This window comes from Lampris incognitus, chromosome 1 (assembly GCF_029633865.1).
Source record: "Lampris incognitus isolate fLamInc1 chromosome 1, fLamInc1.hap2, whole genome shotgun sequence".
Taxonomy (NCBI): domain Eukaryota; kingdom Metazoa; phylum Chordata; class Actinopteri; order Lampriformes; family Lampridae; genus Lampris; species Lampris incognitus.
In genome coordinates, this window is record NC_079211.1 from 63,218 (window position 1) to 135,306 (window position 72,089).

The window sequence follows — 72,089 nt, forward strand, 5'->3', positions numbered from 1 at the left end:
GGCCAGTGCAAATAAAGTCAATTACCGACACCCCAAACCCCAACCCTAACCCAACCCTAATCCAGCCAGTGCCACGGATCTGGACTCCCCCCTGCAACTCAGATAATCCGGAAACCCTACGTAAAAACGACCTCCACATTCTCTCACCATATCAGATTCCTTCTGTATTCACCCTCTTTCCCCACTCCATTCCACCCCACACACACACACACACACACGGAAAAAATAAATAAAAAAATAAAAAAATAATAAAATAAAAAAAGTGGATTGGTGGTGGTTGTGATGTTTGATTGGTGGGTGGCGCTCCGTTTGCTGCCGCCTGCGGGACTCGATCGCGGCCCGCTGGGCTGACGGGCGGGCGCGCTACCGCCACACCACATGGGCGTGGGAGTTTGCTCACACACATAGCTACACATAGTTACTTTGCCCCTCTGTCCTTCCGGGATCAATGACCAATCAGGGGGCTGCGTCTCCTGCCCCGTCGAGATTCAAAATACGAAGTGGCGTATGGGGTTGGCGCAGCGGTGTTGCCGCCGGGCTGATTGGACGCGTTTGTCCCGGAAGGGGGAGGGGGCTCCCGCGTCCACACACACTATATATACACCTTGGCTTGTCCTTTCTGCCTGTTCACCTCTGATGAAGCAACGTCTAGTTGCGAAACGTTGGGTGTTTGAACTCCAATGCGCTCGGGTATCGCTTCTTTTTTTTTAAAAAAATTTTCCGATTAGAGTTGTGCTCCCACTTCTTTGATCGGATGATTGGCTCTCGCAACATTATTAATTTCAAAACGGCGGTGGGGGACTCTTTTCCTCGGCCGCTTGTCCGGCCCGGGGCGTGCTGGGCCGCTCGCCCGGAGGCGTCCGCGTGGTCGGGGACTTCGGCGGGGGCCGGGGGACGTGGTTTCGGCGGCGGCCGGGCCCGGGGCGGCGACCGGGACACCGGGCCGACGCGTGCTGAGGACTCTTTTCCGCGGCCGCTCGCCCGGCCCGGGGCGTGCTGGGCCGCTCGCCCGGAGGCGTCCGCGCGGTCGGAGACTTCGTCGAAGGCCGGGGGACGTGGTTTCGACGGCGGCCGGGCCCGGGGCGGCGGCCGGGGCGCCGGGCCGACGCGTGCTGAGGTAAGAGCCCGCCACCAGTCTAATTCTTCTTTTTTTCAGGAGCGGACCGACGCATTGGAGTTAACAGGTATGAACGGACAGCCAACACACAGAGCACACGCACGCGACTTCCATCCACGACCACACATGTCCATCGCCACACACCCTACACATAGATCACGACATGCGCGCGTACACGCGCACACGCACACACCGCCTCACATGCGGACCGGATACCCTTGCACACGCACACAATCTCGGCAGCCACTCACCTACAGACCCATCCAGCCGTCGACCCCAGAAACTAGACACAACAGCAAACGGTATTATAGGCTCATTCAGGCCACATACCACAAACGTGTCATAGATGAGGCCATAGCCACGAAAACATTTCCCCCCGGTATGATGAGACAAGTTAACAAACTCACGGCCTTCATCAAACCGGCAGCTCCCACACAACACACACACAACAGAGTGGCAGAAAACACCATCACCTGGATGGAAAACAACATGGCCATTTTACAGGAACATTACCGGGCCACTATGGCAACCTTCACTGACACACCCAAAGATGCCTTAGCCCTCCGGATTGCTATTGGTTGGGCTAGGAAGAAATATGGCCAAAAACTCAAACAGGACACCATTCACACAGTAGAACACATCTTAGACATTCACCCACACAATCGCACACCAGCCGACCCACAACCCTGCCCCCCCCCTCCTCCTCCTCCCCCTCCCCGCGCTCATCACACACTCACCGCAAATACACAATCTCGGCCACTCATCCAAGGGGGGACAGAAGAAGACTTTCCACCCCTACCGAGGGCAAGGGCCCCATACAAACTATATTCACTTTACCTAGGTCCACGCACTTCCCTCTCCGAAGAAATCGCCCGCCCCACATCAATTGCCCCAACGAACCGACACTCACCACTCACACAGACGACGGCAACCTGCCAAACAGCAGACCAGCCAAAAAAGTCGTCACAGCCCTCCTCAGTCCCACTACCCATCACAACACACACAACACCCCAAGTAACCCCAACACCCACCACCCAACCCCGTAGCGGACCGCTAAAACCACTGACCGCCCTGCGGGACAGCCACGCTCAGGTCCATGCGCCACTCCGGGCAGTAACACCACCACACACCACCCCGGACTTTGCGACCACCACCTTGGACGGACCCCTCAGGGAGTCTAACGTGGCCGTAACGACGGTGGACTCAATTCTTCCCCTCTCTCTATCCCCCACAGATCTCCCCGGCGGGCGGACCGGCTCGGTTGGGCAGCAAACCTCTCCCAGCCATCTCAAAAAAACGCAGGGTGAAAAGGGTGAAACAACCATGATGAGCGGGACGCAGAAGGTCGATATGGCCGCAACAAGAGCCCATTCTGAACCCTCCACCCAACAAGATGGTGGGGCCTTGCTGCCTGGCCACCCCGGTCCGCGGGCCGCGACACCAGAAATAGACAATCGGCTCCCCACACACCCGCCATCCCCTACCACACCGTTTGCCCGGGTGCTGGGCACACCCCCCCTCCGCCAATCTCCATTCAGACCCACCTGCCACATAGCGAGAGCGCACCTTAAAATAACAGCCTGGCATTTTAAACCCCGTAGACCCATCATTATCCTTGGTGATTCAAACATCAATAGGATCCCCCCTCACCACAACCCCGAAATACAACTCGACAGTTATCCGGGAGCCACGCTGTATACTTTTCTGAAAGTATGCGAAAAGGCACCGATTTACCCGGACACCAAAATCGCGGTATTCTCAATTGGCCTCAACAACAGGGACCGGGACGCAAAACAAACCTCCATAAAACAGCTCAGAGCACTTTATAGACAGGCCAAAATCACCTTCCCAAATGCAGACATTTACTTCCCCATTATAAATTACTCCTCACGGCTCCCGCCAACCCACCGGGACAATTTGAAAATCATTAACAACACCATAGCCACACACCTCCCCTTCCTGGCAGAAATCCCACATGACACCTTCACCACGGAAAAAGATAACCTCCACTGGACAGCGTCCACAGCCCGCAATATCTTCCAACATTGGTGCAAACAATTAAATTTAACGTCGGCCTGAAGCCTAACCGGGCACGGGACGAGCACACCCCAGAACCACGACCGGACACACACCGCAATCGGGACCTGGTCTGGAATTCAGAATCACAAATCTGTAATCTGGCAACATTGTTCACTCCCACCACACCACAACGCCATCTCCTGGAGAGGGGGCTCACCTTCATCCCACGCCCCACCAACTTTGACTGGGAGCAACTTCAAAGGGACCTACACAATTACCACAGACGATTAAAACTCAAAAATTATTTCCATCCCGACTCCCAACAACAACGACAACACAAACAATTCAGCCACCCGTCCACCTGGGAACCGGACAACACCACCCTAGACCCGGAAACACAACACCTCATCCTCCAAGATAGACTGACTCTACGCCGCTATCGTCCCCCGGCGGATGTCCCAGACAACCTACCGGGGGCCGAACGCGCAGCGCTCAAACAACTGGTCCATCACCCCAACATCATTATCAAACCGGCAGACAAAGGCAGCAAAATTGTAATCATGGATAGACAACAATACTCACTGGAGGCGAACAGACAGCTAAACAACACCACCTACTATAGACCCCTGGACGATACAATACAACCCCAGACCCAAATTCAAATCCGGACCATTATTCAATCGCTACATAACAAAAAATACATTTCGGCCAAACAAAAACACTATCTATTCGGACCACAGAACCCACGACCCCGCTATTTTTATCTCCTACCAAAAATCCACAAAGAGCCACAAACTTGGACCGTTCCCTTTGAGGTTCCTCCCGGCCGCCCTATAGTCTCGGACTGCAATAGCGCCACCTACCACATTAGCCAATACATCGACCACTTCTTGGGCCCTCTCTCCACCCGACACCCCAGCTACATTAAAGACACATACCACTTCCTGGAAATCATCCGCTCCATGGCCGTCCCCGCCAACGCGTATTTATTCACAATTGACGTTGATAGCCTGTATACCAATATTAACACACAACTGGGTTTACAAGTCATCTCATCCGTTTTTTCTCGCAACCCGGACGACACACGACCGGATGCGGAAATCCTTCAACTCCTAGAGTTGTGCCTGAAAAACAACGACTTCCTATTCAATAATCAATATTATCTCCAGGTGACCGGGACGGCCATGGGCCAGAGATTCGCACCATCCTATGCCAACCTCTACATGAGTGAATGGGAGCGAGAGGCCTTGGACAAATGCCCCCTAAAACCCACCCTCTACCTTCGGTTTTTAGACGACATTTTCGGAATCTGGCCACACGACCTGGCACAGTTCTCAGACTTTATCCACATTCTCAATAATCATCACCCCTCCATCAAAATCAAACACACCATAGAATCGGAACAAATCAACTTCCTGGACACCACAGTCTATTTCAGGCCACTCAACTCCACACAGAAAACACTCCAGACCAAAGTTTATTTCAAACCAACGGACACACACTCACTATTACACAAATATAGTTACCATCCAAGACACACGTTCAAAGGCATAGTCAAATCACAACTCATCCGTTTCCATCGCATTTGCTCAGACATCTCAGATTTCCACTCAGCCACCCACATTCTGTTCAAAAGCCTCCGTAAACGAGGCTACTCCAAACGCTTCCTCCGCACCATTAAAAGCAACACCTTGGCTCCTCCCGTTCCCATTCGCTCATCACCCCCCCATCGGCCCCAGCCCCCGCCAACCCAGGTTCCCAGATCCGAGCTGCCTCCACCCTCTTCCCCCTACCTGAACCAAGGCCGGGATCCTCTAAACCCCAGCCCTGACACCCCCTCCCACCCTTATCCTGATCTTAACCACCCCCAACCCCATCCTTATCCTAACCATAACCCCAACCCTAACCATAACCCTAACCATAACCCCAACCCTAACCATAACCCCAACCCTAATCCTAACCCTAAACTTAACCATGACCCTACCCCCGGTCCTTATCCTGAACCTAACTCTTCCCCCTTCCCCAATGAAGGCCTGCATCCCAACCCCCCTGTAGCGAGAGGCAGCTCGGGCCCACAACACACCGCCACAATTAGTTCACACCTCAACCCTACCCCGCCGCGGCACTTCATACCTCTCATCTCCACCTTTTCACACAAAATAACCGGTCTCCACCATGCCATAAAGAACAGTTTCTCCAGTCTACAGTCCCAGCACCCGGCTTTCCACAACAATAAAATCATATCCGCTTACAGAAAAAACAAGAGCCTCCACAACATACTGGTCAAATCACAATTCTCCGATCACAGACCCACACCCCAATTACAATATGCACACCACTACAGAAACAGAAAATACATCCACAACCCACACACCAACACAGCTATGCCCACCTTGGGCTCATTCTCCGTCAACACCACAAACGTCGTTTACATCATCACATGCACCCTCTGCGACAAACACTACATTGGGGAAACCCGACACTCGATACATACACGACTCTCACAACACATACACAACATCATGGTAGGCAAACTTCGTACCCCCCTAATCACACACTTCCAAACGCACCCCTCCTCCCACCTCATCATCTCTGGCCTTGAAAACAACGATCACTGGACCGTGGGGCAGAGGAAGAGAGCGGAAAAACAGTGGATCCACAAGCTCCGGACGACCGCACCGGGAGGCCTCAATGATGACGTTTAATTACGCCGGCCCCTGTTTGCTCATGTCCATGCATCCGCCAACAACCATCTTTATCCATTGGGGGGACTAGTTCAGACACCGTAGGCCAGTGCAAATAAAGTCAATTACCGACACCCCAAACCCCAACCCTAACCCAACCCTAACCCCTAACCCTAACCCCTAACCCTAACCCTAAACCCTAAACCCTAACCCTAACCCTGCACACCACTACAGAAACAGAAAATACATCCACAACCCACACACCAACACAGCTATGCCCACCTTGGGCTCATTCTCCGTCAACACCACAAACGTCGTTTACATCATCACATGCACCCTCTGCGACAAACACTACATTGGGGAAACCCGACACTCGATACATACACGACTCTCACAACACATACACAACATCATGGTAGGCAAACTTCGTACCCCCCTAATCACACACTTCCAAACGCACCCCTCCTCCCACCTCATCATCTCTGGCCTTGAAAACAACGATCACTGGACCGTAGGGCAGAGGAAGAGAGCTGAAAAACAGTGGATCCACAAGCTCCGGACGACCGCACCGGGAGGCCTCAATGATGACGTTTAATTACGCCGGCCCCTGTTTGCTCATGTCCATGCATCCGCCAACAACCATCTTTATCCATTGGGGGGACTAGTTCAGACACCGTAGGCCAGTGCAAATGAAGTCAATTACCGACACCCCAAACCCTAACCCAACCCTAACCATGACCCTAACCCTAACCATGACCCTAACCATAACCCTAACCATAACCCTAACCCTAACCATGACTCTAACCCTAACCATGACCCTACCCCCGGTCCTTATCCTGAACCTAACTCTTCCCCCTTCCCCAATGACGGTCTGTATCCCAACCCCCCTGTAGCGAGAGGCAGCTCGGGCCCACAACACACCGCCACAATTAGCTCACACCTCAACCATACCCCGCCGCGGCACTTCATACCGCTCATCTCCACCTTCTCACACAAAATAACCGGTCTCCACCATGCCATAAAGAACAATTTCTCCAGTTTACAGTCCCAGCACCCGGCTTTCCACAACAACAACATCATATCCGCTTACAGAAAAAACAAGAGCCTCCACAACATACTGGTCAAATCCCAATTCTCCGATCACAGACCCACACCCCAATTACAATATGCACACCACTACAGAAACAGAAAATACATCCACAACCCACACACCAATACAGCTATGCCCACCTTGGGCTCATTCTCCGTCAACACCACAAACGTCGTTTACATCATCACATGCACCCTCTGCGATAAACACTACATTGGGGAAACCCGACACTCCATACATACACGACTCTCACAACACATACACAACATCAGGGAAGGCAAACTTCGTACCCCCCTAATCACACACTTCCAAACGCACTCCTCCTCCCACCTCATCATCTCTGGCCTTGAAACGACGATCACTGGACCGTGGGGCAGAGGAAGAGAGCTGAAAAACAGTGGATCCACAAGCTCCGGACGACCGCACCGGGAGGCCTCAATGATGATGGTTAATTACGCCGGCCCCTGTTTGCTCATGTCCATGCATCCGCCAGCAACCATCTTTATCCATTGGGGGGACTAGTTCAGACACCGTAGGCCAGTGCACATGAAGTCAATTACCGACACCCCAAACCCCAACCCTAACCCAACCCTAACCATGACCCTAACCCTAACCATGACCCTACCCCCGGTCCTTATCCTGAACCTAACTCTTCCCCCTTCCCGAATGAAGGTCTGTATCCCAACCCCCCTGTAGCGAGAGGCAGCTCGGGCCCACAACACACCGCCACAATTAGTTCACACCTCAACCATACCCCGCCGCGGCACTTCATACCTCTCATCTCCACCTTTTCACACAAAATAACCGGTCTCCACCATGCCATAAAGAACAATTTCTCCAGTTTACAGTCCCAGCACCCGGCTTTCCACAACAATAAAATCATATCCGCTTACAGAAAAAACAAGAGCCTCCACAACATACTGGTCAAATCCCAATTCTCCGATCACAGACCCACACCCCAATTACAATATGCACACCACTACAGAAACAGAAAATACATCCACAACCCACACACCAACACAGCTATGCCCACCTTGGGCTCATTCTCCGTCAACACCACAAACGTCGTTTACATCATCACATGCACCCTCTGCGATAAACACTACATTGGGGAAACCCGACACTCTATACATACACGACTCTCACAACACATACACAACATCAGGGAAGGCAAACTTCGTACCCCCCTAATCGCACACTTCCAAACGCACCCCTCCTCCCACCTCATCATCTCTGGCCTTGAAAACAACGATCACTGGACCGTGGGGCAGAGGAAGAGAGCTGAAAAACAGTGGATCCACAAGCTCCGGACGACCGCACCGGGAGGCCTCAATGATGATGGTTAATTACGCCGGCCCCTGTTTGCTCATGTCCATGCATCCGCCAACAACCATCTTTATCCATTGGGGGGACTAGTTCAGACACCGTAGGCCAGTGCACATGAAGTCAATTACCGACACCCCAAACCCCAACCCTAACCCTAACCCTAACCCAACCCTAACCCTAACCCTGATTGGTCTCGCAGTCTTCTCCGACCACGGCTTGCCCATGTTACCCCCTCAGACCTTTAGGCCAGTGCACCTGAGTATCAATGATAACCCAAAGCCCGAACTCGTACCCAAACCTAACCCTAACCCCCTAACCCACGGCTTGCCCATGTTACCCCCTCAGACCTTTAGGCCAGCGCACCTGAGTATCAATGATAACCCTAAGCCCGAACCTAACCCTAACCCCTAACCCTAACCCTTTTTGCCCATGTTCACTGTCCAGCTGTCCACATTCGCCCATACTCACCATCCGGCATTAGTTCCCCCCCCCCTTTTTTTTTTTATTTGTATTTTTTCCTCTTTCAGTTTCTTCCAGTTTAGGATAAAAAACACATTGTTTCCCCCCCCCCTCCTCTTTCCTTTGGCGTCCCTCGCTGCTGCGGATATTGGCAGGGGGGGACGCCACGATTTGCGGAGGAAGTGCCCGCCTACCGGAAGTGGTGTCCATTTTATAGTTTGAGCCGGAGCTCCGATCGCTCTTTTCGATGGGGTCCGGCCGATAACTATGTCACCCGCTGTTCATTGAGTTGGACTAATGTTGGCTATTTTTTGGACGGACCATTATATTATTTTTTGATTTTTACCCCCACTCACGAAAAGGTCTAGCCCACGCCTGAAGAAGGTAAGAAGATACCGAAACTTCGCGACATTGGGCTACATTATAGACAGCCCCCCCTGCCCATGGACGATCTAATTCGACCGGTCTTAAGGTCTAGCCCGACCTGCCCTGCTCATATTCACTGCCCAGCCCCTGATGTCTAACCCGACCAATCTCACGGTCTACTCCGACCACGGCTTGCCCATACTACCCGCTCAGACCTTTAGGCTAGTGCACTGGAGTATCAATGATAACCCAAAGCCTAAACCCGAACCTAACCCCTAACCCTGATGTCTAACCCGACCAATCTCACGGTCTACTCCAACCACGGCTTGCCCATACTACCCCCTCAGACCTTTAGGCCAGTGCACCTGAGTATCAATGATAACCCAAAGCCCAAACCCGAACCCTAACCCAGAAAAAGCAAGAGCCTTCAACCATTACTCACTAGATCCCAATTCGCTGACCATAGACCCACACCCCAACTACACTATGGCCACCACTACAAAAACAGAAAATTCAACCAGAATTCACATCTTTCCCCACACTAGGCTCTTTTTCCATCACCGCCACCACCAACACTCCGTCACAAACATGACATAGGAGAAACCAAGCACTCCATTCACACTAGCTTATCACAAGACCTCTACAATATCAGGCAAGGTCGACTCAACACCACCCGGGTCAAACATTTCCAACTTCACCCCCCCACTCACCTCACAGTTTCCGGTCTAGAAAACAACGACTGCTGGGCCGTTGAGCAGAGAAAGTGAGCGGAGAGAATTTGGATCCACAGGCTTGGGACCACCGTACCAGGAGATCTTAATGATGATTGAAAGATGGCCGACCCACTCCTAGTGTGGTTGTCCCTGGATCTACAATCTGGCTGCACTGATCCCCCTTTCTTAAAGATCTCAGTCTTGTCACGAGATGACAACCCCATATTTATTTATTCATCGATTTACCCTTTTAATTCATTGTTATTTATTGTGTTTTATTTATGAAATTTTAGGCAATTTTATTAGACTGGTTTGAGATAACTTATTTTTCGGTTTTTTATTAGAGCACTTAATCGCATGGCTTTGAGTTATACTTTATTATTATTCCTATTTATTATTGTTATGTTTTACTATGCTAGTGAGTCTTCTAATAGCACTTTTTTATTTTTAGCACTTATAATTTAACACTTAGCAGTTACTCCTCCTCCAGCTTCTAGATTTTACCTCAGTATTTAACTTACAAACTCAACTTAACCCGGGGGACCTTCTCGTCCAGGGATCCGTGTAGCCTCCCCTTTTAACCTAACTCTATTAGACCACTCCTTCCTCTGCTCTTGTACTCTGTCTGGGAATTTAACCTTCGTCCCTGGCAGGAGGGACCGCAGCCTTCTCCATCACACCATCCCTCAGATCAGGGGGCCAGTGCTACATAAATATAATGTATAACCCACAACCCCAACCCTTACCCAAAACCCGACCCTAAGCCTGACCCTAACCCCAACCCCTAAACCTGCCCAATCCCTCACTTAGAAAATAAATGTCACCCTACCTTAGTGGGAGTGCTGGCAGTGGGAGGAGGCGGATAGTTTCTTATTCATGGGTTTCACATCATTTGAGTGGTGCATCACACCACCATCTTCAGGACCAATGGATACCAGGATGCCTTCGATCTGTGGTGCTGTGGGTTGTGACCACAAAAAGTTACAAACAAATGGATTACAATTTTACAGAATCCCTAAAAACCATGATTGTCGAAATAAACTGATCGCAGTAATCAAAAAGGACCACTGGATTCCCACAGAACACTCCAGGCTATGAACGTTAGCTAGCTAACTACCGCGTTAACTTCATAGCCTTGTAACAAAACACTCTTGTTGCAAGGCTAGCTAGCTTCATAGATGTGTCGTGTGCACTGATGCTAATAAGACTTTTCAACAGACCGTCACCCTTCCTGTAAAGACGAACAGTATTTTCGTTTTTACGTCCTTTACCCATCCTGCGGTGAAATAGCGGTAGCCTTCAGCGCTTTTGAAGGCTTTCAGGGCTTCACCTAAGTATGGTGAAGGATTGTGGAGAGGTACACGTAAACGTCGTGAAACGGAAAATTAGGAAGATCGATAGCAGACTGAAGTGGGGTTAATTGGTCTTTGGATAGAGGGATCCAATTCTCAAAACTCGATTTTTTGCAGATAATGCTGCATCTCCTCCGTGGTTAAGTGAACGATTCTGGACAGTCTTTCTAAACTTCCCGGGGACCGCGGTCCTCAAGATGGCGGTCATAGCGTGATTGAAACCCATGAATAGGGTTGTAGCAGCTGGTTGCAAGCCTTATACAGGCCACTAGGTTGACATCTGTCATTGTGGATCTGTACTATCAAGCTGTGCTGTGTCGTTACCCTGACGTTTAAGTCCAGCAGGTCAGCAACGTGTCACAGGTCACTGCGTTACAGCCTACTTGACAGCAGTTGGAGCTTGCTATTAAACGCCTTCATTGAGCTGATCATGTTTATCCTTTCCCTATTGTTCTACATTCAGCTCATTTAGCATGCTAGTGAGATCGGTGAGGAATGCCAAATCCAAAAGCCACTTGTCCTCCAGTTGTGTATTGTCATGTTTAGCGAACCTGAGAAAATCTTTGATTTCAGGTAACTCATTGAATCTCTCCTAAAATTTGCCTCAGCTCAGCGACCTTACACCCGTGTGCAGTAACAGTGTGTTCTGCTACCATCTCCACCATGTGTGCACAAAATAGCCTCCTCGCCCTAACCGAGCACACAATCTTCATAGCTACATCCATTACTTCTTTCATAGTTAAGATCTTCCCACACAGCGCTTGTTGGTGAATTATGCAATGATAAAGAAGTCCGGTAAAGAATCACTTTGCTTGCACAATGCCATGAACCCATTAGTACAGCCTACCATAGCAGGTGCGCCATCAGTTGCAAGGGAGATGAGTTTAAAAAAGGGGAAGTATAGTCTGGTTAACGAATTCCATGAATGCTTGAAAAATATATTCGCCTCTAGTCTGTCCTTTAAGCGGCAAAATGGGGAGTAGATCTTTTGCGCTCATGTCTTCAAAGAACATTCTAGTGAAAATGCATAACTGTGCCACAACTACCATATCGGTTAACTCGTCAAACTAGAAGGAAAAACACTCGCATGCATCCATGTCATTCAGTTGCTCGTTAAGATTCTCGGCCATTTCCTCACAGCGCCGTTTAACAGTATTCCGGGATAGTTGGTCTTTAATGGCAGTCAGAGTCCGTTTTATTCTTGAAATCACCTTAGAGTGCATCCGCAGCCACAACAAACGTCTTTCACAATTTCACCGTCTTGAACGATTGTATGCTTAACAAGAACGTGACTGATTGTGATACAATATCATCATTGCAGCCTTACCCTTGGAGTTGTCTCGTAAAAATTACTTGCGCTGCCAATTGAGACTTCAATTCCTGCTATTTTCTGGTTCATAGAGCCGTTTTCACTGGGAAATCTGTATCATAACTTTTGTGCACCATTTTAAAATGTCGCTCCAAATTACTCTTCGTCGGCACTATAGCCACACTAGTATTGCAGATCAGACATATGGATTTTGCGTTGGAATAAAAAATAAAAATCTTCCTCCCATTCATTGTGAATGATGTTTTTGATCTTTTGGCTTCTGCCATTTTTGTTGTCGGTCATCTCCCAACACTCAGAAAATTAAAGACAAGCCAATCTTATTAACATTAGGCACAGCTCTCGTCTCCTCTTACTCAACGACAGTGAATGTAAGGTTACGCCTTCATTCGTCAGAGCTTGCGAGGGAGATAATTCGCCAATAATATATTGACATTGAATCTGACTAATACAGTACTGATGCAGACCTTGCCACTTAATGGTTAGTCAGACCCATTCTTTCACAAATGTTTGTAAATGCAGGCTGCATGGCTAGCTGCTTAATTTTATACACCTATGGCAATGAATCTGAATGAAACACCTGAATTCAATGATTAGGAGTTGTGTCCCAATACTTTTGTACATAGCGTATATTTGTTCTGAGGAATCTTCACTGGGATCGAAAAGACAACACTAATTTATCCCAGGAAGAAATTGAAGCTCTTAAGCAACTTCAAAACAACAAACACATTGTTATTAAACCCGCAGATAAAGGTAGTGGGGCGGTTATTTTGGATAGGGAATAATATGTGTCGCAGACAGAATTCAGTAACACCAGACATTACACCAAACTTAGTAGCCCCATTTTCCCATACACCATACCAGTAGTACACAAAATATTGGAGGTTTGTTTAATACTAAAAAGAACATATATATATATATATATATATATACACATACATACATACATACATACATACATACATACATACATACATACATACATATATATTTGAAGGGTAGTGACAATCCCCGCCCTAAAAGATTTTATTTATTACCAAGATCCAAAATCCTGGAGTACACCCTATGAAATTCCTCCCGGTTACACAATTGTTTGACAGCAACAGTGATACTTAACAGCAGAATTTACTGAATGTTAACTTAACCCCATTTCTAACAAACATCCTAGCTACATCCAAGATACATAAGATTTCTTGGACAAAATGAAAAATCTTTCAATCCCAACATGCAACCTGCTTTTCAAAGCCCTGAGGGACTATAAAAATAGAGAAACATAAGATAGGAGAGGAACGCTACATCAATGACGGATTTTTTTCCACGTAGCTACTTCAATTTATTTATTTTTACCATAAAACGTCATATAGGCCGGCCTGAATGTCTCTTAAAAACCGAAACGTTGCAACATTCAACAGCCTGTCTAAGCAGAAACCAAGCCGATAGACGGCGCTCTGGTTTCTGGACAAAATACCCCCCCCCCTCTCTCTCTTATTTAGAAAAAGTTAAAAAAAAGTTTTTTTTTGTTTTTTTAGACAGAGCAACATCTCAATGGCCTGTCTAAACAGAAACCAAGCCAATTGACAACGCTTTGGTTTCTGGACAAAATACTTAAAAACCCCGAATTATTTATTTATTACCTTTTATCCGGACGAGTCAATCCACAGCATTATGGCGACCTAGGACAGAAGACAAAAAACACTAAGTGGATGAACATCAACTATCGACACGGGCGTCGACAGCAGCAACGACTACGGCTCGCCAGACCAAGACTTCGACGGCCGCGTTGGAAGGGAGTACCAACCACGCAACTACCAACACCGCCTTCACCAGTAGAGCTACTTAAATCAGTGACGGAACACGTTTTCCTCAACGACAAACCAACACGGGACCCCCTTACAGACGAGATGCGACTAACCGAAATGAAGGAGCCACCTACACGGATGACAGACCACGTCTTTTCCATCACCGGCAAACCTACACGGAAGCCACCGAGTGGATGACAGTCAACTACCGGCACGGGCGCCCACACCAGCGCAACGGCTCTGGCTCACCAGACCGAGACTCCGACGGACTTGTGCTTCGGGGACCAGAGACGGACGCGTTGGAAAGCAAGACCAACCACAAAGCTACCAACACCGCTCCCGCCAACGGAGCCACTTACGCCAACGACGCAACACGTTTTCTTCGTCGACGGACCAACGCAGGACCCAGGAGCAGACGGGATAGAGCTAGCATAAATTAGGTGTAGGTGAGAGTATGTGGTCCAGGTGCGACAGCCGTCACCAATGTGTGTTGATCAAACAGAGGAGACAGAACTTCCCTTTACCCGTTTATTGGCAGGTACCAGAGTGGGTGGTCTACAGGAAACAAACACATGCAAGCGCCATAGAGAATCAGGTTACATGTTGTATGTTAATAACACTATGTTGGAAGCATGAAATGTCACCCAAATAACAGTACTAACTTCACATTACCTGCATTCAATGACACTCTTAACACCAAAGTATTCACTCATTTGATCCACGCAAACATGTAATCCAAGAGGAATTAACTGCCAATTCAACTAGTAAATTTAGCTTCACTTCCTGGTTTACTGTAGGACCGGTGCTAACCGCCTGCGGCCACTCAAGAACACCCCCGGGGGGGGGGGATAAGCTCATGCAGATCACGTGGTCACAAGCCCGCTGTTACCTTAAGTGTCGCCAGGTAATTGGACGATTTTCGGTTGGATTGTGCGGGTTAAAATGGCCTTGGGCAGGTGGGTGTCGTTTCGGCTGGTTTTCCATGAGTTGGGCAGGTTTTTTGTATTACAAGTTACAGTATATTAAAATATATATGGTTAACTAGGCTAAATAACATGTCAGCACAACATTCTGGTGAAAGGAGAAATGAGTTATGGTACTATATGGTACTACCTACGAGACAAAAGGCACATTGCAAATTTTGCAAAAGCGGCATTAGGGCTCATTTAAAAGACTTAAGATCACGGTGCAACCAGCAAACACAAGGTTCGTTGCCTGTCTAGTGTGAAACGCTTTACTGTGCCCATGACGAGCAACCAGAACATCAAAGACGACCAGAAACGCCACGAGCTCAGCATAGCAACGTCTATCGCTCGCCACACTTCTATTAACGCTGTGAACGACTTCTCAGATATACTGCAAGATGAGACCGGAGAATTTAAAACGCACAGAACCAAGTGTACGGCTGTAATCAAATCAGTACTGGCACCGCATTTCACACAAGAGCTTAGAGAGGACATCGGTGAGTCCCCTTACTCACTTGACCTGAATGAAACCACCAACATTTCTGTAAACAAACTGCTTTGCATTTACGTGAAATGTCGCTCCAATAAACAACAACTTTGTCAGCAATTACCTCAGCCTGGCTGAACTTTCACGTTCAGATGCCAAAGGGATTGTGGAAGCTATCATTAGGTTTTTGGAAGATAGCAGTCTAAAAATTAACAACATGGTGGGAATTGCTCCTGACGGAGCCAGGGTCATGGTTGATAAACAACATTCAGTTTACACTACTCATAAAACAACCCAGTTTACAGCTAATTGGCTGTGTGCCATTCCCTTGACATCGTTGCTCACAAGGCGATGCAGCATCTCCCCAACAATCTGGATTACATACGAGTCCTACAACTGGTTCGCTCATTCAGCCAAGCGCCAATCGAGCTATCTACAAGACCATTAACAATGGGGAATGTCCGCTGAAAATGTTTTCACCAAGTGCTACCCGTTGGTTAGTGACAGCTGACTGCATCGATAGAATACTTGAGCAAGAAAATGAGCTCAAGTTACACTTCACTCAGGCAACAAATGATGAGCACTGCTATGCTGTGCGACTCCTGAGTGAGATGTATAGTGACTCGACAAAGTCTTTTCATGCATTTTCTACATCCAATTCTTCAGGAGATCAAAGTTGTGATCAAGTACTTTCAGCTGGAAACTGGAGACAGCTTAGGCGTTTTCAGGGACCTTAACAGGCTGTTCATGTCAACACAGATGAATAATCAAGCAGATCATACGTCGCATGAACACCTATCAACAGATCAGGTAACTGGACCTACAACACCCAAACATTCATTTCACCTCGAAGCAGCTCTGGTGAGCTCTTTTAGTCAAGAAATTAGAGACCAGTACTCCGCCCCTTGAGAAGACGCAGCTCATTACAACATGCTGCATGGAGTTTCTGAAAGAAGTCCTGGTGCAGCATCAGGTGCGCTTACCTGCCTCTTTGGAAATGCTGCGGAAACTGGAGCTACTGTGCCCGGCTTTTTTTCCATGCTCACTTGACGCACTTGAGACCCAGTGGAGAAATATGGCATCAACAAATTTCTCCCATGATCAGCCCATCGATGCCTTTTGGCTGGAGGTGGAAGCCTTTAAAGATGTCGGAGGAAACCAGTGCTTCCAGGATTTAGCACTAGGTGCAATAACATTTCTGACCCTGCCCATCTCAACTGCGCATGTGGAAAGAACATTTCCCAAGTAACACTACAAGGACGATGCCAGAAATTGCATGGGATTACTGCTCCTTTCTGCTCTAATGGATGTGCGCACAGGTCTAACACAGATGTACCTCAGCCATGTTCCAACCTTCCCCACAGCTGTTGGGGAGGTTTGACTCATCCATGTACTACACAGCTGTGTCAAACTGTACATAGTTCTACAAAGTTAATATGTATTTTTCACCAGTGTGTTCAAGTTGCAACCGACAGCCTGTTCTGCATCTAAAGGCAAGATATCACTCACACACACACACACACACACACACACACACACACACACACACACACACACACACACACACACACACACACACACACACACACACACATCTGGAGTAAAAGCTAATATTGATTACTGTGTATGTTCACATAAACTCTATTTAAATCTACCCTGTAAAAGTGCAATGCCTGTGTGCGCTCGAGCACACTGACCGCACTCTGTGCCTGTTTGTGCTTTTGCAAAGAGGGACATAGATTTGATAACATATTGTTGCTGCATTGACATGAAAACGATAATTGTTTGGTTCAGCTCTGTCTGACTTGCCGCTTCCCGAGGAGTAGAGAGATGCGCAGCACCATGGCGAACCCATTTGATGACTCTCATACAGTATTTATATGTTGTCCAGAGGGTGGCAGTAGCACCTAAGATCGATATGCTGTGGTTTGCGGTGCTGTAATTTCTCATTATAAGAGTTAGGCTATTTTGTGCATGCTTCGGCTGTCAGTGTACATTGTTTTTATGCTGTATAGTATGGCAATTAAATAACATTACTGAACTATATATTGATTTTACATTTTGGGCAGTTTTATGTGCCTCCTGGCGGTTTTTGGACAGCTTTTGGGCTGGAAACTATCAGCTGTATCTGGCAACCACGCATTCTCCACCGCCAAACCTAAGCAGAGCCCGGCTACAAACGAGATAAGAATACGTGTGCTGAACAGAAATGTTAAAAGACAATACAAAAATCCAAGTGTAAACCAATTTTACCTTCAGTTGCCCTTTCCACTTTTCAGTTTCAGCGTTGTGAAGATTTCTCCTGAGTGGCTGAATCAACTGGGTCGCAAAAAAACGTATCATCCAAAGCACTGTCTGGTTGTGTGGTCAGTTCGTTCTCGCTATCCGGCTGTCTTTTTTAGTAATGACTGGGGGGCTTTGGCGCTAACTATGGGCAATGCTGGTGTGGATCTGCAGCATTTAACAGAATGATTGAGTTTGCCACAATTATTGCATTGTTTATTGAATGCATAACATTTACTACGGTCAGGAGCGTGTGTTGTCCATTGCAGTTGCCACAGCGAGTTTTCTGAATAGCGTACATATTCGCTTCTTTCTTTAACTCCTTGGAGCTCTTTTCTGACTGTTCATGAAGCACAGGTGCTTATCGTTAATTCCAGGGTGAGATTCTTTTCACGGAGTAGCTGCTTACAGACAAAGTCCCTTTCTATGCCACTGTGGTGATACACATTTGAGGGTAGATTCCCCAGGGGCTGCTGCTCCTTTAAGGCCCTCTACAACAACAAATAGAGCTAAATGAAATTAAAGACAACGGTCTGATGACAGACTTCGGCTTAAAGACGGCGAATTTTCATAAACTGCTCACAGCAAACCATCTCTCGAAAACTGCATCGGCCTCACAGCAGCCCCCAACCAACCGGTTAGTCTGGCCAACAATTTGACTACCACCATTAAACCAGCAGTCCTGAACGAAGACACGGAGAAAGATTGAGGACATTGCAAAAAAACTGGGCTGCCACAACCATGAGAATAGTACAGCAACACTACACAAACTTGATAAAAGCAGAAATGGATAAATTCACCAACCTATCCACACGGGACTAGGATGGCCCGTTCCAGGTAACCTCATCCTCGGCAAGGAAAGGCCTGGGCTGCCACTTGCAGGAGGAGACGATTGACGACAGACAATATTCATCTCCAAATTGACAGACTTCGAGGCTGAGGACAGCCAATCGAAGCCACCAAACGCCCAAGTCAATCACCAATGGCGGGGCCATCTGGTACAACGAAGCTTGTGGTCACCCAAGTCCATGTGCCGCCGAATCGCATCACGGGGGCAGAAAAACGCAAACAACCTCCCCCACGCAAACAATGAGTGATCGCCCACAGCCGTCTACGGCCCCACAGCTGCAACTGAGGACCAGCGAGGCCGCAGAGATCAGGGGAGACTGGTCAGCTGAAAAGCAGGACTATACTCCCCACACTACCACCGCAGGCACCATCCCCAAAAGAACAGAGGCAGGGAAGGAACCACACTGGAATACCCACCCAACAGACTGATCCATATGGGAATCCAGACCAAATAAACACTCCTACAGGACGAGGCGGGACCGTCCCAACAACAACTCACCAAGCCTGACTGGTCTGACCCTCACGCCAAATCACACAACAGCTAAACAGAGCTGTCTGGAAGTGGACGCCGGACGAAAAATAAACCTGACCACTATACCCCAGACTATCTGGCAAACAAACAAAACAAATGCCAAGACTAGAGGTTTAACATAAGCACAAGCAAAACTATACTGATAATGGGAGACTCAAATGCTGCCAAATTCCCACCTTTCGACTTGGCTAACCTACAAATTGACAGTTATCCGGGAGCCACATTCAGACATGCGGAGAGCACAACCAACAAAGCCACCCACTTCAACACAATGGAAGAGGTGATTGTGTCCTTTAGGCGAAGTAATAGATCACAAAAACTGAAAAAGACCACCATCAAGCAGCTTCAGGGGGCATCAGAGCAGCAAAAAGCCAATTCCCACGGGCCAATGTGCAGATACCCATGATTAACTACTCCACAAGCCTCCTGCTGGGGGAACAAACAAACCTACAAAAACTGAATGAATATATCAAAGGCAACTCCAACCATGCCACCACTAAATAGGACTCTCTTCGAGACTTATAGAAGGACAATGTGCACTGGACTCCAGAGACGGCAATATAATTACTGACAAAACTGGTTGGAGTATTTAAATTAAAAGTCCCCACAAGCCTGCCGATACAGGACGGGAATGAAAATGTAGTACTAGCGAAAAACTTTCTCCTAACTTCCCCACAATTAACCCTACTGAACAGAGGAATAAAATTCATTCCAACTAAGTAACAAAAAGCATAATGGAACAGATCAGAAGGGACATTCAACAATGCCACAGAAGACTGAAACTAGCAGTGTATTACGAGGACAGCACAGATGCGGAGCCCCTGCCATTCACTCCCAAGTCGGAATAGACTCCTAACAGCACGCTGCTGGCGGAAATCGCGACCCTCATTGTGGCCAATTTGAATTATTTCAACAAATTCTTCCGCATACAGCATGTAGTAACACCTAATAGTACAAAAGACAGAGCCTTATCAGAACTCCTCGATAACAGACAGATCATTAAACCGGCCGACAAGGAGTGCAATTGTCATGGCCAGAGAACAGTATCTGTGGAAAGCATAAAGACGACAATTACTACCTAAAACTGAGGAAACCCGATCTATCTGGACACAGTCCCATTAGTTTGAAGCAAGCAAAATTTTATTTACATCATTTTATTTATATCACTGTTAAACACCGTTACAAAGTGCTTTACATTACATACACAAAATGCGAACAAATACATAAAGTGAATGAAATCTTTTTTAATATATATAGAACCGGTAGTAACAGACCAAGCTAAAAAAAACAAAACAGAAGTCAAACGTGGGAATCCATTAAAAGATGGGTTTTTAGAAGCCGCTTAAAACAATCGAAGATTTAGCAAATTTAACAGATTGGGGGAGATTATTCCAGAGGCTTGGGGCTGAAACTGCAAAGGCGAAGTCATATTTTGTTTTGCAGTTGGAATAAGCAATAGATAAAACACTGAAGCTATCATGTTTACATAATTTGTAATATTCGTCTACCTTTTCCAAGACCAATGTTATGATTGAGAGTTCATTTTAACTGCATTTGTTATGTATACATCATTTCATTTATTACAAGTAATAGTACTATCATTTTGAAGTCTCAGCTTAAGGTTACGTTCACATACGTATACATCAGGAAGACTCTTAAGCAGTACCGGCAAGCAATTATTGTATTACATGCAACTATGATTTGGATTGAGACTTATTTTGACAGCCGATTTTAATGTTGAGGGGCAAATCCTGTTGGGTTTCTTTCACATAAGTTAGATGAAGGGAAGATCTCCGCAAGCAAGCATCTAACAAGACTTCATGTGTAATGAAAGTTTGTCGTATATAGCGAACTTTGAGAAGTTAATATTTACAAACAAGATTTGACGACTTCCCTGTCGTAGCATGCAGCCAACGAGGTGTAACCCCCCTGATTTTAGCTGCCCTAGAAAGAGTTAATGCATGTCCATGCAGTCCCCTGTAGAGGGCGCTAGCAGCCTGTCCAAATGGAAAATTACCAGGCCTTGTCAGATCAGAACGATAGTAAAAGATTGACTGCAGACCTTTCTTGAGCTGCAGACGAATGAACCAAAGTCCAACTCGTAGAAGCTGGAAAAGAGATACAAAATTTATGCCTTTGTTACCCTTACTCATTTAAATTTACCAGTCTAAATTAATTAATCCCGTTTGGATTGCAGAGGATTGCTTGCTTGGAAACCGGTTTTCTTTATTTGCCCGGATTCTTCAGTGAGTTTCTACAGTAGCTAACCATATGCTAGTTTAGCCATGTTTGTCTTTTTTCTATCCATGCACTGTAGTAGCATAGTAGTTGTCTTATAATGTGTAGGCCTGTTAGGCCTACAACTGAAGAGAACCTAGAACATTTCATTACAAGAACCAATCGGAGGATTTTCAGATAGCCTATATCCTATAGCTTAATATGAATGTGAAATGTTATACGATTCCGCTGTGATTTGTACTTGCTAGCTGCAAGGACCTTCACTAGCTTCGTTTTGTTTCCTAATTCCATTATTTGGGAATGTGAAAGATCGATTCAAATATTCTAGATCTGGTGCTTTAGAGAGTAGAGACTTATTTTCTACCCTGTGGTATGCAGGTTGGTTTTTTTGTGTACTGGATTCCTTCCCCAAGAGAAGGGAGCAGCAAGCCCTGTGACCCACGAGGCGTAGACAGCACGTGGAAGAGTGGCGTCTTGCTTCTCCATTGAGGACGACCAGGAGAGACAGACAAGACCGTTTTAGAGATCTCCATTTTTGTGAATGAACACTACACACACTACCCAGATAGTTTCAGACTTTTATCTTTTCATATTTTCTCTTTTTGACCAGAGCTCTGAGTCTACACACTGAAAAAACATTACAGACCGACCAAAAGGGGTTTGACCCTTATTCTTTTCCTTATTGACCATTCAAAGTGCACTTGTATTGTTATTAATATGTTTAATAAATGCCGGCCGTTTCTCTTTTATAATACTGTTGTCTGAATGATATTATTTTCCAATGCCTCCTTAGCCAAACCTATTTTAGATTATTTAGCCCAGTTTGCTTTATAACCCATTTTCTGAGTCATAGGCATTTTCTTTGTCTGTTACTTCAATATATGTTACGCAACATGGAGCGTATACCATTTTTTCCACGTGAAGCTATTATGGTCTTCATGGGTCATTAATACTGTCAGTTTTCATGGTGGATTTGGAGGCGAAGACAACTTTCAAATAAACCAGTAGCGAGAAAGCCACTTGTGTCTGTGCTTTGAGGGAAATATAACTGAGGTTTGAGGATCAATGGTCTGACAGTGAAATGAGAAGATCGCAAATATAACTGGGGGCAAGATCATGCAGTGCTTTAAATGTAATCAATAAACTCAAGATTATTCTGAACTTTACAGGAGGCCAGTGAAGAGATGCAAGAATAGGGGTAATATGGGACCTACAACTAGTTCTAGTTAGTTTAGCAACTGCATTTTGAACCAACTGTAGATGATTTAAAGTAGCATAGTTGAGGCCAGAGTAGAGAAAGTTACATTAATCTAGAAGGGAGAAAGTGTGAATTAATTTTTTGATGTCTTTAAAAGTGATTTTTGCAATATTTTGTAGCTGAAGGAAACAGGATTGGACAACCTTAGTAACATGGTGATCAAAAGACACTGGTCAAAGATGACACCAAATTTTTAGCGGTAGGTTTCATGTTTGAATGAAGTGGACCAATAAACATTGACTTCATATATGTCTGTATAACATTTTGACTGTAAAATTTCAATAAATAAAATTTGTGAAAAAAGAAAAAAGTACCGGATCAAACATCTACTGCTCGTTATTTTACTCAGCCATTACCCGAGTCCATCATAACATCTTCTATTACAGTATTACCATATGGTACAGCAGCACAGACAGTCAAACACTAAAAAACTGCAGCGGATTGTCAACAAGGCATCCAAAATCATAGGCAACCCATTCCCCTCAGTTGAATCTCTACATACTAACTGGACTGTAAAGCGAGCAAAGATCACCTGCGACCCCTCACATCCTGCTCATCACCTCTTCCAGCTCCTTCTCTCAGGGAAGCGCTACAGGTCACTGTCAACTAAGACTACACGCTTTGCAAACAGTTTTTTTCCTCCCTATCCATCAAGACTCTGAATTCCTCCCTATAGTCCCATCCTCACACACCATTGGCATAAATACCATTCACCTGTAATACCTGATATGTTTATTTCTGCTATTGTGTAACTGTATTGTTCATGATTTGTGGAGTGTCTGTTGTTGTACATGTATATATTGTGCTGCAGAATCAAAATGTAGCAAAAACTAATTCCACCGGTTTTGCTCGTGTGGCTAATAAAATGATTTACCAAAAAGGATATCTTCAAATCAACTTGTCTCTGCCATGTTCTCTGCTCTATACTATTATATCCATCGATTATATCTAACTATATTATGTCCTATACTCTATGTTCTCTGCTCTATACTATCTAACGATTATATTACATCTATCTATACTATGTTCTATACTCTATGTTCTCTGCTCTATACTGTATTTATTATATCTATCAAATACCATGTTGAGCGCACACACACACACCCAATACAAGTTCCTCTCACAGCTGGGGAACACAGTTATTAAATAAAGAAGGGGGGCACATCTTTGTTAGGACCTTGGTTTGGTATGGACCCAAGTACAGAAAAAAAATAAAATCAGACAGAAACCAGGCTTCAAACAATAATCCAGTCTTTCACTTGACAAACTCACCAGGAACAAACAATAAACCAGTATTTATGAATTGACAAACTAAATCAGGGGGAAAAAAAATAATCCAGCCTTTATGACTTGACAAACTAAATCAGGAACAAATAACCCAGTCTTCATGACTTGAGACCCTAACTCAGGAACATGTGCTTGCACATTGTTTTTAATGACAATAACACTGAAAATAATCCAGTCTTTATGACTTGACATACTAAATCTGGAACAAACAATAATCCAGTCTTTATGACCTGACAAACTAAACCAAGTACAAACAATAATCCAGTCTTTATGACTTGAGAAACTAAATCAGGAACAAATAATAATCCAGTCTTTATGACTTGACAAACTAAACCAGGAACAAACAAACCAGTCTTTATGACGAGACAAACTAAATCAGAGACAAATGTCCCCCAAAGTATTTTTGGGGGACGCTGGTTTTTGTTAAAATTTGTTTGGGCACTATTTGGGTATGTGTAGTGAGGGGAGCTTGTTGCTGGTGGGTATACTGTAAAATATCACAACAAAGACGAACTCTTAAGCTAACAATGGCAATGACATTTCTGATGGGAAGTACCAAGCTTCTCGGAGTGACAGTTTTGGATAAAGTGTACAGATGGCTCTTTCTATATGTTGCGGTTGAGGTATGTTTTGGGTTATAGTGGAGCGGATAAAAGCCAAACTTGAGGGGAATTGTGCAAATTATGATACAAGCATGAAATTTGGTGCATTTCTTCTCCACAGGCTTCCAATCAAATCTGTCCGATTGGCCACTTGAAAATCCAAGATGGAGGCCATTTTTCAAGATGGCTGTCAAATTAGCCTCCAAAAATGGCTTTTTTTTATATATTTTGTGTCGTTTTTTGGCTTGATTGATCTTGGTATCAATTCCTATGTTTTCAAGCCTGTTGGGTTGGATTTTGGGATTTTTATATAGCAACAAATTTTATATACCAAATTAATGAGTGGGTGTGTTTTTTTTTTTTATTGTACTTTTCTGCAATTTAATGTTTTTAGAGTTAGGACTAAGGTTTAGATTTGGATAAAATTGATGAATTCTTGCATTTTTTTCCCTTTTTACCACTCAGAACATGCTCCTTCCCTTGATGCTCCCATAAAAAGGAACAATGAACGGTCACCAAAAGCACAGAGCTTGTGATTAAACCACTTCTCTGTACCTGCTTCGCACTCAGGAAGAAGCACCCCAGCTCATCATTGTGGGTGGCGGGACTCACACTTTAGAAAAACATTTCTCAATATGAGAACTAAAGAAATTATCCCCGAAATTAGGATGAGGTGTAGATAAACGTAACGGGTGGCTCTATATCTTTCAGTTAGCGTTGGGATAAGGGTTCTATCTGCTCTGGCAGACAATCCTACAGAGCCACAGCAATACAGACTAACTCATCGCGATAGCCAAGCTATCCATGGCATTTCTAAAGCAAAGAGCCGAGCTTTTCAGAGTAAAAGTTTTGCATAAAATTGACAGCGCTTTCTACATGTTTCACTTGAGGTAGGGTTTGGGTTAGGGATTATCTGCTCAGTCAGACAATCCCACAAAAAAATACCACAACAGAGAATAACTCTTGACAGTAGCCAAGCTATCCATGACAAAGTCATTTCTGAGGGAAAGTACTGACCTTTTCTGAGTGAAACGTTTGGATAAAATTAAAAGATGGCTCACAGTCATGTTTTTTCTTCTTTTGTTTGTTTTTTCGTCTTTTTTTTTCTTCTTTCATTATTTCAGGATGTCTCTCCTATCTTTTATTTATTTTCGGTCTGGTTGTGCTTGTTTCGTTCGCATTCTGATTTAATGTCCATGTTATTTCAAACTGAAATACTTGTTTATATGCTTTATTATTGTAAAAAAAAACTATTAATCATAAAAAAGAAAAAAAAGATGGCTCTTTCTACATCTTTCGGTTAGGGATGAGTTAGGCTAAGAGTTTTATCTGCTCAGGCAGACAATACCTCAGCAACAGCGACTACCTCTTCACAGTTGCCAAACTAACCATGGCAAAGACATTTCTGATGGAAAGTACAGAGCTTCATGGAGTGATAGTTTTGGATAAAATTAACAGATGGCTCTTTCTACACGTTTTGGTTGGGTTAGGGTAAGTGTTTTATCGGTTCAGGCAGACCATCCCACAGAGAATACCACAGCAACAGAGATCAACTCTTTGCGAAAGCCAAACCAACCACAACAATGGCATTTCTGACAGAAAGTACTGAGCTTCACGGAGTGAAAAGAGAATAAAATTAACGGATGGCTCTTTCGACATGTTTTGCTTAGGGTAGGGGTTTATCAGCTCAGGCAGACAATCGCACAGAATACCACAGAGACCAACTAAGCAGTAGCCAGGCTATGCACAGCAATGTCATTTCTGATGAAAAGTGCCAAGTTTCTAGGAGTGATAGTTTCTGATAACATTAACGTATGCTCTCTCTACGCATTTCAGTTTGGTTAGGGTGAGGGTTTTACTTACTCAGGCATAAAATCCCACAGAGAATACCACAGCAAAAGAGACTAACTTCATGGTAGCAAAGCTAACCACGGCAATGGCATTTCTGATGGAAGGTACCGAGCTTCTCAGAGTGATAGTTTCGGATAAAATTAACATATGCTCTTTGTACATGTTTGGGTTGGGGTAGGGTACGGGTTTTACCTGTTCAGGCAGAAAATCCTACAGAGAATACCACTGCAAGAGAGAATACCTTCGCATACATAAGCCAACCATGGCAGTGGCATTTCAGGGGAAAAGTACAGCGCTTCTCGGAGTAAAACTTTTGGATAAAATTAAGGGTTGGCTCTTTCTACCTCTTTTGGTTAGGTTTGGGATAGGGTTACGGTAAGGGTTTTATCAGCTCAGGCAAATCGATCCCACAGAAAATACCACAGCAACAGACACCAACTCTTCGTGGTAGCCAAGCTAACCACGGCAATGGCATTTCTGATGAAAAGTACCAAGCTTCTCGGAGTGATAGTTTCAGTTAAAATTAACGGACAACTCTTTCTACAGGTTTCACTTAAGAGTAATGGGTTTTATCTGCTCAGGCCAAAAATCCTACAGAGAATACCACTGCAACAGAGAATAACTTCGCTAGACAAGCTAACCACGTAAATGGCATTTCAGATGGAAAGTACCGAGCTTCTCGGAGGAACAGTTTCGGATAAAATTAACGGACAGCTCTTTCTACATGTTTCACTTAAGAGTAAATGGGTTTTATCTGCTCAGGCAGACAACCCCGCAGCAATACCACAACAACAGAGACTGACTTTTTATGGTAGCCAAGCTAACCACAGCAATAGCATTTCTGAAGGAAAGAACCGAGTTTCTCCGAGTGAAAAGTTTTGATAAAATTAACAGGTGTGTCTTTCTACGTATTTCGGTTAGGGCTGGGTTAGTGAAAGGGTTTAATCTGCTCAGGCAAACAATCGCACAGAGAATAACTGCATGGTCACCAAACTAACCACAGCCTCTCTCATTTCTGATTAAGAGTACTGAGCGTCTCGTAGTAAAGGTTTTGGATCAAATCAACGGATGGTTCTTTCTACATGTTACGGTTGAGGTAGAGTTTGGGTTAGGGTAAAGTTTTATCTGCTCAAGTGGACAGTGCCCGAGTGCTGGCTTGGAGATACCCCCAATATTAGGGTTATGGAGAGATTGATGGGTTAAGGATGGGTTCAATTTGAATGTTTTTTCTTCTTTACAACTCATCTCCCACTGTCTTGCATCTTTATTAATTTATCCCGTGTTAAACTTGAAAAATTGTTGGTGAGGTTTGGAGCATTATAAAAACATGTTGGTAACACTTTAGTATGGGGAACGTAGTCACCATTAATTAGGTGCTTATTTGCATGCAAATTAGCAACATATTGGCTCTTAATTGGTCATTATTACATACTCAATGCCTTATTCTGCATGGCCTTATTATACAACCAGTAAGCCATTAACTATGAGTTTTCCCTCTATAACCTCAGAATTAGTTTATTAGTAGTACCATCTCAATATGCTTTGCTTAGTATGGACTTTATAAGGTGGTAGTACCACAAGAAGAGTTATTCTCCCTTACTAACACTTAATGAATATGGTCTGTTCTTACATAACAAAACTACAAGTGTTAATAGTGTTAAATTACTATAAATTAAGTTTTTGTTACTTAGAATATGTTCCCCATACTAAAGTGTTACCAATTTTTTTAAGTTAATTGCTATGGCAGTTTGTTTTTAGGGTTAGGTTTAAATAAAATTGATAGTTTTCTCCAGTTTACCGATCAAAGCACGCTTCTTGCCTCAAAAGCACACCGCTTGTGATTAAACCACTTCTCTGTACCTGCTTCATGTTCAGGAAGAAGCACCGCAGCTCATCATCGTGGGTGGCAGAACTCACACTTTTGAAACATTTTACAAGAACGACAGAAATTATCGCTCAAAGTATCGTCTTCTGAATCTTTTGGTTAGGGTTAAGAGTAGGGTTAAGTTTGCATAAACTTGACAGACGGGTCTTTCAGTTAAGGCTGGGATTCGGTTTTTATCTACTGAGGCAGACAATCCCACAGAGAATACCATAGCAACAGAGACCGTCTTGGCGGTTGCCAACCTAACCACAGTAACGGCATTTCAGATGGAAAGTAAGGCCTGGGATAGGTTTAGTATAAGGATTTTATCTGCATAGGCAGACAGTCTCTGTTGCTGAGGTATTCTCTTTGGGATTGTCTTCCTTACCAGATAAAACCTTAACCGAAAGATGAAGAAATAGCCATCCGTTAAGTTTATCCAAAACTTTCACTGGGAGGAGCTCGGTACTTTATATCAGAAATGCCATTGCCGTGGTTAGCTTGGCTACCGCCAAGGCTTAATCCCACAAACAATACCACAGCAAGAGGAGACTAATATAGTGATAGGCAAGATTTCGATGGAAATAGCATTTCTGATGGAAAGTACCGAGCTTCTTGAAATGAAAGTTTTGGATGAAATTAACGGAGGTCTCTTTCTACATCTTTCGGTAAGGGTTAGCGTAGGATTAAGGTTACGGTGAGGGTTTTTCCTACTCAAATGTAGTCCCATAGAGAATACCACAGCAACAGAGACTGTCTGCCTGAGCAGATAAAACTCATACTAAACCTATCACAACCCGTACATAAAGATGTAGAAAGAGCCATCCGTTAATTATATCCAAACCCAAGGCTCCGAGACAGTCAGTATTTTCCACCAGAAATATCATTGCCGTGGTTAGCTTGACTCCTGCTAAGAATTAATCCCACAAAGAACGCCATAGCAACAGAGACCGTCTTGGCGGTTGCCAAGCTAACCATTGCAATGGCATTTCTGATGGAAAGTACAGAGTTTCTCGGTGTGAAGATAGGGTTTGTGTTAGGGTAAAGGTTTTACCTGCTCAGGCAGAAAATCCCACAGAAAACACCACAGCAACAGAGACTAAGTCTTCATGTTAGCCACGCCAACCATAGCATTTTTGATGGGAAATACTAGGCTTCTCCTAGTGAAAGGTAAGGATTATGGTTGAATGCCAGAGCCAAATGCCCAAATACTGGATAACAGATACCCCCAGGTTTAGGGTTAGGTATAGGGTCAATTTGGAGGTTGTTTATTCTTTACAATTGATCTCCCATGGTCTTCTCTCTTGATTGGTTTATCCCGTTTTAAACTTGAAAACTTTGTATTGCTCAAAACACCACCAAGTGTTTTTTTTTTATTGAATTGCACTTCTGCAATTTAATGTTTTTAGGGTTAGGACTAAGGTTTAGGGATAGGTTTGGATAAAATTGATGAATTTCTACATTTTTCCCCTCCTTTTTACCACACAGAACATGGTCCTTCACTTGATAACCCCATAAAAGCAACACTGAACGGTCACCAAAAGCCCAGTGAGTGATTAAACCACTTCTCTGTACATGCTTCGCGCTCAGGGAGAAGCACCCCAGGCTCATCATCGTGGGTGAAGGGACTCACACTTTAGAAAAACATTTCTCAATATAAGAACTAAAGAAATTATCCCCGAAATTAGGATTAGGTTTGGATAAACTCAACTGATGGCTTAATATCTTTCAGTTACGGTTGGGCTAAGGGTTTTATCTGCTCTGGCAGACAATCCTACAGAGAATACCACAGCAATAGAGACTAACTCGTCGCGGTAGCCACGCTAACCACGGTAATGGTATTTCTGATGGAAAGTACACAGCTTCTCAGAGTAAAATGTTTGCGTAAAACTAACGGACATCGCTATCTACATGTTTCGCTTGAGGTAGGGTAAGGGTTTTATCTACTCAGCCAGACAATCCCACAACAAAAAGAGAATAACTCTTAGCAGTAGCCAAGCCTAACCACGCCAATGGCATTTCTGATGTAAAGTACCAAACCTCCCAGAGTAAGTTTTAGCTAAAATTAATGGATGGCTCTTTCTACATGTTTGTCTTAGTTGTAAGGGTTTTATCAGCTCAGGCAGACAAACGCACAGATAATACCACAGCGACAGAGTCTAACTCTTCGCAATAGCCAAGCTAATCACGGCAATGGCATTTCTGATGGAAAGTACCAAGCTTCTCGGAGTAAAAGTTTTGGATAACATTAATGGACGGCACTGTCTACATGTTTCACTTATGGTAAGGGTTTCATCTGTTCAGTCGGACAATCCCGCAAAAATACAACAGCAACAGAGAAAGACTCTTCATGGTAGCCAAGCTAACTACGGCAATGGCATTCCTGATGGAATGTACCAAGCTTCTCGGAGTTAAAGTTTTGGATAAAATTACTGGACAGCTCTTTCTAAATATTTCGCTTAGTGTAAGGGTTTTATCAGGCAGACAATCGCACAGAAAATACCACAGCAACAGAGACCAACTATTCGTAGTAGCCAAGCTAACTACGGCAATGGCATTCCGGATGGGAAGTATCAAGTTTTTTGCAGTGAAAGTTTTGGATAAAATTAATGGACGGCTATTCTACATATTTCACTTATAGTAAGGGTTTTATCTGTTCAGTCAGACAATCCCGCAGAAATACAATAGCAACAGAGACTAACTCTTCGTGGTAGCTAAGCAAACCAGGGCAATGTCATTACTGAGGGAAAGTACCAAGATTCTCGGAGTGAAAGTTTTGGATAAAATTAATGGACGGCTCTTTCTACGTTTCGCTTAGATCTAAGGGTTTTATCGGCTCAGACAGACAATCACACAGAGAATACCACAGCAGAGACTAACTCTTCGCAGTAGCCAAGCTAACTACGGCAATGGCATTTCTGATGGAAAGTACCAAGCTTCTCAGAGTGCAAGTTTTGGATAAAATTACTGGACAGCTCTTTCTACATATTTCGCTTAGTGTAAGGGTTTTATCAGCTCAGGCAGACAATCACACAGAACATCACAGCAACAAAGTCTAACTCTTCGTAGTAGCCAAGCTAACTCCAGCAATGGTATTACTGATTGAAAGTATCAAGCTTCTCAGAGTGAAAGTTTTGGATAAAATTAATGGACGGCTCTTTGTACATGTTTTGCTTAGCGTTTTATCAGCTCAGGCAGTCAATTGCACAGAGAACACCACAGCAACAGAGACCAACTCTTCATGGTAGCCAAGCCAACTACGGCAATGGCATTTCTGATGGAAAGTACCAAGCTTCTCGGAATGAAATGTATGGATAAAATTAATGCATGGCTCATTCTATATCTTTGTTAGTGTTGCGGTAGGTTTGAGTTAAGAGTTTTATCTGCTCAAGCAGACAGTCTCTGTTATGGTATTCTCTGTGGGACTACTTTTGAGCAGGAAAAATCCTCACCATAACCTGAACCATACGGTAGCCCTGAACGAAATATGTAGAAAGAGACATCCGTTAAGTTTATCCAAAACTTTCACTCTGAGAACCTCGGTACTTTACATCAGAAATGCCATTGCCATGGTTAGCTGACTACCGCCAAGAGTTAATCCCACAGAGAATACCACAGCTACACAGACTAACTTAGCGGTAGCCAAGCCATCGATAGAAATGGCATTTCTGATGCAAAGTACCGAGCTTCTCGGTATGAAAGTTTTGGATAAACTTAACGGAAGCATCTCTATACATCTTTCTTTCAAGGTTGGCTTAGGGTTATGGTGAGGGTTTTTACTGCTCAAAAGTAGTCTCACAGAGAATACCACAGCAACAGAGACCATCTGCCTGAGCCGTCAAAACCCTTACACTTAACCTATCCCAATCCTTACAAAAAAAAATGCAAAAAGAGCCAACCGCTAATTATATCCAAACCGAAAGCTCCGAAACACTAATTTCCCATCAGAAATACCATTGCCATGGTTAGCTTGGCTCCTGCTAAGAATTAATCCCACAAATAATACCATAGCAACAGAGACTGTCTTGGGAGGTTGCCAAGCTAACCATGGCAATGGCATTTCTGATGGAAAGTACAAAGCTTCCCGGTGTGCAAGGTTTGGATAAAATTAACAGACGACTTTTTCAACACATTTGGTTTGGGGTAGGGTTTGTGTTAGGGTAAAGGTTTTACCTGCTCAGGCAGAAAATCCCACAATAAAAGAGACCAACTCTTCGCCGTAGCTACGCTAACCACGGCAACGGCATTTCAGATGAAAAGCACTAGGTCAACTTTATGGTTAGGGTTGAATGCCAGAGCCAACACATGTCAACTAGCACCACCGCCAATGCCCAAGTGCTGGCTTAGAAATACCCCCAGGATTAGGGTTAGGGATAGAGTTTGATTGGTTAAGTCTAGGGGCAATTTGGATGTTTATTCTTTACAACTACTCTCCCATTGTCTTATATCTTGATTATGTTATCCCGTTTTAAACTTGAAAAGTTGTTAGTGGGGTTTGGAACAAGGAAAGTGTTTTTTGTTTGGATTTTTTTTAATTGAACTTTTCTGCAATTGCAATATAATGTTTTAAGAGATAAGACTATGGTTTAGGGTTAGGTTTAGATAAAATTGATGAATTTCTGCACCTTTTTACCACTCAGAACATGCTCCTTCCCTTGATGCTCCCATAAAAGGAACACTGGACGGTCACCGAAAGCAGAGCTTGGGATTAAACCACTTCTCCATACCTGCTTCGCGCTCAGCAAGAAGCACCCCAGCTCATCATCGTGGGTGGGGTGACTCACACTTTAGAAAAACATTACTCGAGATAACAACTAATGAACTTATTCCCAAAGTTAGGATCAGGTTTGGCTAAACATAACGGATGGCTCTATATCTTTCAGTTAGGGTTGGGACAAGGGTTTTATCTGCTCTGGCAGACAATCCTACAAAGAACACTACAGCAATAGAGACAAACTCTTCGCAGTAGCCAAGCTAACCATGGCAATTGTATTCCTGAAGGAAAGAACCCAGCTTTTCTAAGTAAAATGTTTGCATAAAATTAACGGACAGCGCTTTCTACATGTTTCGCTTGAGGTTGGGTTTGGGCTTATCTACTCAGTCACACCATCTCACAACAAAATACCACAACAACAGAGAACAACTCTTAGCAGTAGCCAGGCTATCTATGGCAAAGTCATTTCTGAAAGAAAGAACCAAGCTTCTTAGAGTGAAAGTTTTGGATAACATTAATGGAGGGCTCTTTCTACATGTTTCACTTATGGTAAGGGTTTTACCTGTTCAGTCGGACAATCCCGCAGAAATACAACAGCAACAGACTCTTCGTCATAGCCAAGCTAACCACGGCAATGGCATTTCTGATGGAAAGTACCAAACCTCTCAGAGTATACGTTTTAGATAAAATCAATGGACGGCTCTTTCTACATTTTTCGCTTAGTTGTAAGGGTTTTATCAGCTCAGCCAAACAATCACACAGAATACCACAGCAACAAAGTCCAACTCTTCGCAGTAGCCAAGCTATCCACGGCAATGGCATTTCTGAAGTACCAAGCTTCTTGGAGTAATAGTTTTGGATGAAATTAATCGACGGCTCTGTCTACATGTTTCGCTTAATTGTAAGCGTTTCATCAGCTCAGGCAGTCAATCACACAAAAAATACCACAGCAACAGAGAAAAACTCTGTAGTAGCCAAGCTAACTACGGCAATGGCATTCCTGATGGAAAGTACCAAGCTTCTCGGAGTGAAAGTTTTGGAAAACATGAATGGACGGCTCTTCCTACATGTTTCGCTTAGATGTAAGGGTTTTACCTGTTAAGTCAGACAATCGTACAGAGAATACCACAGCAACAGAGACTTAACTCTTCGGAATAGCCAAGCTAACCACCGCAATGGCATTTCTGATGGAAAGTACCAAGCTTATCGGAGCGAAAGTTTTGGTTATCATTAATGGATGCCTCTTTCTACATGTTTCACTTATGCTAAGGGTTTTATCTGTTCAGGTGGACAATCCCGCAGAAATACAACAGCAACAGAGACTGTCTGTCTAAGCAGATAGAACCTTTATACTAAACCTATGCGAACCCTTACAAAAAGATGTAAAAAGAGCCAGCCGCTAATTATATCCGAACAAAAAGCTCCGAAACACTCAGTATCTTCCACCAGAAATACCATTGCCGTGGTTAGCTTGGCTCCTGCTAAGAATTAATCCCACAAATAATACCATAGCAACAGAGACTGTCTTGGAGGTTGCCAAGCTAACAATAGCATTTCTGATGGGAAGTAGAGCTTCTCGGTATGCAAAATTTGGATAAAATTAACAGACGGCTCTTTCAACACGTTTGGGTTAGGGTTTGTATTAGGGTAAAGGTTTTATCTGCTCAGGCAGCAAATCCCACAGTAAACCCTACAGCAACAGAGACCAACTCTTCGTGGTAGCCAAGCTAACCACGGCTCCGGCATTTCACACTGAACATACTAGGTTAACTTTATGGTTAGGGTTGAATGCCAGAGCCAACACATGTCAACTGAGCACCTCCGCCAATGCCCAAGTGCTGGATTAAGGATATGGATAGAGTTTGATTGGTTAAGTCTAGGGGCAATTTGGGTGTTTATTCGTTACAACTGATCTCCCAGTCTTATATCTTGATCCCGTTTTAAACTTGAAAAGTTGTTGGTGGGGTTTGGAACAATAGTGTTTTTTTTTGTTTTGTTTTTTTCCAAATTGAACTTGTCTGCAATTGCAATTTAATGTTTTAAGAGTTGAGACTAAGGTTTAGATCAAATTGATGAATTTCTGCACTTTTTTCCTTTTTACACTCAGAACATGCCCCTTCTCTTGATGCTCCCATAAAAGGAACATTGAACGTCATCTAAAGCACAGAGCTTGTGATTAAACAACTTCTCTGTACCCGCTTAGTGCTCAGGAAGAAGCACGACAGCTCATCATGTGGGTGGCGGGACTCACTTTAGAAAAACATTTCTCACGATAAAAACTAAAGAACTTATCCCCAAAAGTAGGATTAGGTTCGGCTAAACGTAACGGATGGCTCTATATCTTTCGGTTAGGGTTGGGGCAAGGGTTTAATCTGCTCTGGCACACAATTCTACAGAGAATACCACAGCAAGACACCAACTCGTCGCAGTAGCCAAGCTAACCACAGCAATGGTGTTTCTGATGGAAAGTACTGAGCTTTTCAGAGTAAAAGTTCTGCATAAAATGAACGGAGCGCGCTTTCTACATGTTTCACTTGAGGTAAGGTTTGGGTTAAGGCTTATCTGCTCAGTCAGACAATCCCACAAAAAAAATACCACAACAGAGAATAACTCTTAGCAGAAGCCAAGCTATCCATGACAAAGTCATTTCTGATGGAAAGTACTGAGCTTTTCCAACTGAAAGGTTTGGATAAAATTAATAGATTGCTCTTTCTACATCTTTCGGTTAGGGATGAGTTAGGCTAAGAGTTTTGTCTGCTCAGGCAAACAATACCACATCAACAGGGACTACCTCTTCGCAGTAGCATTTCTGAACATGGAGTGATAGTTTCAGATAAAATTAACGGATTGTTCTTTCTAGATGTTTCGGTTGAGATAGGGTTAGGGTTTTACCTGCTAAGGCAGAAAATCCTACAGAGAATACCACTGCAACAGAGAATAACTTCGATAGACAAGCTAACCACAGTAATGGCATTTCAGATGGAATGTACCGAGCTGCTCGGAATAAAATCTTTGGGTAAATTTAAGGGTTGGGTCGTTCCACATCTTTTGGTTAGAGTAGAGTTACAGTAAGGGTTTTATCTGCTCAGGCAGACAATCCCACAGAAAATACCACAGCAACAGAGACTAACTCTTCATAGTAGCCAAACTAACCACAGCAAAGTCATTTCTGATGGAAAGTACTGAGCTTCTCGGAGTGATAGTTCCGGATGAAATTAACAGATGACTCTTTCTACATGTTTCACTTAAGAGTAAGGGTTTTATCTGCACAGCCAGATAATCCCATAGAAATACCAAAGCAACAGGCAGTCTTGGTGGTAGCCAAAGCCGACCATGGCAATGGCATTTCTGATGGAGTGTAGCGAGCTTGTCGCAGCGATAGTTTTGGGTAAAATAAACGGATGGTTCTTTCTACATGTTTCGGTTGGGTTAGGATAAGTGTTTTACCTGCTCAGGCAGACAATCCCACAGTGACAGACACTACCTCTTCGCAATAGCCAAGCTAAACACGGCAATGGCATTTCTGCAGGAAAGAACAGAGCTTCTCCGAATGAAAATTTTGGATGAAATTAACAGAGTGCTTTCTACATGTTTCGCTTAGGGCAAGGGTTTTATCCGTTTAGGCGGACAATCCCTCAGAAATCCCACAGCAACAGAGACCAACTCTTCATCGTAGCCAAGCTAACCATGGCAATGTGGATGGAACGTACCGAGCTTCTCGGCGCGATAGTTTTGGATGAAATAAACAGATGGCTCTTTCTACATGTTCGGTTGAGTTAGGGTAAGTGTTTTACCTGCTCAGGCAGACAATCCCTCAGCAACAGAGACTAACTCTTCGTGGTAGCAAAGCTCACCATGACAATGGCATTTCTGATGGAAAATACAGAGCTTCTCAGAGTAAAATTTTTGGATCCAGTTAAAGGAAGACTCTTTCTACATTTCAGTTGGGGTAAAGTTCTATCTGCTCAGGCAGATAATCCCACAGAATATACCACAGAAAGTGACTAACTCTTCGCGGTCGCCAAACTAAGCACAGCAATGTCATTTCTGAAGGAGAGTACTGAGCTTCTCGTAGTCAAAGTTTTGGATCAAATTAACAGATGGTTCTTTCTACATGTTTCGGTTTAGGGAGGGTTTGTGTAAAGTTTTAGCTGCTCAGGTGGACAGTGCCTAAGCGCTGGTTTGGAGAAACCCTCAGGATTAGGGTTATGGAGAGAGTTTGATGGGTTAATGGTAGGTTCAATTTGGATGTTTTTTCTTCTTTACAATTGATCTCCCACCGTCTTGTATCTTGATTGGTTTACCCCGTTTAAACTTGAAAAATTGATGGTGGGGGTTGGAGCATTATAAATGATTTTTTTTAAGTTCACTGCTATGGCAGTTTGTTTTTAGGGTTAGGTTTAAATAAAATTAATTGATGGCTCACTGCATTTTACCACTCAGAGCATGCTTCTTTCCACAAAAGCACAGAACGTGTGATTAAACCACTTCTCTGTACCCGCTTTGTGCTCAGGAAGAAGCATCACAGCTCATCATCGTGGGTAGCAGGACTCACTTTAGAAACATTTCTCAAGTTAAGAACTACAAAAATGATTCCTGACATGGCACATCATGTTCTTCATAAATTGCATGTCCATTGTAATTCTGTTATCCTCGTTCAATGTTGTATTATGTAAATTGCGTGAACATAACATCCATTGCACGCTATCTGTCTTGAGAGATCCCTCCTCTGTTGCTCCCCCCGAGATATCTTATTTTAACTCCCTGTTAAAGGAGGTTTTCTAGGGAGTTCCTTATCCAATGAGAGGGTCTAAGGACACGATGTTGTGTTGCTATTAAGCCCACTGAGGCAAATCTGTAATATTGGGTTAGGGTTGCTTTGATTTGAAAGTAGGATCAGCTTTGGATAAACTTAATGGGTGGCTCAATTTCTTCCGATTAGGGTTGGGGTAGGGCAAGGGTTTTATCTGCTCTGAAAGACAATCCTACAGAGAATACCACAGCAATAGAGACCAAGTCTTCACGGTAGCCAAGCTAACCACAGTAATGGTATTTATAATGGAAAGCACAGAGCTTCTAAGAGTGATAGATTGGATAAAATTAACGGATGCCTCCTTCTACATGATTCGGTTGAGTTAGGGTACGGGATACGGCAATGGCTTTTATTATGGAAAGTCTTGAGCTTCTCAGAGTGAGTTTTGGATAAAATTGACGGATCTTTCCACACCTTTGGGTTGGGGTAGGGTTTTTGTTAGGGTAAGATTTTACCTGCTCAGGCAGACAATCCCACAAAGAACACAACAGCAATAGAGAGTAACTCTTCGCAGTACGCAAGCGAACCATGGCAATGGCATTTCTGATGGATAATACTGACCTTCTCAGAGTGAAAGTTTAGGGTTGAATGCCCAGGAAAGCACGTGTCACCAGAGTGCCTCCACCAGTGCTGGCTTGGAGATATGCCCAGAATTAGGGTTAGGGATGTGGATAGAGTTTGATGGATTAAGGATACAGTAAATTTGGATGTTTCTTCTTTACAATTCACCTCCCATTGTCTTCCATCTTGATTAGTTTACCCTGCTTTAAGCTTCAAAAGTTATTGCTGGGGTTTAGACTAATATAAGCTTCACTTTTTTTGTTGAAGTTGTCTGCTATTGCAATTTAATGTTGTCAGAGTAAGGCTTAGGTCTGGATAAAACCGGTGGACTTCTGAATTATTACCCCTTTTCAACTCCTCAGAATGCACTCCTTCCTCGAAGCTCCCATAAAAGGAGCACTCAACGGTCATAAAAGCAGAGTTTGTCATTAAACAACTTCCCTGTACCCGCTTTGCGCTCAGGAAGATTCATGACAGCCCATTATCGTGGCTGGCGGGAATCACTTTCTACTCCTATGTTTTCGTAATGTGTGTGCGCGCGTATATGTCTGTTAGTTAGTGTAGATAGCGGGACCGGAAACTAAAGCATTTATGATCCCAATTCTTTTTGGAGGTGGTAGGTATCCCAGAAAATTAAAATTATGCATAAATATGCATTTTTCTAAAAATGGCTAAAAACCACTTTTATCTGCATTTCAGATGATTGACCATCTTTAATTTTTTCGCCTATGTAAAAAAAAAAAATCTGGGACTTAGAAATGTTTGGCATTATGCAAAATAAATGCATTTTTGCAAAAATGCACTTATAATCCTAATTTTTTTTGGAGGTGGTAGGTATTGTTCCAGAGAGGACCAGAAAAATAGCAGAAAATTAAAACAATTTTAATAATTATACAAAATATGCATTTTCTAAAAATGGCTAAAAACCACTTTTCTCGGAATGTCGGATGATTCTGAGCATTTGGGGGGAGGGAGTTGGAGTGGGGGGTTTAGGGGCAGGCGGTTAGCTGGCAGGATGAAGAGGAGGAAGATCTAAACGGGTGGATAACCAAACCGCTACATTGCAGCAGGGTTCCTCTAGTAGAAACATATTTCAAGTTAAGAATGGCAGAAATGATCGCTGAAAATACAGTCTTCTGCAGCTTTGGTTGGCGTTAGGTTTGGATAAACTTAACGGATGGATCTTACGGTTAGGGCTGGGGTTTGATCTGCTAGGGCAGACAATTCTACAGCAGAGACTGGCTGCCTGAGCAAAAAAAAAAAACCTTTTACCCTAGTTCTACCGCCAAGTCCAACAGAAAAACGTAGACTGAGCTATCCGTTAATTTTATCCAAACCTTTGACACCGAGAAGCTCTGTACTTTCCATCAGAAATGTCACTGCAGTGGTTAGCTTGGCAACCGCCAAGACAGTCTCTGTTACTATGGTATTCTTTGTGGGATTAATTCTTAGCAGGAGCCAAACTAACCACAGCAATGTCATTTCTGAAGGAGAATACCAAGCTTCTCGTAGTCAAAGTTTTGGATCAAATTAACAGATGGTTCTTTCTACATGTTTCGGTTTAGGTAGGGTTTGGGTAAAGTTTTATCTGCTCAGGTGGACAGTACCTAAGCGCCGGCTTGGAGAAACCCTCAGGATTAGGGTTATGGGGAGAGTTTGATGGGTTAATGGTAGGTTCAATTTGGATGATTTTTCTTCTTTACAATTGATCTCCCACTGTCTTGTATCTTGATTGGTTTACCCCGTTTAAACTTGAAAAATTGATAGTGGGGGTTGGAGCATTATAAATGATTTTTTTTGAAGTTCACTGCTACGGCAGTTTGTTTTTAGGGTTAGGTTTAAATAAAATTAATTGATGGCTTTCTGCATTTTACCACTCAGAGCATGCTTCTTTCCACAAAAGCACAGAACTTGTGATTAAGCCACTTCTCTGTACCTGCTTTATGCTCAGGTAGAAGCATCACAGCTCATCATCGTGGGTAGCAGGACTCACTTTAGAAACATTTCTCTATAACAGCACAGCAACAGAGACTAACTCTTCGCAATAGGCAAGCGAACCATGGCAATGGTATTTCTGATGGATAATACTGACCTTCTTGGAGTGAAAGTTTAGGGGTGAATGCCCGGGTCAGCATGTGTCACCAGAGTGCCAGCTTGGAGATACCCCCAGAATTAGGGTTAGAGAGGTGGATAGAGTTTGATGGATTAAGGATACGGTAAATGTGGACGTTTCTTCCTTACAATTCACCTCCCATTGTCTTCCATCTTGATTAGTTTACCCTGCTTTAAGCTTCAAAAGTTGTTGGTGGGGTTTAGAGTAATATAAGCCTTCTTTTTTTTTTTTTTTTTTTAAGTTGTCTGCTATTGCAATTTAATGTTTTTAGGGTAAGGATTAGGACTAAGGTTTAGGTCTGGATAAAACTGGTGGACTTCTGAATTATTCCCCCTTTTTAACTCAGAATGCGCTCCTTCCTCGAAGCTCCCATAAAGGAGCACTCAACGGTCATAAAAGCAGAGTGTCATTAAACAACTTCCCTGTACCCGCTTTGCGCTCAGGAAGATTCATGACAGCCCATTATCGTGGCTGGCGGGAATCACTTTCTACTCATAGGTTTTCGTAATGTGTGTGTATGTGCATATACACTCACCAGCCACTTTATTAGGCACACCTGTCCAACTGCTCGATAACGCAAATTTCTAATCAGCCAATCACATGGCAGCAACTCAATGCATTTAGGCATGTAGACATGGTCAAGACGATCTGCTGCAGTTCAAACCGAGCATCAAAATGGGGAAGAAAGGTGATTTAAGTGACTTTGAACGTGGCATAGTTGTTGGTGCCAGACGGGCTGGTCTGAGTATTTCAGAAACTGCTGATCTACTGGGATTTTCACGCACAACCATCTCTAGGGTTTACAGAGAATGGTCCAAAAAAGAGAAAATATCCAGTGAGCAGCAGTTCTGTGGGCGAAAATGCCTTGTTGATGCCAGAGGAGAATGGCCAGACTGGTTCGAGCTGATAGAAAAGCAATAGTAACTCAAATAACCACTCATTCCAACCGAGGTATGCAGAAGAGCATCTCTGAACGCACAACACGTCGAACCTTGAGGCAGATGGGCTACAGCAGCAGAAGACCACACCGGGTGCCACTCCTGTCAGCTAAGAACAGGAAACTGAGGCTACAATTCGCACAGGCTCACCAAAATTGGACAACAGAAGATTGGAAAAATGTTGCCTGGTCTGATGAGTCTCGATTTCTGCTGCGACATTCGGATGGTAGGGTCAGAATTTGGCGTCAACAACATGAAAGCATGGATCCATCCTGCCTTGTATCAACGGTTCAGGCTGGTGGTGTAATGGTGTGGGGGATATTTTCTTGGCACACTTTGGGCCCCTTAGTACCAATTGAGTATCGTGTCAACGCCACAGCCTACCTGAGTATTGTTGCTGACCATGTCCATCCCTTTATGACCACAGTGTTCCCATCTTCTGATGGCTACTTCCAGCAGGATAACGCGCCATGTCATAAAGCTCGATTCATCTCAGACTGGTTTCTTGAACATGACAATGAGTTCACTGTACTCAAATGGCCCCCCACAGTCACCAGATCTCAATCCAATAGAGCACCTTTGGGATGTGGTGGACCGGGAGATTCGCATCATGGATGTGCAGCCGACAAATCTGCAGCAACTGCGTGATGCTATCATGTCAATATGGACCAAACTCTGAGGAATGTTTCCAGTACCTTGTTGAATCTATGCCACGAAGGATTAAGGCAGTTCTGAAGGCAAAAGGGGGTCCAACCCGGTTCTAGCAAGGTGTACCTAATAAAGTGGCCGGTGAGCATGTCTGTTAGTGTAGATAGCGGGACCGGAAACTAAAGCATTTATGATCCTAATTCTTTTTGGAGGTGGTAGGTATTGTCTCGAGAGTAAAGGAAAAATCCCAGAAAATTAAAAAGCATAAATATGCATTTTTCTAAAAACCACTTTTATCTGCATTTCAGATGATTGAGCATTTTTCATTTTTTCACCTATGTAAAAAAAAAAAAAAAATCTGAGACTTAGAAATGTTTGGCATTATGCAAAATAAATGCATTTTTGCAAAAATGCACTTAGGATCCTAATTTTTTTTTGGAGGTGGTAGGTATTGTTCCAGAGAGGACCAGAAAAATAGCAGAAAATTAAAACAATTTTAATAATTATACAAAATATGCATTTTCTAAAAATGGCTAAAAACCACTTTTCTTGGCATTTCAGATGATTCTGAACATTTGGGGGGAGGGAGTTAGAGTAGGGGGTAAACCACTTTTCTCGGCATTTCAGATGATTCTGAGCATTTGGGGGGAGGGAGTTGGAGTGGGGGGGTTTAGGGGCAGGCGGTTAGCTGGCAGGATGAAGAGGAGGAAGATTTAGACGGGTGGATAACCAAACCGCTACATTGCAGCAGGGTTCCTCTAGTAGAAACATATTTCAAGTTAAGAACGGCAGAAATGATCGCTGAAAATAGTCTTCTGCAGCTTTTGGTTAGCGTTAGGTTTGGATAAACTTAACGGATGGATCTTACAGTTAGGGCAGACAATCCTACAGCAGAGACTGGCTGCCTAAGCAAAAAAAAAAACAAAAAACCTCTTACCCTAGTTCTACCGCCAAGTCCAACAGAAAAATGTAGACTGAGCTATCCGTTAATTTTATCCAAACCTTTGACACTGAGAAGCTCTGTACTTTCCATCAGAAATGCCGCTGCAGTAGTTAGCTTGGCAACTGTCAAGACAGTCTGTTACTATGGTATTCTTTGTGGGATTAATTCTTAGCAGGAGCCAAACTAACCACAGCAATGTCATTTCTGAAGGAGAATACAAAGCTTCTCGTAGTCAAAGTTTTGGATCAAATTAACAGACGGTTCTTTCTACATGTTTCGGTTTAGGTAGGGTTTGGGTAAAGTTTTATCTGCTCAGGTGGACAGTGCCTAAGCGTCGGCTTGGAGAAACCCTCAGGATTAGGGTTATGGAGAGAGTTTAATGGGTTAATGGTAGGTTCAATTTGGATGTTTTTTCTTCTTTAAAATTGATCTCCCACTGTCTTGTATCTTGATTGGTTTACCCCGTTTAAACTTGAAAAATTGATGGTGGGGGTTGGAGCATTATGATTTTTTTTATTGAAGTTCTCTGCTACGGCAGTTTGTTTTTAGGGTTAGGTTTAAATAAAATTAATTGATGGCTGTCAGCATTTTACCACTCAGAGCATGCTTCTTTCCACAAAAGCACAGAACTTGTGATTAAGCCACTTCTCTGTACCTGCTTTATGCTCAGGAAGAAGCATCACAGCTCATCATCGTGGGTAGCAGGACTCACTTTAGAAATACATTTCTCTAGAACAGCACAGCAACAGAGACTAAAACTTCGCAATAGCCAAGCGAACCATGGCAATGATATTTCTGATGGATAATACTGACCTTCTCGGAGTGAAAGTTTAGGGTTGAATGCCCGGGTCAGCACGTGTCACCAGAGTGCCGGCTTGGAGATACCCCCAGAATTAGGGATGTGGATAGAGTTTGATGGATTAAGGATACGGTAAATTTGGATGTTTCTTCCTTACAATTCACCTCCCATTGTCTTCCATCTTGATTAGTTTACCCTGCTTTAAACTTCAAAAGCTGTTGGTGGGATTTAGAGTAATAAGCTTTTTTTTTTAAGTTGTCTGCTATTGCAATTTAATGTTTTTAGGGTAAAGATTAGGTCTGGATAAAACTGGTGGATTTCTGAATTATTCCCCCTTTTTAACCCCTCAGAATGCGCTCCTTCCTCGAAGCTCCCATAAAGGAGCACTCAGTCATAAAAGCAGAGTTTGTCATTAAACAACTTCCCTGTACCCGCTTTGCACTCAGGAAGATTCACGACAGCCCATAATCGTGGCTGGCGGGAATCACTTTAGAAACATATTTCAAGTTAAGAACGGCAGAAATGATCGCTGAAAATACAGTCTTCTGCAGCTTTTGGTTAGAGTTAGGTTTGGATAAACTTAACGGATGGAATCTTACGGTTAGGGCCGGGGTTTGATCTGCTAGGGCAGACAATCCTACAGCAGAGACTGGCTGCCTGAGCAAACAAAAAACAAACCTCTTACCCTAGTTCTACCCCCAAGTCTAACAAAAAAAAAATATGTAGAATGAGCTATCCGTTAATTTTATCAAAACCTTTCACACCGAAAAGCTCTGTACTTTCCATCAGAAACGCCACTGCAGTGATTAGCTTGGTAACCGCCAAGACAGTCTCTCTCACTATGGTATTCTTTGTGGGATTAATTCTTAGCAGGAGTAAAGCTAACCACGGCAATGGCATTTCTGATGGGAAATACTGAGTGTCTTGGAGCTTTAGGTTTGTATATAATTAACGAATGGCTCTTTCTACATTTTTAAGGGTTGGGATAGGTTTAGTATAAGGGTTTTATCTGCACAGGCAGACAGTCTCTGTTGCTGACCATAACCCTACACCAACCCTGACTGAAAGATGTAGAACAAGATGGCTCTTTCTACATGTTTCGCTTAGGGTATGGGTTTTATCAGCTCAGGTAGACAATCGCACAGAGAATACCACAGCAACAGAGTCCAACTCTTCGCAGTAGCCAAGCTAACCACGGCAATGGCATTTCTGATGGAAAGTACCAAGCTTCTCGAAGCAAGTTTTAGATAAAATTACTGGACGGCTCTTTCAACATGTTTCGCTTAGGGTAAGGGTTTTATCCGTTTAGTCGAACAATCCCTCAGAAATCCAAAGGCAACAGAGACCAACTCTTCATCGTAGCCAAGCTAATTATGGCAATGGCACTGCGGATGGAACGTACCGAGCTTCTCGGCGCGATAGTTTTGGGTAAAATAAACAGATGGCTCTTTCTACATGTTTCGGTTGGGTTAGGGGAAGTGTTTTATCTGCTCAGGCAAACAATCAAACAGAGAATACCACAGCAACAGAGTCCAACTCATCGCAGTAGCCATGATAACCACGGCAATGGCATTTTTGATGGAAAATACCAAGCTTCTCGGAGTGAAAGTTTTGGATAAAATTACTGGACAGCTCTTTCTACATATTTCGCTTAGTGTAAGGGTTTTATCAGCTCAGGCAGACAATCACACAGAGAACACCACAGCAACGAAGTCTAACTCTTCATAGTAGTCAAGGTAACTACGGCAATGGCATTACTGATGGAAAGTACTAAGCTTTTCGGAGTGAAAGTTTTGGATAAAATTACTGGACAGCTTTTTTGACATATTTTGCTTAGTGTAAGGGTTTTATCAGCTCAGGCAGACAATCACACACAGAACACCACAGCAACAGATGCTAACTCTTCGTAGTAGCCAAGGTAACTACGGCAATGGCATTTCTGATGGAAAGTACCAAGCTTCTCGGAGTGAAAGTTTTGGATAAAATTACTGGACAGCTCTTTCTACATGTTTCGCTTAGTGTAAGGGTTTTATCTATTCAGTCGGACAATCCCGCAGAAATACAACAGCAACAGATACTAACTCTTTGTGGTAGCCAAGCAAACCAGGGCAATGGCATTACTGAAGTACCAAGATTCTCGGAGTGAAATTTTGGATAAAATTACTGGACGGCTCTTTCTACATATTTCGCTTAGTGTAAGGGTTTTATCAGCTCAGGCAGACAATCACACAGAGAACACCAAAGCAACAGAGACTAACTCTTCGTAGTAGCCAAGCTAACTACGGCAATGGCATTACTGATGGAAAGTACCAAGCTTCTCGGAGTGAACGTTTTGGATAAAATTAACGGACGGCTCCTTCTACATGTTTTGCTTAGGGTGAGGGTTTTATCAGCTCAGGTAGACAATCAAACAGAGAATACCACAGCAACAGAGTCTAACTCTTCATAGTAGCTAAACGAACCACAGCAAAGTCATTTCTGATGGAAAGTACCGAGCTTCTCCGAGTGATAGTTCCGGATGAAATCAACAGATGACTCTTTCTACATGTTTCACTTAAGAGTTTTATCTGCTCAGCCAGATAATCCCGTAGAAATACCACAGCAACAGACAGTCTTTGTGGTAGCCAAGCCAACCACGGCAATGGCATTTCTGATGGAGAGCAGTGAGCTTGTCCCAGCGATAGTTTTGGGTAAAATAAACGGATGGTTCTTTCTACATGTTTCGGTTGGGTTAGGCTAAGTGTTTTACCTGCTGAGGCAGACAATCCCACAGCGACGGAGACTACCACTTCGCGGTAGCCAAGCTAAACACAGAAATGACAATTTTGAAATAAAGTATCGACTTTCTCGTAGACAATTTTGGATCAAATCAACCAATGACTTTCTTCATGTTTTGGTTGAGGTAGGGTTTGCGTAAGGGTTTTATCTGCTCAGGCAAACAATCTCACAGCAACAGAGACCAACTCTTCGCAATAGCAAAGCTCACCATGGCAATGGCATTTCTGATGGAAAGTACTAGGCTTCTCGGAGTGACAGTTTTGGATCTTATTCAAGTATGCTCTTACAACAATGTTTCGATTTGGTTAGCGAAAGGGTTTTACCTGCTCAGGCAGACAATCCCACAGCAACAGAGGCTAACTTTGCTGTAGCCAAGCTAAACACAGCAATGGCACTGCTCTTCTCAAGTACCGAGCTTCTGAGTGATAGTTTCGGGAAAAAAAAATCACGGAGACCGTTTCTACATGTTTCAATTAGGGTAAGGGTTTTATCAGCTCAGGCAGACAATCGCACGGAGATTACATCAGCAACAGAGACTAACCCATCGCAGTAGCCAAGCTAACCACGGCAATGGCATTTCTGATGGAAAGTACCAAGCTTCAAGGAGTGAAAGTTTTGGATAAAATTACTGGACGGCTCTTTCTACACATTTCGCTAAGCTTAAGGGTTTTATCTGCTCAGTCAAACAATCCCACAAAAAAATACCACACCACAGAATAACTCTTAGCAGTAGCCAAGCTATCCATGACAGTCATTTCTGATGGAAAGTACTGAGCTTTTCCAACTGAAAGGTTTGGATAAAGTTAATGGACGGCTCTTTCTACATATATCGATTAGCGTAAGCGTTTTATCAGCTTGGGCAGTCAATCGCACAGAGAATACCACAGCAACAGAGGCCAACTCTTCGTGGTAGCCAAGCTAACCACGGCAATGACATTTCTGATGGATAATATTGAGCTTCTCGGAGTGAAAGTTAAGGGTTGAATGCCTGGGCCAGCGCGTGTCACCAGAGTGCCTCCGCCAGTGCTGGCTTAGAGAGACCCCCAGAATTAGGTTTAGGGATGTGGATAGAGTTTGATGGATTAAGGATACGGTAAATTTGGACGTTTCTTCTTTATAATTCACCTCCCATCTTGATTAGTTTACCCTGCTTTAAGCTTCAAAAGTTGTTGGTGGGGTTTAGAGTAATAAGCTTTTTTTTTTTTAAGTTGTCTGCTATTGCAATTGAATTTTTTTTTAGGGTACAGATTAGGACTAAGGTTTAGGTCTGGATAAAACTGGTGGATTTCTGAATTATTCCCCCTTTTTAACCCCTCAGAATGCGCTCCTTCCTCAAAGCTCCCATAAAGGAGCACTCAGTCATAAAAGCAGAGTTTGTCATTAAACAACTTCCCTGTACCTGCTTTGCGCTCAGGAAGATTCACGACAGCCCATAATCGTGGCTGGCGGGAATCACTTTAGAAACATATTTCAAGTTAAGAATGGCAGAAATGATCGCTGAAAATACAGTCTTCTGCAGCTTTTGGTTAGAGTTGGGTTTGGATAAACTTAACGGATGGATCTTATGGTTAGGGCTGGGGTTTGATCTGCTAGGGCAGACAATCCTACAGCAGAGACTGGCTGCCTGAGCAAACAAAAAAACCAAACCTCTTACCCTAGTTCTACCCCCAAGTCTAACAAAAAAAATGTAGAATGAGCTATCCGTTTATTTTATCCAAACCTTTGACACCGAGAAGCTCTGTACTTTCCATCAGAAATGCCACTGCAGTGGTTAGTATTGTATTTTTAAATCACGTCAGGACACAGCGCTGTCGCTCGACACAACCTCTCCGTGGCATTTATTTAGACTGACACAGCATCAAAGGCAGACCCGATCAAACAACCCAGAGCCCGCAGGCATCACCAATCGATCCCAGCACAATAGAACAGCACCAAATCAAATGCAGCACTGTCGATGTGTGCATACATAACATCCCCCCCCCCCCCGGCAGGATTTCAAACATGAAAGGTTGACACAAAGTCCTCTAGGTGGCCAGGGCGTAAACGTGTGCGAACAGGTCGCGTGGCGGCCTGAGGCTGGGCAGGCCGAGATGGGGAGGGAGAAGGCAGGGGAAGCTGAGGCCCAGGAATGTCTGGGGCCCGTATAGGAGCTGCATGAAGCCCCGGGCGTCTCGCCATGCTGAGGGAATGGCTATGGTTGTGTCACCAGCTGTGTGTGGCGGAGCTGACACCTTCCGTAGACGACTGGAGTGCCACCGAGTGCCATCGCTGAGGAGGTAAGTGGCTGGGCCCAGCTGACGGGTGACTTGGAGAGGAGAGGACCAGTATGAAGCCATTTTATTGTCCCTGTGGGGCCTGCGAACCCTGACCCAGTCTGACACATTGATGTCTGGCACCCTGGTTCGTTTTGACTGGTCAAACCGTTGCTTCATCCGCGTCTGCTGACGAGTGACTGAGGCTCTGACCCCAGAGGGAGGTGCCTGAGGTGTGGAGGGGCGGAGCCTGTCAAGGGGCATGCACAGTTCCCGGCCTAGCATGAGAGAGGCTGGGGAGACGCCTGTGGTCGAGTGCTGCGTGGCCCGATAGTGCAGCAGAGTGTGACGGATGGCCTGCGTGAAAGAGCACCCTTGGGCCATGTGTGCTCTGAGGCCGTTCTTCAGTGACTGGTGAAAACGTTCAACGCCGCCATTGGCCTGGGGGTGGTAGTACACAGTGCGTATATGACGGATGCCCTTGCTTTCGAGATAAGCAGTGAACTCAGCAGAGAAACCCAGCCACTGAGGATGCACAAGCCAGTGCATCCTTAGTGCCGGTCCCAAGCCCGGACAAATGGGGAGGGTTGCGTCAGGAAGGGCATCCGGCGTAAAATCTTTGCCAAATCAAATATGCGGATCATAAATAAGACTTACATACAGGATCGGTCGAGGCCCGGGTTACCAACGACCGCCACCGGTACTGTTAACCAGCAGGGTGTCGGTGGAAACTATGCTACTGTTGGGCGAAGGAGAAGGAGAGGGGGAAAGCATGTCCAGAGGCAGCTAGAGAGGAGGAAGGGTAGGCATGTGGAGGTGAGAGTTAGAACTTTGAATGTTGGCACTATGACTGGTAAAGGGAGAGAGCTGGCTGACATGATGGAAAGAAGAAAGGTAGGCATACTGTGTGTGCAAGAGACCAGGTGGAAGGGGAGTAAGGCCAGGAGTATCGGAGGTGGGTTCAAACTCTTCTACCATGGTGTGAATGGGAGGAGAAATGGGGTAGGGGTAATTCTGAAGGAAGAGTATGTCAAGAGCGTGCTGGAGGTGAAGAGAGTGTCAGACAGAGTGATGAGTATGAAGCTGGAAATTGAAGGTTTATTGCTGAATGTTATCAGCGCATATGCCCCGCAAGTTGGGTGTGAGATGGATGAAAAAGAAGAATTCTGGAATGAGTTGGACGACATGGTGGAGAGGGTACCCAAGGAGGAGAGAGTGGTGATTGGAGCGGACTTCAATGGACATGTTGGTGAAGGGAACAGAGGTGATGAGGAGGTGATGGGAAGGTATGGAGTCAAGAAGAGAAATGTGGAAGGACAGATGGTGGTCGATTTTGCGAAAAGGATGGAAATGGCTGTGGTGAATACATATTTCAAGAAGAGGGAGGAACACAGGGTGACGTACAAGAGTGGAGGAAAGTGCACACAGGTGGAGTATATCTTATGTAGAAGGCGCCATCTAAAAGGGATTGGAGACTGCAAGGTGGTGACAGGGGAGAGCGTAGCTAGGCAGCATCGGATGGTGGTCTGTAGGATGACTTTGGAGACCAAGAAGAGGAAGCGAGTGAAGACACAGCCGAAGATCAAATGGTGGAAGTTGAAGAAGGAAGACTGTTGTGTGGAGTTCAGGCAGGAGTTAAGACAGGCACTGGGTGGTAGTGAAGAGTTGCCAGATGGCTGGAAAACCACTGCAGAAATAGTTAGGGAGACAGCTAGGAAGGTACTTGGTGTGTCATCAGGACAGAGGAAGGAAGACAAGGAGACTTGGTGGTGGAATGAGGAAGTACAGCAAATTATACAGAGGAAAAGGTTGGCAAAGAAGAAGCGGGATAGTCAGAGAGATGAAGAAAGTAGACAGGCGTACAAGGAGATGCAGCGTAAAGCAAAGAGAGAGGTGGCAAAGGCAAAGGAAAAGGCGTATGGTGAGTTGTAAGACAGATTAGACACTAAGGAAGGAGAAAAGGACTTGTACCGATTGGCTAGACAGAGGGACCAAGCTGCAAAGGATGTGCAGCAAGTTAGGGCGATCAAGGATAGAGATGGAAATGTGCTTACAAGTGAGGAGAGTGTGCTAAGAAGGTGGAAGGAATACTTTGAGGGGCTGATGAATGAAGAAAATGAGAGAGAGAGAAGGTTGGATGATGTAGGGATAGGGAATCAGGAAGTTCAGCGGATTAGCAAGGAGGAAGTGAGGGCAGCTATGAAGAGGATGAAGAATGGAAAGGCAGTTGGTCCTGATGACATACCTGTGGAGGCATGGAGATGTTTAGGAGAGATGGCAGTGGAGTTTTTAACTAGATTGTTTAACACAATCCTGGAAAGTGAGAGGATGCCTGAGGAGTGGAGAAGAAGCATACTGGTACCGATTTTCAAGAACAAGGGCGATGTGCAGAACTGTAACAACTGCAGAGGTATAAAGTTGATCAGCCACAGCATGAAGATTTGGGAAAGAGTAATAGAAGCTAGGTTAAGAGGAGAGGTGACGATCAGCGAGCAGCAGTATGGTTTCATGCCACGAAAGAGCACCACAGATGCAATGTTTGCTTTGAGAATGTTGATTGAGAAGTATAGAGAAGGCCAGAAAGAGTTGCATTGTGTCTTTGTAGATTTAGAGAAAGCTTATGACAGAGTGCCGAGAGAGGAGGTGTGGTATTGTATGAGGAAGTCAGGAGTTGCAGAGAAGTATGTAGGAGTGGTGCAGGATACGTATGAGGGAAGTGTGACAATGGTGAGGTGTGCTGTTGGAATGACAGATGGGTTCAAGGTGGAGGTGGGATTACATCAAGGATCGGCTCTTAGCCCTTTCTTGTTTGCAATGGTGATGGACAGGTTGACGGACAAGATCAGGCAGGAGTCTCCATGGACGATGATGTTCGCGGATGACATTGTGATCTGTAGCGAGAGTAGGGTGCAGGTTGAGGAGAGCCTGGAGAGGTGGAGGTATGCACTGGAGAGAAGAGGAATGAAAGCCAGTAGGAGCAAGACGGAATACCTATGCGTGAATGAGAGAGAGGACAGTGGAATGGTCAGGATGCAAGGAGTGGAGGTGACAAAGGCATTTGAGTTTAAATACTTGGGGTCAACTGTCCAAAGTAACGGGGAGTGCAGTAGAGAGGTGAAAAAGAGAGTGCAGGCAGGTTGGAGTGGGTGGAGAAGTGTGTCAGGAGTGATTTGCGACAGAAGGGTATCAGCAAGAGTTAAAGGGAAAGTTTACAAGATGGTTGTGAGACCAGCTATGTTATATGGTTTGGAGACAGTGGCACTGACGAAAAGACAGGAGGCGGAGCTGGAGGTGGCAGAGTTGAAGATGCTAAGATTTTCACTGGGAGTAACGAAGAAGGACAGGATTAGGAGCGATTATATTAGAGGGACCGCTCAGGTTGGACGGTTTGGGGACAAAGCAAGAGAGGCAAGATTGAGATGGCTTGGACATGTGTGGAGGAGAGATGCCGAGTATATTGGGAGAAGGATGCTGAATATGGAACTGCCAGGGAAGAGGAGAAGAGGAAGGCCAAAGAGGAGGTTTATGGATGTGGTGAGGGAAGACATGCAGGTGGCTGGTGTGACAGAGGAAGACGCAGAAGACAGGAAGAAATGGAAACGGATGATCCGCTGTGGCGACCCCTAACGGGAGCAGCCGAAAGTAGTAGTAGTAGTGAACTCAGCAGAGAGCCGTTGTCAGTGGTGATGGCCTTTGGGAGGCCCCAGCGAGAGAAAAGAGAGTCCAGGAAGTCGATGATGATCTGTGAGGTCACACTGCCGGAAGTGGTGAGTTCAGGCCATTTTGAGTGTAGATCGTAGGCGACCACCATGAAGCGTTGGTGGTGGGGAACTCCATGGATCTCACCACAAATGTCCAACTGCAGGTGTTCCCAGGGCTGAGAGGGCCAGGCGAGAGGTTGCAGGGGTGGGGGAGCCTGGTGGCTAGTCTTGCCACTCACAAGGCAGGCAGAACAGTCCTTCACCAGAGCCTCAATATCTCTGTCTATCCCCGGCCACCACACCAGGTCTCGGCAGCGCTGTTTCAGTTTCACAATGCCCAGGTGGCCTTCATGCGCAGTATTCAAAACACGTACACGGAGAGCAGCTGGGACCACTGTGCAAAACCCACGTGCCACGCAGGTGTCGTTCCAGCAGGAGAGCTCCTGTCTGACTCGGGCGAACGCAGCCAGCTCCTCTGGGACCTTGTGAGGCCAGCCGTTCTGGATGTAGGTGCGGAGCTGGGAGAGGACAGGGTCCTGTTCGGAGGCTGCCCTCAGCTCCTGCAGAGAGACAGTGGCCTGGAGGGGTGTGTGTAGCATTTGGACAATGTCCTTTTCCACACAGTCAGTGTCCGTCTGTGGAGCTGGGGTGGAGACAGAGCGAGAGAGCAGGTCGGCGACAACATTGTCTCTGCCTGGGGTGAACTGCAGGCTGAAGTTGTACTGGCGGAGGCGGTCAGACCAGCGATGCAGCCTCAGGGGTTTGTGGCCTGTCCCAGATGTGGACAGCAGCGCTGTCAGGGCCTGGTGATCTGTCCTGAGGGTGAAGGAGCGGCCATAGAGGTAGAGGTGCCACCTTTCACAAGCCCAGATACAGGCTAACGCCTCACGCTCACCCACGGAGTACCACTGCTCGGTCAGGTTGAGGGCACGGGAGGCGAAGGCAATGGGCTTCTCCACACCGTTCTGGGTTTGAGACAGCACAGCCCCTATCGCTGTGGCTGATGCGTCACAGGTCACAGAGGTGGAGCTGGAGATGTCGAAGTGAGCCAACACTGGTGGTGAAGTCAGTTGAGTCTTGAGATCACGCACAGCGTCACTGCATGCCTTTGACCACACCCATGGCTCGTCCTTACGCAGCAGCTGGCGCAGGGGGGCTGTGGTCGCAGAGTACTGGGGAAGCAACCTCAGGTAGTAACTTGTCATACCCAGGAAGGAGGCGACCTGGGCGGCCGAGCTGGGCTCAGGGATGGCCTGAATGGCGTCCACGTTGGATTGTAGTGGAGTTACACCGCTCGCTGACAGCCGGAACCCCACGAAGTCGATGGCTGGCACAGAGAGGACACATTTCTCAGCATTGAGAGTTAGCTTGTGCTTGGACAGGGCTGCGAAGACCATGTTAAGGCGCTTGTCGTGGATTTCACTGGTGGGCCCGTGTACCACTATATCGTCCAGATAAATGGCCACGCCTAGTATGCCAGCCAGCACGGAGACCATGATTTTCTGGAAGCAGCTAGGGGCGGAGCTGAGACCGAAAGGCATCCTGGTGTAGCGAAACACTCCTGCATGTGTCACAAAGGCTGTGAGGTTTTGGCTGCTGGGGTGGAGGGGCACCTGTAAGTACCCCTGTCTGAGGTCGAGCTTGGAGAACACCTCAGAGCCATAGAACTGAGCAGTGAGTTCTTCTGAGGTGGGCAGTGGATACTTATCAGGGACCACTGCCTTATTTACTGCACGTAGATCGACGCAGACACGCAGGCCCCCCGACTTCTTCTTAGCCACCACGAGGTTTGAGACCCAAGGTGACGCGTCCACCGGTTCAATGATGCCAGCTTCCAGCAGTTGTTGCAGCTCGGCGGAGACCCCATCACGGAGAGCCAACGGGATGCGGCGCAGTGGTTGGATGACAGATTTCACAGCAGGGTTGAGGAGAGGTTGATGGGTGAAGGCGGAGAGGCAGCCCAGACCCATAAACAGCGATGGCCACTTCTGCTGCCAAGGTGTGGCGACAGTCAGGATTGCTGCCCCCCTTGTGTCTAAGAGGGAGAACCCCAGAGCGGAGAACAGGTCCAGGCCCATCAGGTTGGCCCCATGGCGTGCCACATGAAAAACTGCATTGGGCACCAGCTTGGTTCCATAGCTGACAGTCACTTGGAGAGAGCCAACCAGATCGATTTTGGAGTCACCATACCCACAGAGGACAGCTGAGGGTGCAGACAGTGGCAGTGAACCGAAAAATTGACTGTAGGTATCAACATTCAGGAGAGACACACTTGCACCGGTGTCCAACAGCAGGAGGATGCACACATCATTAATGTTGACTGTGCATGATTTGAATGACACTGGCCCAGAGCTCACCTTGTGAATGACGGCGGTTGAAGACTGGGGGGTGTGGCCCTCTGACCCAGCCGGGGAAGATTTGGCGAAGTGATTATGCTTACCCCAGCTACGGCATGTCTGGCCACGGGCAGGGCAGTTCTGAGCCCTTGAAACATGAGACCGAGACCCACAGTTACCACAGGACTGTTGAGGGCGGGGCTGAGAACGCCGTCGTTGCAGTTGCAAGACGTCCCCAGTGGAGTCGGCGCCCGCCTCGCTCTGGTTGGGTTGCGTCCCGAGGGGCAGCCGTGAGTAGAGGGAGGAGTCGTTGGCAGCTTGACTGGAGGTGGCCACTTGCTGTGTATTTAGCATAGCAGCACACTCAGCTGCTCCCTCAACCTGTAGTGCGATGGTAATTGCTCTGGACAGCAGCAGATCGTCTTTTTCCAGCAGGAGAGTCTCACGCACCTTTGCGTTGTTGGTGTGTTCGATTAGCTGGTCGCGAACCATCTCGTCCTGAAGCGCGCCAAACTTGCCTGAGCTAGCTAGCCCTCGCAAATTAGCTACGTACTGCCACACAGACTCACCAGGCAGTTGGTGTCGCTGACGGAATATAAATCGCCGAAGGAGGGCACTCTGTGGAGCAGCGAAATGGGTGCTCATAAGTCCCACAGCTTCGGCAAAGTTTGTGACGTTTCCCAGAGTCCCGAGCACACGATGACCCTCTGCTCCCAAGCAGTGTAGCAACAGAGCCGTCTTCCTAGCCTGGCTCACGTCGTCGAGCCCTGAGGCGATGATGTAATTTTCAAAACTATGTAGCCAGCGAGTCCATGGTACCGGAGGCTCGCCAGGTAATGCCAGGAAGGGGGCAGGTGGTGGGAGAGAGATATCAGCCATCCTCGTCGCCAATATTGTATTTTTAAATCACGACAGGACACAGCGCTGTCGCTCGACACAACCTCTCCGTGGCATTCTTTATTTAGACTGACACAGCATCAAAGGCAGACCTGATCAAACAACCCAGAGCCCGCAGGCATCACCAATCCATCCCAGCACAATAGAACAGCACCAAATCAAATGCAGCACTGTCGATGTGTACATACATAACAGTTAGCTTGGCAACTGCCAAGACAGTCTGTTATTATGGTATTCTTTGTGGGATTAATTCTTAGCAGGAGCCAAACTAACCACAGCAATGTCATTTCTGAAGGAGAATACTAAGCTTCTCGTAGTCAAAGTTTTGGATCAAATTAACAGATGGTTCTTTCTACATGTTTCGGTTTAGGTAGGGTTTGGGTAAAGTTTTATCTGCTCAGGTGGACAGTGCCTAAGCGCTGGCTTGGAGAAACCCTCAGGATTAGGGTTATGGAGAGAGTTTGATGGGTTAATGGTAGGTTCAATTTGGATGATTTTTCTTCTTTACAATTGATCTCCCACTGTCTTGTATCTTGATTGGTTTACCCCGTTTAAACTTGAAAAATTGATGGTGGGGGTTGGAGCATTATAAATGATTTTTTTTGAAGTTCACTGCTACGGCAGTTTGTTTTTAGGATTAGGTTTAAATAAAATTAATTGATGGCTCTCTGCATTTTACCACTCAGAGCATGCTTCTTTCCACAAAAGCACAGAACTTGTGATTAAATCACTCCTCTGTACCTGCTTTGTGCTCAGGAAGAAGCATCACAGCTCATCATCGTGGGTAGCAGGACTCACTTTAGAAACACATTTCTCTAGAACAGCACAGCAACAGAGACTAACTCTTCGCAATAGGCAAGCGAACCATGGCAATGGCATTTCTGATGGATAATACTGACCTTCTCGGAGTGAAAGTTTAGGGTTGAATGCCCGGGTCAGCGCGTGTCACCAGAGTGCCGGCTTGGAGATACCCCCAGAATTAGGGTTAGAGATGTGGATAGAGTTTGATGGATTAAGGATACGGTAAATTTGGATGTTTCTTCCTTACAATTCACCTCCCATTGTCTTCCATCTTGATTAATTTACCCTGCTTTACGCTTCAAAAGTTGTTGGTGGGGTTTAGAGTAATATAAGCTTCTTTTTTTTTTAAGTTGTCTGCTATTGCAATTTAATGTTTTTAGGGTAAAGATTAGGACTAAGGTTTAGGTCTGGATAAAACTGGTGGATTTCTGAATTATTCCCCCTTTTTAACCCCTCAGAATGCGCTCCTTCCTCGAAGCTCCCATAAAGGAGCGCTCAGTCATAAAAGCAGAGTTTGTCATTAAACAACTTCCCTGTACCCGCTTTGCGCTCAGGAAGATTCACGACAGCCCATAATCGTGGCAGGCGGGAATCACTTTAGAAACATATTTCAAGTTAAGAATGGCAGAAATGATCGCGGAAAATAGTCTTCTGCAGCTTTTGGTTAGAGTTAGGTTTGGATAAACTTAACGGATGGATCTTACGGTTAGGGCTGGGGTTTGATCTGCTAGGGCAGACAATCCTACAGCAGAGACTGGCTGCCTGAGCAAAAAAAAAAAAACAAACAAACCTCTTACCCTAGTTCTACCCCCAAGTCTAAAAAAAATGTAGAATGAGCTATCCGTTAATTTTATCCAAACCTTTCACACCGAGAAGCTCTACTTTCCATCAGAAACGCCACTGCAGTGATTAGCTTGGCAACCGCCAAGACAGTCTCTCTTACTATGGTATTCTTTGTGGGATTAATTCTTAGCAGGAGTCAAGCTAACCACAGCAATGGTTTTTCTGATGGGAAATACTGAAGGTCTTGGAGCTTTAGGTTTGTATACAATTAAAGAATGGTTCTTTCTACATTTTTAAGGGTTGGGATAGGTTTAGTATAAGGGTTTTATCTGCACAGGCAGACAGTCTCTGTTGCTGACCATAACCCTACACCAACCCTGACTGAAAGATGTAGAACAAGATGGCTCTTTCTACATGTTTCGCTTAGGGTATGGGTTTTATCCGTTTAGTCGAACAATCCCTCAGAAATCCCACAGCAACACAGACCAACTCTTCATCGTAGCCAAGCTAATTATGGCAATGCGGATGGAACATACCGAGCTTCTCGGCGCGATAGTTTTGGATAAAATAAACAGATGGCTCTTTCTACACGTTTCGGTTGGGTTAGGGCAAGTGTTTTATCTGCTCAGGCAAACAATCGCACAGATTCCAACTCTTCGCAGTAGCCAAGCTAACCACGGCAATGGCACTGCTCTTCTCAAGTACCGAGCTTCTGAGTGATAGTTTTGGGAAAAAATTCACGGAGGCTGTTTCTACATGTTTCAATTTAGGTAAGGGTTTTATCAGCTCAGGCAGACAATCGCACGGAGAATACAACAGCAACAGAGACTAACTCTTCGCAGTAGCCAAGCTAACCACGGCAATGGCATTACTGATGGAAAGTACCACGCTTCTCGGCGTGAAAGTTTTGGATAAAATTAATGGATGGCTCCTTCTACATGTTTCGCTTAGGGTGAGGGTTTTATCAGCTCAGGTAGACAATCAAACAGAGAATACCACAGCAACAGAGTCCAACTCTTCGCAGTAGCCAAGCTAACCACGGCAACGGCATTTCTGATGGAAAGTACCAAGCTTCTCAGAGTGAACGTTTTGGATAAAATTACTGGACGGCTCTTTCTACATGTTTCGCTTAGTTTAAGGGTTTTATCTGTTCAGTCGGACAATCCCGCAGAAATACAATAACAGATACTAACTCTTTGTGGTAGCCAAGCAAACCAGGGCAATGGCATTACTGAAGTACCAAGATTCTCGGAGTGAAAGTTTTGGATAAAATTACTGGACAGCTCTTTCTACATATTTTGCTTAGGGTAAGGGTTTTATCAGCTCAGGTAGACAATCAAACAGAGAATACCACAGCAACAGAGTCCAACTCTTCGCAGTAGCCAAGCTAACCACGGCAACGGCATTTCTGATGGAAAGTACCAAGCTTCTCGGAGTGAACGTTTTGGATAAAATTACTGGACGGCTCTTTCTACATGTTTCGCTTAGTTTAATGGTTTTATCTGTTCAGTCGGACAATCCCGCAGAAATACAATAACAGATACTAACTCTTTGTGGTAGCCAAGCAAACCAGGGCAATGGCATTACTGAAGTACCAAGATTCTCGGAGTGAAAGTTTTGGATAAAATTACTGGACAGCTCTTTCTACATATTTTGCTTAGGGTAAGGGTTTTATCAGCTCAGGTAGACAATCAAACAGAGAATACCACAGCAACAGAGTCCAACTCTTCATAGTAGCTAAACTAACCACAGCAAAGTCATTTCTGATGGAAAGTACCGAGCTTCTCCGAGTGATAGTTCCGGATGAAATTAACAGATGACTCTTTCTACATGTTTCACTTAAGAGTAAGGGTTTTATCTGCTCAGCCAGATAATCCCATAGAAATACCACAGCAACAGACAGTCTTCGTGGTAGCCAAGCCAACCATGGCAATGGCATTTCTGATGGAGAGCAGCGAGCTTGTCGCAGCGATAGTTTTGGGTAAAATAAACAGATGGTTCTTTCTACATGTTTCGGTTGGGTTAGGGTAAGTGTTTTACCTGCTCAAGCAGACAATCCCACAGTGACGGAGACTACCACTTCACGGTAGCCAAGCTAAACACAGAAATGACAAAGTACCGACTTTCTCGTAGACAATTCTGGATCAAATCAACCAATGACTTTCTTCATGTTTTGGTTGAGGTAGGGTTTGCCTAAGGGTTTTATCTGCTCAGGCAAACAATCTCACAGCAACAGAGACTAACTCTTCGCAACAGCAAAGCTCACCATGGCAATGGCATTTCTGATGGAAAGTACCAAGCTTCAAGGAGTGAAAGTTTTGGATAAAATTACTGGACGGCTCTTTCTACATATTTCGCTAAGCGTAAGGGTTTTATCTGCTCAGTCAAACAATCCCACAAAAAAATACCACACCCCAGAATAACTCTTAGCAGTAGCCAAGCTATCTATGACAGTCATTTCTGATGGAAAGTACTGAGCTTTTCCAACTGAAAGGTTTGGATAAAATTAACAGATTGCTCTTTCTACATCTTTCGGTTAGGGATGAGTTTGGCTAAGAGTTTTATCTGCTCAGGCAAACAATACCACAGCAACTACCTCTTCACAGTAGCATTTCTGAATATAGTTTCAGATAAAACTAACAGATTGCTCTTTCTACATGTTTCGGTTGGGATAGGGTAAGGGTTTTACCTGCTCAGGCAGACAATCCCACACAGAATAGCACAACAACAGAGACTAACACTTCGCAGTAGGCAAGCTAAACATAGCAATGACAATTCTGAAATAAAGTACCTAGTTTCTCGTAGTCACCATTTTGCATCAAATTAACTGATGACTTTCTTCATGTTTTGGTTGAGGTAGGATTTGGGATTGGGTAAGGGTTTTATCTGCTCAGGCAAACAATCTCACAGCAACAGAGAGTAAATCTTCTCAGTAGCAAAGCTCACCATGTGAATGGGAATGACAGTTTTGGATCTTATTAACGTATGCTCTTTCTACAATGTTTCGGTTTGGTTAGCGTAAGGGTTTTATCAGCTCAGGCAGACAATCGCACATAGATTACCACAGCAAAAGAGACCAACTCTTCGCAGTAGCCAAGGCTAACCACGGCAATGGCATTTCTGATGGAAAGTACCAAACCTCTTGGAGTAAGTTTTAGCTAAAATTAATGGACGGCTCTTTCTACATGTTTGTCTTAGTTGTAAGGGTTTTATCAGCTCAGGCAGACAATGGCACAGAGAATACCACAGCAACAGAGTTCAACTTCGCAGTAGCCAAGCTAACCACGGCAATGGCATTTCTGATGGAAAGTACGAAGCTTCTCGGAGTACAAGCGTTGGATAAAATTGACGGTTCTGTCTACATGTTTCGCTTAATTGTAAGGGTTTTGTCTGCACAGGCAGACAGTCTCTGTTGCTGACCATAACCCTACACCAACCCTGACTGAAAGATGTAGAACAAGATGGCTCTTTCTACATGTTTCGCTTAGGGTATGGGTTTTATAAGCTCAGGCAGACAATGGCACAGAGAATACCACAGCAACAGAGGCTAACTCTTCACGGTAGCCAAGCTAACCACAGCAATGGCATTTCTGATGGAAAGTACCAAACTTCTCGAAGTGAAAGTTTTGGATAAAATTAATGGATGGCTCTTTCTACATGTTTCACTTAGGGTAAGGGTTTTATCAGCTCAGGTAGACAATCGCACAGAGAATACCACAGCAACAGAGACTACCTCTTCGCAGTAGCCGAACTAACCACTGCAATGGCATTTCTGATGGAAAGTACCAAGCTTCTCGGAGTGAAGTTTTGGATAAAATTACTGGACTGCTTTCTACATGTTTCGCTTACGGTAAGGGTTTTATCCGTTTAGTCAAACAATCCCTCAGAAATCCCACAGCAACAGAGACCAACTCTTCATCGTAGCCAAGCCAATTATGGCAATGGCACTGTGGCTGGAACGTACCGAGCTTCTTGGCGCGATAGTTTTGGATAAACTAAACAGATGGCTCTTTCTACATGTTTTGGTTGGGTTAGGGCAAGTGTTTTACCTGCTCAGGCAGACAATCCCACAGAGAATACCACAGCAACAGAGACTAACTCTTCGCAGTAGCCAAACTAACCACGGCAATGGCATTTCTGATGGAAAGTACCAAGCTTCTAGGAGTGATAGTTTCGGATAATATTAACATATGCTCTTTCTACATGTTTCGGTTTGGTTAGGGTTTTACCTGCTCGGGCAGACAATCCCACAGCAACAGAGACCAACTCTTCATGGTAGCAAAGCTAACCTCGGCAATGGCATTTCTGATGGAAAGTACCAAGCTTCTCAGTGTGATAATTTGGAAGGGCTAGTTTGTCTTAAGTAGAGAGTACACAGGATGGTGTGTCGATCAGAACACAGGAATGAAGAGAAAACATGAATTTCGTTTGTCTGAACTGCATTGAAATCCAGCATAAATTATAGCAAGTTCTGCAACAACAAAAAGGGAATTGCCATTAGACACTAGCATTACAGAATATGAGTTAGGCTACCAATAAACATAATAAAAGGTATGTCGATACATTCAGTGGTTGTGTTATTCAACAATAGCTTTACAATATCAGAAACGGTGGGCTCAAGCTACATACATTTAGAGTAGGCCTATTATCATATACGATACAATGGCGACATCTGCTGGAGAGATGAAGAATAACAAAATGGAGTCCACGTTGGATGATCAATCTAACACATGACGGCATAAACTGCACATTAGCCTATAACAGCTTATAAGGCATCACCTTTGCTAGTTTACCACTTAAATCAAGGAATTATGACAGACATTCTAACATGGAATATATCTTCTCACATTTTAGAACCTACGGGTGCGCAGTGAGCTAGCAACTACTACATAGTCTAGCTAAACATAACGAGGCAACTCCGTCTGAAACACTTGTCAGTGACTCGAAGAACAAACTGGATCGCAACAAAGGACAAATGAGGATAACTTCACTACACACAAGTATTGCAGGGGAAAACTACATGTAGTGTGCACTTCTAACATGAACACAGTCTCAACGTGCTCTAGGCAAGGTGTCTAGTTTCAAACTAAACATAGGCTGTGTCACTCACAACCGGAGAATCTGGCCAGAGTCTTAAAGGGTCAGGCACCTATAAATGTCAGCCTTTTTTTTTTTTTTTTTTTTTTTACAGATAGTTTTGGGGAAAAAATTAACGCATGCTCTTTGTACATGTTTCGGTTGGGATAGGGTTTTACCTGTTCAGGCAGAAAATACCACTTCAAGAGAGAATAACTTTGCAATACACAAGCTATCTCGGAGTAAAACTTTTGGATACAATTAAAGGTTGGCTTTTTCTACACCTTTTGGTTAGGGTTACAGTAAGGGTTTTATCTGCTCAGGCAATCAATCCCACAGCAACCAACTCTTCATGGTAGCCAAGCTAACCACAGCATTAGCATTTCTGAAGGAAAGAGCAGAGTTTCTTCGAGTTTTGATAAAATTAACAGGCGTTTCTTTCTACATATTTCGGTTAGGGCTGGGTTAGCAAAAGTTTTTTTATCTGCTCAGGCAAACAATCGCACAGAGAATACCACAGCAACAGAGATTAACTCGTCACGGTAGCCAAGCCATTTCTGATGGAAAGTACTGAGCTTCTCGGAGTAAAAGTTTTGGATAAAATTAACGGATGGTTCCTTCTACATGGTTTGCTTAGGATAAGGGTTTTATCAGCTCAGGCAGGCAATCGCACAGACTCTCTTCGCAGTAGCCAAGCTAACTGTGGCAATGGCATTTCTGATGGAAAGTACCAAGCTTCTCTGAGTGATAGATTTGGATAAACTTAACAGATGGCTCTTTCTAAATCTTTCAGTTAGGATTTAATCCAATGCAGACAATCCCACAGAAACAAAGGTCTGCCTGAGCAGATAAAACCTGTACCCTAACCCTACCGAAAGATCCAGCCATTAATTTTATGCAAACCTTTCACTCCGAGTAGCTCAGTACTGTCCATCAGCTATGCCATTGCTGTGGTTAGCTTGGCTTTCGCGAAGACTTGGTCTCTGTTGCTGTGGTCTTCAATGTGGGCTTGTCTGCCTGAGCAGATAAAACTATTTCCCTAACCGTACCCTTCCCTAACCAAAAGATGTAGAAAACCCCATCCATTAATTTTATCCAAAGCTTTCAATCTGAAAAGCTCGACACTTTCTATCTGAAATGCCATTGCCATGGTAAACTTGGCTACTGCAAAGTTACTCTGTTGCTGTGGTATTCTCTGTGGGATCTTCTGCCTAAGCAGCCTAACCCAACCCTAAGCGAACGATGTAGAAAGAGCAATCCGATACTTTTATCCAAACCTTTCACTCCGAGAAGCTCGGTACTTTCCATCAGAAATGCCACTGCCGGGGTAAGCTTGGCTGCTGCGAAATTAGTCTGTTGCTGTGGTATTCTCTGTGGGATTGTCTGCCTGAGCAGGTAAAACCCTTACCCTCATTTCCTCCATCCACTGCACTGCAAGCGTTTACCGATATTTCCTCATTGATCCCTTTCCCTACTTTAATATGAAATTCTGGAACAATAAATTCTACTCTATTTACTGAACTCTTTGATGCATCCGTATAAATCTGGATGTAACTGTGGTAATTATCAATGTAAGCCTGTATTTTATCTGAATCGTAATTCAAATCCTTACATCCGTTCTTTTCCAATAATGTGAAATCTACTGAGGCATCTGAAAGTATCCAAGTTGGCATTGCTGGCAAAGGCACTGTTGGCCCAATGTTTAAATGATCCTACTTCAAATTCTATTGCGTTCCGTGTCATTGTCCATCCAAAGCTTCGTTTCCCTGCTCTCCTTTTCCCAACAAGGGACTGAAGTGTCTAGTGTTGGATGATCCTGACTAGGGCCCTGTAAATTAGCCCAGTAGTTCAAGGATAACCATCCTTCTCATTTCTAGTGGTATGTCTCCCATTTCTACCTGTAATGCTGCTGTTGGGCTCGTTTTAAATGCACCTGTGCATCATCTCAAAGCCTGATACTGCACCTTCTCATTTTTTTTCCAATGTTTGCTGCTGACCCATACACTACACAACCATAATCTAATACTGACCAAAGTAAACCACTCTATATGGCCTTCAAAGCAGTTCCATCTACCCCATTCACTTCCAACTAAACACCATTACATTTAGTACCTTCTTACATTTCTCCACTACTTTCTGAATGTATAAGCCATGTAATTCTTTCAACGAACCATATCCTTAAAAACTGAAAGGGTTCCGCTTTGATTATATAATTTATTTTGTTATCAATTCTTTTCCTCGTAAAGAACTTCGTTTTTGTTTTATCAACTGAAAATTTAAAACCCCATTCATATGACCATTCTACTTTCATAATAGCCCCCTGCAGTTTCTGAAGCTAGCGATCATCATCAGTTTACATGCCAGTGGGAGGGCTGTCCTGCTCATTACTGATAGGCTTGCTGGTGTGTCCCCAGGCAGATTTGGAGTGCTTTTTTTTTTTATTCTGTAACTAAACATCATCCTTCTCCTACAGACTGCAATTTGGGCCATCTCAGATGAAAGATGACTAAACGTGGCAATATGTTTGATTGTGGTTCCAAAACGGTGGTCTTACGTCGCACTGCGAGACAGGTTCAAAGATGGCCATTATTCCGGTCTTATGACCGAAGATAACCTGAGACAAAAGTCTGACAGTGTCACAAAGTTAGGATGACCATCTCACAATGTGGCTGCTAGTACGACCTATGTCTACTAACTAACCAACAGAAATGATGCACTGATCAACGTGACGCAGAATCTGAAGAGGGGGCACGTTGACTCTCTGCATGATGAAGACTCGTCTCGTGAAGTTAGTTGGCTAGCTAATGTTAAAAGCCATGTTACAAGCTGTAACGTTTTCTGTTTTGAAATACATTTTCTCTTAAACAATCAATTGTTGACATTGAACATATTCACAACCATCCTGTTCACATTCCAAATGTGCCCTAACTTTACAATGTTAAACCAGAGCCTGTCTTCCATTTGGAAATTCTCTGCTTAAACGTTGAATTGTTGTCATAGCCACATTTATGGCTGGAGATAGTGTTGCTGCCGAATGCAAAAGTTTGGAGAACATCGGAGGATTTGATACTTCAATTTGTGAAAGATTTCTACAACTCATGTCTATGCATGCATGCCCAATGTGGGTTGCATTCAAATTAATTGGAATGCGTTGTGGGTTTGTTGGATCTTGTAATGCTACCATGGATGGCTTTCTTCAAAAGGAAGACTTGTACACCCGAGCAAGCCACTGCCCTCACTGAAGTAGTCCTAGTTAACCATTCATTAAAAAATACATTTTTGAATGAAGTTCTCATATGCCTAAAACAACCTCAAACTACATTTGAAAACAGATAGATAAATAAGAGCCATTGAGCAATTGTGCGAGTCATCTTAATAATCGATTATTTGTATCAATCGATAAGTTATTCGACTGTCAAAATAGTTTAGTTGCAGCCGTAAATGAGACAACTACATCAACAAATTAAGAACAAGTACTTGTACATTTAATAGCCGTCTGCTGCACGGGTAGCGAGCTGTATGTGGCCTTATGAAATAATCCAGTCATCTCTATACCATGAACAGAAAAGATGGGGCAAATGAAATGTGGGCAAATGAAATGTAGGCATAAAAAACAAAAGCTTAATCATAGAAAAAAGGCTTTACAAAAGAGCTGCAATTGCTCATGTGAGAGGTTTTCACTTAATTATATTCCAATTCATACCCAACTAAAAGTGAATTAGTAAATTGTGCAAAATGTGTTCAGATGAAGTTGGTAGGTTATTGCTAAGGTAGGACTACATGACAGGCTAAATATGGCATATTTATGATTTTATTCATTTAATTAATATGCACTCTCCCAAAGCAATAAAGTATAAAATAAAAACAAAGAGTACTACAACTACTTACATTTCTTGGTGACTGATTGTTGATATCCGTGACAGTCTGTCACAAAGACGTGGCCTGTGTTCGGATCTGGGACTTTAGGCTCTCTCGGTCTCCATCCAAGTTCTTCTTTAAGAGAATCTACCATATATTTTGCAGCCCGTTTTGACAAGACCTAATCGCAAGGAACAAGACAAGGCTTACATTAATGAAAGTATGTCAATGCATGAATTCTTCTGCTATCCATGCATCAATTATCCAAACTGTTTATCCTGCTCTCAGGGTCGCTGGAGCCTATAAATTAGATATGTACATTGGCATTTTTATAGTCTTTCCCTTTTGTACAAGGTAACCATACTATCATAAAACCAAATGCTAAATAACTTAACAATTGCCGCTCAACACTCAGGAACATTTATTCACACAGACAGCAGTTTTTATTAGCTTTCTTGTTGGCTGTCCCTTCTGTGAGGGTGCCGAGTCCATCAATTCCAGGGCCTGCAATTTAAATACAACCATCTTTATACAGGAGCATTAGCAATTTGCTAGTCCAGGTAGGCTGACACTCGGATGGAAACATTGCACCAAGAAAACCTCATCGGCTACATTTCAGCAAACCGATGCAGTGTGCGTTTCTGGACAATAGAGGGCACTCCATCCTCCCCCAATACTCACAGCAGAATGCAAGTTTTCCTTGCCTCCATGCCATTTATATTAGCGAGCTCTCAGCACAGTGCTGCATCAGGTTCGATGAAATGTAAAGCCTTGAAACTATAAAAATGTTTATCAGGTAGTGAGTGCTGCTCAGTGCTTGCTAGGTCAAGAAATTTTAAAAAAAACGGTTGTTAGCCAGTTTATTAGACATCTGATGCCACAATTTGCTCCTGTGCAATCACAAAACTTCCACCTCAATCAAGGCGGAGCCAGACAGGTGTCTGGGGTGAAACTGGACACCCCTGACATCCGATTGGCCACCCCAGATGCCATCCTAAAACTTCATTTGCCATCTCATTTCACCTCTTCTTGAAAGAAGCGTTTATTTTGACATCCGACAGCGCCTTTCAAAATCGAGGATGAGGAAGAGAAAATATTTCCACAGCTCACGAGTTATGCAAGTGACTGACAACTATGGCAGACCTACGGCGAAAGCACTATTTTGAACTAAGTTTTAGCATCGACTTAAGGTTTCCTGAACAACTTTTGCAAAAGTTGCGTGGCTGTGTAGATGCATACTAGCCATTTGACTAAATAACAGATCAGCTGAGAGAGCTCGGTTCCCTGTTTAGCCTAACATTATGTTTACATCTGCGCTAGTAATACACATTATGCATAGACAGTGAACTGTTGTAAGTTACAGTACACAAGTGTTTAGCTAATGTGGGGTAATTAATACGAATGCAAGTGTTCAGCAAGTTAACATTTAGCAATCTAAATCCATCAACTCAAGATTTTCGTTCTTGAACTCAAAACGAACAATTCTTATCAATCCGTTAACATTACCACAATTTGCAGATCGCCTGTTTGCCATTGTAAGGTATAGGAAATTATAGCTAGCCACTTGAGAAATTACGTTTTTGAATAAAAACAACCTTGCAATAATTACAGGGAACATTGTTTAAGTTTGTAACCTTGGTGGGCACCAAAATTATTTTTCTTTTCCAAGTCCATTTCTGCTTGATAATATTTTGTGCAAGCATATCTTGTGTTTTCACAAAAAAAAAAAAATTGTTTGACTTGGGAATCAGGTCTGTGCAAGTTGGTCATGCCTGGTACATCAAATTGCAGTTTTTTTTGTAAATTTACTTCCATAAATAAACTATGCAAATTATGTCACACACAAATGCCATCTCATCTCCTTGGTGCTTGAGCTTTATTTCCTGAAAATATTTCATGTTCAACACTTACAGACCCAGATTATATATATTCATTAAAACAGAGTGACCCCAGTCTCTCCAGTATATGAGTACAGCACAGTGTGTGTGGGTGTGAGAAAGAAATTGAGCTGCAGTTCTGGAGGTAGAGACACTGGCTATTCATAGTATGTTAAAGAATTCTAGTGAAGTAACCCTGTGGACCACGCTATGTGCCACATTGAAGAACTCCAGGCTAAGTGAATTATCACTTAACCTCTAATCAGCAACCATAGGATTCATTCATACTCTTGATGCCAGGTTAGGGTTATACACTAGTTTTCTGTCATTGTCTATGGACCTCCTGAATTAGCCTTGGCCACTCCCTGTATAAAACTCTCGTTCCACTACTGGGTGGATCTTCTACATTTCATGAAACCGAAGTGCCTGTAGCAACAAGAACTACCTTTGCCGATTTTTTTAGGGTCGATAAGAAGGGTAGTAGTGGTGCTCGACTCAGGCCTAGATGTCTCAGCCCTATGTGGAACGCTAAAACAGACGAAACAGAAAGTTATTTTAAAGGAAAACAATAAGGTAGTGTTTAAAAGCACGGTATAGCCAGGGGCTATCAAAGCTAGGAGATTTATTTGATGGCCAAACTTTACTATCTTTTCAGTGTTGTTACAGACAAAATGATGCTTGGGGCTCCAATTGGTCTAACACATTTAATTTAGTCGGAAAACTGTAGAAAAGCAGAACACACAAAATGTTATCAGAGCACTTAATCTTTCTGTAGTGGTCTCATCACTCGCATCATGTACTGACAAAGTTTCTAGAATCAGCAACCTGCTGTTGATTCTCTTAAACAATACAATCAAGTAACATCAATATACAATCAAACATCAATACCATCATTTAACTCAGAATACACAATTGTACCTTCCTAGTACCAAGTTTACTACTCTTCAATTACAATGTCCTTATTAACCCATATTTCGTTTACAGATTAAGATCTTTCCTACAAGACTCCAGTTGAGTATAAAAGGTTAGGTTTCCCTCTCCTTAGAGGTTGAGGTAAATAACTTCCATAGTGTGTTAACCAATTTATACTCTATAGTTTACAAAACAAGTATTCTATAGTTACATACACAATATATAAAATATGTATTGTTCATTGCAGACTGGATACCTGTTTTACTGTTCCAACATGTCCTGACCCTGAAATATCTTAGAAGGTTGGCATTACTGCATTAAAGAGGTATATTTAAACATACATTAACCAATCATAAACCATTCTTATTTTGAAAACCAGTATACTTATCTTTTAAGAATAGCAGATAAACTCTTAAGAACAACATGTCTATTTAAAAGGACCTGTGTTTACTTGATCTGATAGTGTTCTTAATGCATGAACGCCATACTATGCCTTGCTCTGACTGCGCTGATGTAGTTCACAGAATTAGAAAGGCTACGTTCATCGACCCATTACTACACGCAGTCACAATCCATTACGTGTCTAATCTATTGTTATCAAGCCATTAACACATTAATATATTCTATTTATTGTTAATCCCCATTAGTCTGGAGATGACGAGCTGATACACTAGCTGCCGATATGTTAAGATTAAGTAGCCATTCTACTAGCACGCGGTGTCTCCCACCTTGTGGTGAACGTAAGCTAGGCTAGCTACTGCAGTGTTTTACTGTAGTCCAAGCTAGCGGTTAGCTTAGCTAGAACCTCATAAATGAATGACAAATCGTCTTCGGATAATTAAGCTAATCAGCGATCTAGCACCGATTATAATAAGACACACAAAGGCTTCTATCATATTCGCTGCACATTGATATCTCGTCTTTTGTGAATACAACATTTACGTGACTCGTTCCGTCGGCGGTCGCCATTTTACTGCTGTTGCTAGTCTAACGTCGTCATGCTAAACTACGGTCGAACTCGACATTGCCTTCCTTAATGATTACCGTTACTATTCACTCGAGTGTACAACATCATTACATTTATTAGACTTAATCATGATCAACCTACCTGTAGAAAAGTAGAGAATACAAAATATTATCCGAGCGCTGAACCTTTCTATCGTGGTCTCAGCACTCATGACGTACTGACGAAGCTTCTAGACTCACCAACCTATAGATGCTTCTGGAATACTAGACTCACTGCGCCCTCTGCTGGCCAAGCGTACCTTGATCATAGTGACCCGTAGTAATATGACATTCATTTCTGTACTTTGACAAGCAAGTGTTTTTTTCTGTACATTTACAACAACAAAAAAGCCAAATGGGGGCATCCGTTTAAATTAACCAATTTTAACAAAGTGCCACATCAGCAGTTGCAGCAACAATGTGGCTTGCAGAGAGGTGGAATTTTTTTTAAGATACTTGCAAATCAGACACTTCATCACTAAAGATACCACATTAAGAACCATGAATGCCACCTCACCATCCCCCTCAACTCCACTCTGAGGGAGATGGTGAGGCAGCATTGGACAGGTATGTCACAAGTGCCTCTGGCTGGTCAAGACCGTCTATGTCGCTGCGTCTCCAGCCTGGACTTTGCAAACATTCAACACCTTTGACTTTACCACTACAGTTCCAGTCTGATCTGGACCTAGATAGCTGCAGAAAACCACATAACACTATTGTCACTCTGTTTCTAGCTGCACCACGAGTCATTTTGGTCATATTTGAACATTTTACTTGCCTCACAACAAGACCTAACTGTTTGGTGACAGAGATGCACGCCTGTTGTCTTGTCAACCATTATGCCCCAGGCTGGAGACTTGGACACCCGTCACCAATTGGCAGTTGAGCATCTTGCTGATTAGCTTCCAGCATCTCTACATGGTTTAGCACCCTCATACCCATCTGACTGTTCCGAGTCACTCCCTTAGATCCTCTGGTGCTGGCCTGCTTAATGTTCCTAGAATGAACTATAAAAAGTATAGCAAAGCAGCATTTTGTTTTTATGCACCGACAGCTCGGAATAGACTCCCCCAACAAATGAGAAGCAACATCCATATGTAACGGGGGCAGTCCTATGCTGTTCTATGCTGGTCAGCCTGCTGCATGCCCGTCACTCTCATCAGTAGCTCTGCGTTGTGTTCTAGTTGTGTGGGGCCCCAGGTGTTGTGGGGGGCCCTCAGTCTCTCATCATCATCATCATCATCATCAGGATCAAGGAAGGAGCGGGGACACACAGGACTCTATTTGGCCCACCTTGCCATTTATTTTGGTTTCAAACCCTTCGACAAACGTCCAGTCCTCCAGCGGGAGCGGTGTTTCTTACGGACGTGGGGGTCGAAGTTCAACCACTGCCCGGACTCCACTCGTGTGCGTTAGAAGTAGAAACCGTCCACGGGACTCCGATGTAAGAAAGGATAAACAAGTATTTTATCCCACAGCTTGCAGTATCTTCTTACAGGGATACTCAAGGTTACGTTCTCCTCAACCAGCAAAACTGTCCCACGGTAAGAAACACGTGTGGCTCGGCTCGATTGCTGCTTGAGACTCCTCCCACAAAACAAAAATGGCCTCTCCCGCGTTCCGTCTTCCGTGTACCCATAAGACCTCTCTCTTAAAGCGACAGTACACGTATATGACGGTCGTTGTAAAACACATAAAAGTAAATAATGACATAAAATAAAATGTAGTAAACACAAATAACAGCACACAGACAGGATTTGGTGATATTTCATACTCAAACAAAATAAAATAAAAACATTAATTTTAACCTGGTTAC

General features: G+C 44.2%; 4 non-coding genes and 10 pseudogenes across 4 annotated transcripts; all 14 read right to left on the minus strand.

Moving 5' to 3' along the window:
- Nucleotides 1-25,209: 25,209 nt before the first annotated feature.
- LOC130127413 (small nucleolar RNA U3) lies at nucleotides 25,210-25,425 on the minus strand. The gene has a single exon (XR_008811815.1). It is a non-coding gene; the product is annotated as a small nucleolar RNA U3 (small nucleolar RNA).
- A 2,975-nt stretch (nucleotides 25,426-28,400) lies between these two features.
- On the minus strand, nucleotides 28,401-28,575 carry LOC130127572 (small nucleolar RNA U3; annotated as a pseudogene).
- Nucleotides 28,576-29,947: 1,372 nt separating this feature from the next.
- LOC130127463 (small nucleolar RNA U3) lies at nucleotides 29,948-30,160 on the minus strand. The gene has a single exon (XR_008811827.1). It is a non-coding gene; the product is annotated as a small nucleolar RNA U3 (small nucleolar RNA).
- Nucleotides 30,161-33,099: 2,939 nt separating this feature from the next.
- Nucleotides 33,100-33,313, minus strand: LOC130127420 (small nucleolar RNA U3). The gene has a single exon (XR_008811816.1). It is a non-coding gene; the product is annotated as a small nucleolar RNA U3 (small nucleolar RNA).
- A 1,967-nt stretch (nucleotides 33,314-35,280) lies between these two features.
- LOC130127474 (small nucleolar RNA U3) lies at nucleotides 35,281-35,492 on the minus strand. Its single transcript, XR_008811828.1, has one exon. It is a non-coding gene; the product is annotated as a small nucleolar RNA U3 (small nucleolar RNA).
- A 2,124-nt stretch (nucleotides 35,493-37,616) lies between these two features.
- Nucleotides 37,617-37,795, minus strand: LOC130127457 (small nucleolar RNA U3; annotated as a pseudogene).
- A 1,114-nt stretch (nucleotides 37,796-38,909) lies between these two features.
- LOC130127614 (small nucleolar RNA U3) lies at nucleotides 38,910-39,098 on the minus strand (annotated as a pseudogene).
- A 1,330-nt stretch (nucleotides 39,099-40,428) lies between these two features.
- LOC130127565 (small nucleolar RNA U3) lies at nucleotides 40,429-40,569 on the minus strand (annotated as a pseudogene).
- Nucleotides 40,570-41,009: 440 nt separating this feature from the next.
- Nucleotides 41,010-41,204, minus strand: LOC130127596 (small nucleolar RNA U3; annotated as a pseudogene).
- A 2,585-nt stretch (nucleotides 41,205-43,789) lies between these two features.
- LOC130127529 (small nucleolar RNA U3) lies at nucleotides 43,790-43,953 on the minus strand (annotated as a pseudogene).
- A 385-nt stretch (nucleotides 43,954-44,338) lies between these two features.
- LOC130127468 (small nucleolar RNA U3) lies at nucleotides 44,339-44,542 on the minus strand (annotated as a pseudogene).
- A 3,542-nt stretch (nucleotides 44,543-48,084) lies between these two features.
- Nucleotides 48,085-48,288, minus strand: LOC130127453 (small nucleolar RNA U3; annotated as a pseudogene).
- An 8,350-nt stretch (nucleotides 48,289-56,638) lies between these two features.
- On the minus strand, nucleotides 56,639-56,808 carry LOC130127533 (small nucleolar RNA U3; annotated as a pseudogene).
- Nucleotides 56,809-57,211: 403 nt separating this feature from the next.
- LOC130127495 (small nucleolar RNA U3) lies at nucleotides 57,212-57,413 on the minus strand (annotated as a pseudogene).
- Between the last annotated feature and the right edge of the window lie 14,676 nt (nucleotides 57,414-72,089).